Source organism: Leptodactylus fuscus, chromosome 10 (assembly GCF_031893055.1).
Source record: "Leptodactylus fuscus isolate aLepFus1 chromosome 10, aLepFus1.hap2, whole genome shotgun sequence".
In the NCBI taxonomy this organism is placed as follows: Eukaryota; Metazoa; Chordata; class Amphibia; order Anura; family Leptodactylidae; genus Leptodactylus; species Leptodactylus fuscus.
In genome coordinates this window covers 82,466,320-82,538,408 of record NC_134274.1, presented here as the reverse complement: position 1 = coordinate 82,538,408, position 72,089 = coordinate 82,466,320, and positions in this window count along the sequence as shown.

Below are 72,089 nucleotides of genomic sequence, written 5' to 3'. Positions count from 1 at the left end.
AATAATAACCCCAAATGGCTGACATTACTAGGCAGAGTAACCTCATGTACCTGGTGGTTTCTTTCTTACTGTCACTTTGCTGGCGCTCTCCTCGGCTCCTTCTCTTCTGTGCAGGAGGTAATGCAGCAGCTCAGCAGGGTCCATCTTCTGTGTAGGGATAAGCCACACCTCCTGGGCTCTCCTCACCCTCTCATTGGTGGGCAGAGAGCAGCCAGAGAAGGAGAGGGGGAAGGTTCCTGAGCGCTGAATGCAGCGCCCTCTATCACAGCTGCAGCCCTGCGCTGGCTGCTATTAGCCCATGCTGCAAACATATATCACTATGTATCAGAAGGTAGAGGAGCGATGTTCTGCAGAGAGGTTAGGGGTGTAATAGTCTATAGCAGGGGTAGGCAAACTTTTCTGTTCGGCGTGCCGATTTAAATTAAAAAATCAAAGATGAGGTCCTGGGAGTGCCGGGCAATAATTGTAAAGCTGACGACACCTACACTAAAGTCATATAGCACAGACCACAACATAGGGGCGCTGCCATACTGCGCTCCCACCACATGCGCTTACCACTATTTGCCTGGATACACATGTGCTTTTCCTTTAGAAGCAATGTAAGTACATGTGTAACCCACAATTAGTGGTAATGTATGTGACTGGGAGCAGAGGAAGGTCATACCTGTAGGGGGCGACACACAATGTACCTGTATGCTCCATCCAGTCCTCGGCCGTTAGTAACTTCAGTATTCTGTAAGGGAGCGTTCACACTACCACCGGTGTCCGACAGCTAGACATCAAAATCTGCAACAAAAATGCTGCATTTCTGCAACGTGGGGCCTCAGCCTTACCCCTCCTGCATACAAATGGCAGGGATGTGGTCTTCACTGACCTATACATTAAAAATGAATTGACAGGGCTGCAAAAGCAGACAGATATAGGGTATGTATAGGACAGATATAGGGGGTGTATAGGACAGATATAGGGAATGTATAGGACAGATATAGGGGATGTATAGGACAGATATAGGGGATGTATAGGACAGATATAGGGGATGTATAGGACAGATATAGGGGATGTATAGGACAGATATAGGGGATGTATAGGACAGATATAGGGGATGTATAGGACAGATATAGGGAATGTATAAGACACATATAGGGGATGTATAGGACAGATATAAGGGATGTATAGGACAGATATAGGGGATGTATAGGACAGATATAGGGGGTGTATAGGACAGATATAGGGTAGGTATAGGACAGATATAGGGGATGTATAGGACAGATATAGGGTATGTATAGGACAGATATAAGGGATGTATAGGACAGATATAGGGTAGGTATAGGACAGATATAGGGGGTGTATAGGACAGATATAGGGTATGTATAGGACAGATATAGGGGACGTATAGGACAGATATAGGGGACGTATAGGACAGATATAGGGTACGTATAGGACAGATATAGGGGACGTATAGGACAGATATAGGGGATGTATAGGACACATATAGGGGATGTATAGGACACATATAGGGGATGTATAGGACAGCTATAAGGGATGTATAGGACAGATATAGGGGATGTATAGGACAGATATAGGGAATGTATAAGACACATATAGGGGATGTATAGGACAGATATAGGGGGTGTATAGGACAGATATAGGGTAGGTATAGGACAGATATAGGGGATGTATAGGACAGATATAGGGGATGTATAGGACAGATATAGGGTATGTATAGGACAGATATAGGGGATGTATAGGACAGATATAGGGGATGTATAGGACAGATATAGGGGATGTATAGGACACATATAGGGGATGTATAGGACACATATAGGACCTGCTCAATAGTTTTCAGCTCTTCAATTTGGCCCAGATACACAGCCACAAGAAGAATGGCTGTATATATGGGTCAATTGAAATATATAGGTCTGTACTTTATCCGCAGTTATAGATAAAGAGTCTGGTCATGTGCATTGCAGGTTACAACTCAATGTGCCTCATATTAATAGCAGTTACCTCCATCATGTCCCTCACATTAACCCCCTGTGTGCTTTACATAAGGGACACTGATATGTGAGACATATGGAGGTAATAAGTGAATATCTTCATTATATAGGTCCTTTATTAGTACCCCCATATGTCTCACATATCAGTAACCCTTATGTGAGCCACACAGGGGTTAATGTGAGGGACATGATGGGGTAACTGCTATTAATGTGAGGCACATGGAGTTACTAAAACTAAAGTAATAACCCCCAATGCCTGACAGTAATAAGAATAGTCAGTAACACACATGTACCTGGTGTTGTGTTTGCTGTCACTTTGCTCCCCGGTGCTTCCTCTCCTCCTCAGGGCTGCAGACGGCAGGAGCTCCTCCTCACATGTAACAGCAGCTCCAGGGAGCCCTTATCCTGTGTAGTGAGAGGCTCACCTCTGATTGGTGGCAGGGAGAGAAAGGGGCGTGTCCTACACCTCACCTCTAGGGGACGCTCTCTCTCAATTTAGAGTATGAAAGTTGGGGGCCGTGCCAGCAAAATCTGCCTCGCGTGCCAGGGGTTGCCGACCCTTCTATAAGAACACAAAACGTGTCCGTGCCTGCTAATCTTCTTCTAGGTTACAGTATGGGCTCCAATATCCCAGATCAGGGAATTCTATCTCCCTGCATTCTGCAGTTTCTCCACTAGAGACCGCTCTGTTCCTGTATTTGGGCAGAATTTGATTCCGTATTCATTGCACTAAATTTTCATAGACTGAAACCCCCCTATGTCCCGAATCTGCTATAAATGGCTGACAGGTGCAGATCTCACCTCTAGGACCCTCTTCTATTTGGAGAAGGAAATCATTTGCACTGACCACAGTCTCCATACAGTTCAATGGAAATATCCAAAGGAGAGGTCATCAGTATTTGATCAGTGGGTGGTAACCTATCTATCTGCAGGGTTGGGTTTGGTATGTTGGTTTATAGCGACAGACTTCCTTTAACCCTTTTCCGACATTCGCCGTGCTTTAGGCTGTATTCACACTGAGTAACGCCAGGCGTTATTTGTGTGTAATTTGTGTGTCTTTACAGCATTTTTACATAAAAAAACGTTTACATAGAGTTCTATAGGAAAAGACGTCCGTAATTTATAAATATAATATATATATATAAAACATATAAAAGTAGTTAAATACTGTGAAACACATACATGTTAGGTCTCCCCGCATCCGAAATCGCCCGCTCCACAAATCTCTAAAAATATTTTTCCTGTACGGTAAACGCCGTCGTGGGAAAAATAGCCAAAAGTGCCAAACCGCCATTTTTTCACTGTTTTGATTCTGATAAAAATTTGAATATAAATTGACTAAAGCAAAAGCAATTCCCCAAAATGGTAGAACTAAAAAGTACACTCGGCCCCACAAAAAAAAGACGCCCTATGCATCCCCCGTACACGGACGTATAAAAAAGTTACGGCTGTCAGAATATGGCGACTTTTAGAAAAAAAGAAATTTTTATCACAGTTTTGGATTTGTTTTAAGGGGTTAAAATGTAAATAAAACCATATAAATTTGGTATCACCAGAATCGTAACAAAACACAGAATACAGAGCACAGGTCATTTTGGCTGCACAGTGAACGCCATAAAACCGAAGCCCATAAAAAAGTCGCAGAAATGCATTTTTTCTTCAAATCCACCCCATGCTGAATGTTTTTTCCAGCTTCCCAGTATATTATACAGAATAATTAATGGCGGCATCAGGAAGAAAAATTTGTCCTGCAAAGAATAAGACCTCATATGGCGGGAAGGGATTAAAACATTTGTCCCAGACCCCGGTATAATGGACACTGATGACTTACACTCCCCAGGAGACGTCATCACTATCAGATTGCACCAATCTGCAGATTCGGCTCCCAGAAGCCAAAAAACATAAAGTATATACGGCAGGAAGCGGCTCTGTACCTATCCATGTGAATGGGGACAAAGCAGCAGTGGCCCAGTGCCAGCTCTACAGTGTACGTGTCTATACACCGGGCGGGGGAGGGGAGTTATCAGCACTATATACACCCCCGGTATCACCACCGCTCACACCCCGCAGATTTCTTACTGTCAGACTTTGTATCTTTCTGTCTGTATCTGACCCCTACACATTGTACAGCGCTGCGGAATATGTTGGCGCTATAGAAATAACCTGTATTATTATTATTATTATTATTATTATTATTATTATTATTAGGCTATTTCCTATACAAGCTGTGGGGCGGCTCATGCTCGGTGTCATGCTTACTACAGCTCAGGCTGCGGCCTAGTACAGGACAGCAGGGGCTCATCAGAATCTCAGGACTGGTCACATCATGAGATCACAGTGTCACACTTCCATCACTCGGCTTGTCACAGTCATTCCATGGAAACCAGGACCAGTAAGGCGGCCATTTTCAGCCCACAAGATCAAGCAATCGCTCCATCAAGATCTCCAGTACTGAGGTGTCCTGCTTGTGAGGAGGGAGGAGGAGGGAGAAGTCTGTCCAGGAACAGCCGAGCCTTGACCAGAAGGACGTCACAGTTACTGCAGGATTTAGGAGGAGCAGGAAGTCTCCATTTGTGTCTGGAGGATCCATGCAAGACAGGTGAGAGCTGGGGGAGAGGTCACCTGTCCCCTCACTGGGTTACCCAGGGCTCAGTTGAGCGGCCCATGGATTATATTGGGGGCAGTCTAATGACTTCTGCCCCTGTAGCCATGACAGTGGGGTGCGGGCGGGTAATTATTAGGGGGAGCGAGAGAGGCCGTCCTCAGGACCTTAGTGGTCCTCAGAGGGGGAGGATCGGTCAGGGACACTGTCCTGCTTATTGGGCAACAAAGGGGAACAGGAAGGAGGGAATGGGGGCAATTACCAATATGTGAGCCTGGGTCTGTCACTGTATATGGAGGGGGCACATGTATATCACTGTATGGGGTATATGTCTGCCATTATATATATGGGTACATGGGTCTGTCACTGTATATGGAGGGGGCACATGTATATCACTGTATGGGGGTATATGTCTGCCATTATATATATGGGTACATGGGTCTGTCACTGTATATGGAGGGGGCACATGTATATCACTGTATGGCGGTATATGTCTGCCATTATATATATGGGTACATGGGTCTGTCACTGTATATGGAGGGGGCACATGTATATCACTGTATGGCGGTATATGTCTGCCATTATATATATGGGTACATGGGACTGTCACTGTATATGGAGGGGGCACATGTATATCACTGTATGGCGGTATATGTCTGCCATTATATATATGGGTACATGGGTCTGTCACTGTATATGGAGGGGGCACATGTATATCACTGTATGGGGGTATATGTCTGCCATTATATATATATATATGGGTACATGGGTCTGTCACTGTATATGGAGGGGGCACATGTATATCACTGTATGGGGGTATATGTCTGCCATTATATATATGGGTACATGGGTCTGTAACTGTATATGGAGGGGGCACATGTATATCATTGTATGGGGGTATATGTCTGCCATTATATATATATGGGTACATGGGTCTGTCACTGTATATGGAGGGGGACATGTATATCACTGTATGGGGTATATGTCTGCCATTATATATATGGGTACATGGGTCTGTCACTGTATATGGAGGGGGCACATGTATATCACTGTATGGGGGGATATGTCTGCCATTATATATATATGGGTACATGGGTCTGTCACTATATATGGAGGGGGCACATGTATATCACTGTATGGCGGTATATGTCTGCCATTATATATATGGGTACATGGGTCTGTCACTATATATGGAGGGGGCACATGTATATCACTGTATGGCGGTATATGTCTGCCATTATATATATGGGTACATGGGTCTGTCACTGTATATGGAGGGGGCACATGTATATCACTGTATGGGGGTGTATGTCTGCCATTATATATATATGGGTACATGGGTCTGTCACTGTATATGGAGGGGGCACATGTATATCACTGTATGGCGGTATATGTCTGCCACCCTATTAATATTATAAATGTGAAAGTTTGTGAGTTTGGATGTTTGGATGTTTGTTCCTGAATCACGCAAAACCCGATCCACTGATTTGGCTGAAATTTTCCACAAACATAGTTACTACACCCCATTAAACAATAGGCTACTTTTCGTCACAATAGCGCACATACGTTTGTGCCAGGACCCCCACAAAACCCAAACTCACATCACCATCTCTGCAATCTCACACACTTTGGACCATAGCAAGCCACAAAATTCCTATTACCCTCTGCAGCCTCGCCCCTAACCCCACACAATCTCATACACATATACTTTACCACTTTGCCCCTCACCTTAATGATTCTCCAGGAGGCGCTCTTTAACGCTCCGGAGCAGCCATGTTTGCCAATCCCCACCGCTATGACAATCCGCGACACCGCCCACCCATGTCAATACCCCTAGGCGGTCTAATAAATGCAAAAAAAAAGTTAAAAAAAAAAATAAAAAACATATAAAAGCAAATAAAAAGGATTAAAAATTCAAATCACCTCCCTTTCCCTAGAACACATATAAAAGTAGTTAAAAACTGTGAAACACCTACATGTTAGGTCTCCCTGTGTCCGAAATCGCCCGCTCTACAAAGCTATACAAATATTTTTCCTGTTCGGTAAACGCCGTAGCGGGAAAAATGGTCAAAAGTGCCAAACCGCCGTTTTTTCACTCTTTTGATTCTGATAAAAATTTGAATAAAAATTGATCAAAGCAATAACATTTCCACACTTTTTAAAGCACTTTTACAGTTTCACACGTCTGTGTCCGCCCAATACTCAACTCACCGCAGACGAAGTCGCTTGTAAAAGCTAGTTATATATATGGGTACATGGGTCTGTGACTGTATATGGAGGGGGCACATGTATATCACTGTATGGGGCTATATGTCTGCCATTATATATATGGGTACATGGGTCTGTCACTGTATATGGAGGGGGCACATGTATATCACTGTATGGGGGGATATGTCTGCCATTATATATATGGGTACATGGGTCTGTCACTGTATATGGAGGGGGCACATGTATATCACTGTATGGGGGGATATGTCTGCCATTATATATATGGGTACATGGGTCTGTCACTGTATATGGAGGGGGCACATGTATATCACTGTATGGGGGGATATGTCTGCCATTATATATATGGGTATATATGTTTCTCATTGTATATGGTGGTTTGTGGATATCACTATATATGAGCATGGATCTGTCATTGTATATAGGACATATGTATATTACTGTATATTAGGGCATGTGTCATATAGGGTATGTGTTTGTTCTGTACATTAGGGCACTGACACTGTATATGGGGACATATATATATATATATATATATATATATATATATATATATATATATATATATATGAGTATCTGATTCTCACTACATACAAGGACATGTGGATATCACTGTATTTAGTGGCAGGTATCTGTCATTGTATATATGGTGACATGTTCCTGTATACGGGGGATGTGTCTGATATTGTATATGGCTGTTTGTAGGTGAATATTGATGGTATAAATGTAGTAGCTTTAAGCTCCGGGGCCCCAATGTAAAATCTGCAACGGCTCAGTGGTGATCTATATTTACAAGGATTTGTTTCTTAATACAAGACAGAGGCCCCCTGCAGGTTTGGGGGCCTGTATGATGTTACAACCTCTCTACAGATATGCCCCCTGGTGGTCATGTATATGAGGACATGTGACAATAAATCATTTAATATGTGAATTGTTACTCTATAGAAGGAGCTATTATATATCAGTGTATATTAGGGGTGTGGTTGGTGTATTTCGGTATGGTAAGGCCGGCCTCCAGCCAATGTCCCTTTGGTAGCCCTGACATGACATCATGCCCTCTTATGGCCTCCATATAGTATAGTGTCCCCCTTGTAGCCCCCGTAGTATAATGCCCTCCTCATAGTGGCCCCCACAGTTTAATGTTCCCTTCAATGTGCCTCTTAAATTTAAATACACAGACCCGAAAAAGGGAGAAAACAGCACCAAAACAGGACCAAGTATGAATATAGTCCAATACTAATATGTGACATATGATATATGAACCTCTATAGCTGTCCATTGAGCGATCCAAAGGTAATAAAAGGGTAAACAGGAGCACAATGTGAATATGGTCCAATGTGTATATATTATATCCCATCAAGTATTAACCTGGAGAAGCTTCCAAAAATGTTATATGGCACAAGGCTGATCTGGTCTCCATTACAGATACTGCACTGGGGGCAGGAGCCAAAAGCTGCACCTCTGGTTGTCCTCCTACAGGTATGTGACCAACCAAGTGACAAGAGGTAGGTGACTGTTTACTATAACTTTATTGACTACTTTTAACATGAAAACGTAACGTGCCCCCCCAACTGGATTCACCATTATCACGGGTGCTGAGCCCCCCCGCCTATGGACTCATACAATTTTTTTCCACCCCCATAACGCGCACACTAAAACGGATTATTTATTTTGCAATGCACCAGCCCTCCGCTGCTTACTGAGGTAGAGCTCAGTCCCTCGGTCCTATCATGCCCCGGTGACTATATCTCTGCCCCCTGTCCCAGTCCTAACTAGACGCTGCCATTGGCACCTCAATGAGGCTCTACTTACATCACCCACTCCCTAAACTACAGTACGGGTGCCCCTGACTACTTTATGGAGAATGGGGAGTCAGCGGCTTCAGGTGCTGTTCTGTAGGAGGCTTATAGTACAGTCATGCGGGGACACTACATTACATTGTCGCTGCGACTCAGAAAGGAGAGGACAGATAGAGGCCAAGCATTGTTACCCCACAATCAGACCCTTACCTCTCGTCTTGTGACTCGGCCCTCCTTAGCTGTGCCCGCCAGTTAGTGGCAGCTCCAGCAGATTGGAGGGACTTGGCGACCCATACGGCCCAGCGTCTCCTCCACTACACGCCAGCGACATCCTTCTTGTCATCTTCTCTAGTCTGTTGTCTCTCTCTGTCTCTCAATTTATCATTTGTTACTGTAGAAACTTTCACAATGTTGTAATTATTTTGTAACTGTTTATCTCTCCTAATATTAAAACTTTCAGGGTTAGTTCACACGGAGTTCTGCGTTTACATATTCCGTTGCGGCTGCTCCAGATTAGGCCCAAACGAATGGGCCGGAGCCTCGCCAACGACAGCTCGCTTATTTTTCCACTACTAGCTACTCAATAGGAGACATTTTTGGCAGCGGATTTTGAGGCAGATTCCACATCAATTTCCGCTGTTAAAAGACCCCGTGTGAACTAGCCCTTATAAAAGTTATTGTTGAAAAAAAAATTATACCCGAATATGGAGCATAGAAAGGTCAAAAATACATGATGTCCAAAGAGGCCTAAAAAGGATGGTGCCCTAGAGAGGCAAAACACATTGAGACCTTAAAGGGTCAAAAAATTGGAGCCCTAAAAGGGCAAAAAAGAAAAGTCCATAAAAATGGTGCCCAAAAGAGGCCTAAGAAAAGGTGCCCGAGTGAGGACCGAAAACGGTGCCCGAGTGAGGACCAGAGAAATGATGCCTGATTGAGTACCACATAAATGGTGCCCGAGTGAGGACCAAAAAGGTGCCCGAGTGAGGACCAAAGATGGTGCCCAAAAGAGGCCTAATAAAAGGTGCCCGAGTGAGGACCAAAAAGGTGCCTGAGTGAGGACCAACAAAATGATGCCTGATTGAGTACCACATAAATGGTGCCCGAGTGAGGACCAAAAAGGTGCCGGAGTGAGGACCAAAGATAAGGTGCCTGAGTGAGGACCGAAAACGGTGCCCGAGTGAGGACCAGAGAAATGATGCCCGATTGAGTACCACATAAATGGTGCCCGAGTGAGGACCAAAAAGGTGCCCGAGTGAGGACCAAAGATGGTGCTCAAAAGAGGCCTAATAAAAGGTGCCCGAGGGAGGACCGAAAACGGTGTAAGAGTGAGGACCAGAGAAATGATGCCCGATTGAGTATCACATAAATAGTGCCCAAGTGAGGAACAAAAAGGTGCCCGAGTGAGGACCAAAGATGGTGCCCAAAAGAGGCCTAATAAAAGGTGCCTGAGTGAGGACCACATAAATGGTGCCCGAGTGAGGACCAAAAAGGTGCCCGAGTGAGGACCAAAGATAGTGCCCAAAAGAGGCCTAATAAAAGGTGCCCGAGTGAGGATCGAAAACGGTGCCCGAGTGAGGACCAGAGAAATGATGCCCAATTGAGTACCACATAAATGGTGCCCGAGTGAGGACTAAAAAGGTGCCTGAGTGAGGACTAAAGATGGTGCTCAAAAGAGGCCTAATAAAAGGTGCCTGAGTGAGGACCGAGAACGGTGCCCGAGTGAGGACCAGAGAAATGATGCCCGATTGAGTACCACATAAATGGTGCCCGAGTGAGGACCAAAAAGGTGCCCGAGTGAGGACCAAAGATGGTGCTCAAAAGAGGCCTAATAAAAGGTGCCCGAGGGAGGACCGAAAACGGTGCAAGAGTGAGGACCAGAGAAATGATGCCCGATTGAGTATCACATAAATAGTGCCCAAGTGAGGACCAAAAAGGTGCCTGAGTGAGGAACAAAGATGGTGCCCGAAGAGGCCTAATAAAAGGTGCCCAAGTGAGGACCGAAAACGGTGCCCGAACGAGGACCAGAGAAATGATGCCCGATTGAGTACCACATAAATGGTGCCCGAGTGAGGACCAAAAAGGTGCCCGAGTGAGGACCAAAGATGGTGCTCAAAAGAGGCCTAACAAAAGGTGCCCGAGTGAGGACCGAAAACAGTGCAAGAGTGAGGACCAGAGAAATGATGCCCGATTGAGTACCACATAAATGGTGCCCGAGTGAGGACCAAAAAGGTGCCCGAGTGAGGACCAAAGATGGTGCCCAAAAGAGGCCTAATAAAAGGTGCCCGATTGAGGACCAGAGAAATGATGCCCAATTGAGTACCACATAAATGGTGCCCGAGTGAGGACCAAAAAAGTGCCCGAGTGAGGACCAAAGATGGTGCCTAAAAGAGGCCTAATAAAAGGTGCCCGAGTGAGGACCGAAAACGGTGCCCGAGTGAGGACCAGATAAATGATGCCCGATTGAGTACCACATAAATGGTGCCCGAGTGAGGACCGAAAACGGTGCCCGAGTGAGGACCAGAGAAATGATGCCCAATTGAGTACCACATAAATGGTGCCCGAATGAGGACCAAAAAGGTGCCCGAGTGAGGACCAAAGATGGTGCCCAAAAGAGGCCTAATAAAAGGTGCCTGAGTGAGGATCAAAAAGGTGCCTGAGTGAGGACCAACGAAATGATGCCTGATTGAGTACCTCATAAATGGTGCCCGAGTGAGGACCAAAAAGGTGCCCGAGTGAGGACCAAAGATGGTGCCCAAAAGAGGCCTAATAAAAGGTGCCCGAGTGAGGACCGAAAACGGTGCCCGAGTGAGGACCAGATAAAATATGCCTGATTGAGTACCACATAAATGGTGCCCGAGTGAGGACCAAAAAGGTGCCCGAGTGAGGACCAAAGATGGTGCCCAAAAGAGGCCCAATAAAAGGTGCCCGAGTGAGGACCGAAAACGGTGCCTGAGTGAGGACCAAAAAAATGATGCCCGATTGAGTACCACATAAATGGTGCCCGAATGAGGACCAGCGACAGTGCCCAAAAGAGGCCTAATGAAAGGTGCCCGATTGAGGACCAGAGAAATGATGCCCGATTGAGTACCACATAAATGGTGCCTGAGTGAGGACCAAAAAGGTGCCCGAGTGAGGACCAAAGATGGTGCCCAAAAAAGGCCTAATAAAAAATGCCCGAGTGAGGACCGAAAACGGTGCCCGAGTGAGGACCAGAGAAATGATGCCCAATTGAGTACCACATAAATGGTGCCCGAATGAGGACCAAAAAGGTGCTCGAGTGAGGACCAAAGATGGTGCCCAAAAGAGGCCTAATAAAAGGTGCCCGAGTGAGGACCGAAAACGGTGCCCGAGTGAGGACCAGATAAAATATGCCCGATTGAGTACCACATAAATGGTGCCCGAGTGAGGACCAAAAAGGTGCCCGAGTGAGGACCAAAGATGGTGCCCAAAAGAGGCCTAATAAAAGGTGCCCGAGTGAGGACCGAAAACGGTGCCCGAGTGAGGACCAGATAAAATATGCCCGATTGAGTACCACATAAATGGTGCCCGAGTGAGGACCAAAAAGGTGCCCGAGTGAGGACCAAATATGGTACTCAAAAGAGGCCTAATAAAAGGTGCCTGAGTGAGAACCGAAAACGGTGCCCGAGTGAGGACCAGAAAATTGATGCCCGATTGAGTACTACATAAATGGTGCCCGAGTGAGGACCAAAAAGGTGCCCGAGTGAGGACCAAAGATGGTGCCCAAAAGAGGCCTAATAAAAGGTGCCCGAGTGAGGACCGAAAACGGTGCCTGAGTGAGGACCAAAAAAATGATGCCCGATTGAGTACCACATAAATGGTGCCCGACTAAGGACCAGCGATAGTGCCCAAAAGAGGCCTAATAAAAGGTGCCCGATTGAGGACCAGAGAAATGATGCCCGATTGAGTACCATATAAATGGTGCCTGAGTGAGGACCAAAAAGGTGCCCGAGTGAGGACCAAAGATGGTGCCCAAAAGAGGCCTAATAAAAGGTGCCCGAGTGAGGACCGAAAACGGTGCCCGAGTGAGGACCAGAGAAATGATGCCCAATTGAGTACCACATAAATGGTGCCCGAATGAGGACCAAAAAGGTGCCCGAGTGAGGACCAAAGATGGTGCCCAAAAGAGGCCTAATAAAAGGTGCCTGAGTGAGGATCAAAAAGGTGCCTGAGTGAGGACCAACGAAATGATGCCTGATTGAGTACCACATAAATGGTGCCCGAGTGAGGACCAAAAAGGTGCCCGAGTGAGGACCAAAGATGGTGCCCAAAAGAGGCCTAATAAAAGGTGCCCGAGTGAGGACCGAAAACGGTGCCCGAGTGAGGACCAGATAAAATTTGCCCGATTGAGTACCACATAAATGGTGCCCGAGTGAGGACCAAAAAGGTGCCCGAGTGAGGAACAAAGATGGTGCTCAAAAGAGGCCTAATAAAAGGTGCCTGAGTGAGGACCGAAAACGGTGCCCGAGTGAGGACCAGAAAAATGATGCCCGATTGAGTACCACATAAATGGTGCCCGAGTGAGGACCAAAAAGGTGCCCGAGTGAGGACCAAAGATGGTGCCCAAAAGAGGCCTAATAAAAGGTGCCCGAGTGAGGACCGAAAACGGTGCCTGAGTGAGGACCAAAAAAATGATGCCCGATTGAGTACCACATAAATGGTGCCCGAATGAGGACCAAAAAGGTGCCCAAGTGAGGACCAAAGATGGTGCCCAAAAGAGGCCTAATAAAAGGTGCCTGAGTGAGGATCAAAAAGGTGCCTGAGTGAGGACCAACGAAATGATGCCTGATTGAGTACCACATAAATGGTGCCCGAGTGAGGACCAAAAAGGTGCCCGAGTGAGGACCAAAGATGGTGCTCAAAAGAGGCCTAATAAAAGGTGCCTGAGTGAGGACCGAAAACGGTGCCCGAGTGAGGACCAGAAAAATGATGCCCGATTGAGTACCACATAAATGGTGCCCGAGTGAGGACCAAAAAGGTGCCCGAGTGAGGACCAAAGATGGTGCCCAAAAGAGGCCTAATAAAAGGTGCCCGAGTGAGGACCGAAAATGGTGCCTGAGTGAGGACCAAAAAAATGATGCCCGATTGAGTACCACATAAATGGTGCCCGACTGAGGACCAGCGATAGTGCCCAAAAGAGGCCTAATAAAAGGTGCCCGATTGAGGACCAGAGAAATGATGCCCGATTGAGTACCACATAAATGGTGCCTGAGTGAGGACCAAAAAGGTGCCCGAGTGAGGACCAAAGATGGTGCCCAAAAGAGGCCTAATAAAAGGTGCCCGAGTGAGGACCGAAAACGGTGCCCGAGTGAGGACCAGAGAAATGATGCCCAATTGAGTACCACATAAATGGTGCCCGAATGAGGACCAAAAAGGTGCCCGAGTGAGGACCAAAGATGGTGCCCAAAAGAGGCCTAATAAAAGGTGCCTGAGTGAGGATCAAAAAGGTGCCTGAGTGAGGACCAACGAAATGATGCCTGATTGAGTACCACATAAATGGTGCTCGAGTGAGGACCAAAAAGGTGCCCGAGTGAGGACCAAAGATGGTGCCCAAAAGAGGCCTAATAAAAGGTGCCCGAGTGAGGACCGAAAACGGTGCCCGAGTGAGGACCAGATAAAATATGCCCGATTGAGTACCACATAAATAGTGCCCGAGTGAGGACCAAAAAGGTGCCCGAGTGAGGACCAAAGATGGTGCTCAAAAGAGGCCTAATAAAAGGTGCCTGAGTGAGGACCGAAAACGGTGCCCGAGTGAGGACCAGAAAAATGATGCCCGATTGAGTACCACATAAATGGTGCCCGAGTGAGGACCAAAAAGGTGCCCGAGTGAGGACCAAAGATGGTGCCCAAAAGAGGCCTAATAAAAGGTGCCCGAGTGAGGACCGAAAACGGTGCCTGAGTGAGGACCAAAAAAATGATGCCCGATTGAGTACCACATAAATGGTGCCCGAATGAGGACCAAAAAGGTGCCCGAGTGAGGACCAAAGATGGTGCCCAAAAGAGGCCTAATAAAAGGTGCCTGAGTGAGGATCAAAAAGGTGCCTGAGTGAGGACCAACGAAATGATGCCTGATTGAGTACCACATAAATGGTGCCCGAGTGAGGACCAAAAAGGTGCCCGAGTGAGGACCAAAGATGGTGCCCAAAAGAGGCCTAATAAAAGGTGCCCGAGTGAGGACCGAAAACGGTGCCCGAGTGAGGACCAGATAAAATATGCCCGATTGAGTACCACATAAATGGTGCCCGAGTGAGGACCAAAAAGGTGCCCGAGTGAGGACCAAAGATGGTGCTCAAAAGAGGCCTAATAAAAGGTGCCTGAGTGAGGACCGAAAACGGTGCCCGAGTGAGGACCAGAAAAATGATGCCCGATTGAGTACCACATAAATGGTGCCCGAGTGAGGACCAAAAAGGTGCCCGAGTGAGGACCAAAGATGGTGCCCAAAAGAGGCCTAATAAAAGGTGCCCGAGTGAGGACCGAAAACGGTGCCTGAGTGAGGACCAAAAAAATGATGCCCGATTGAGTACCACATAAATGGTGCCCGAATGAGGACCAGCGATAGTGCCCAAAAGAGGCCTAATAAAAGGTGCCCGATTGAGGACCAGAGAAATGATGCCCGATTGAGTACCACATAAATGGTGCCTGAGTGAGGACCAAAAAGGTGCCCGAGTGAGGACCAAAGATGGTGCCCAAAAGAGGCCTAATAAAAAATGCCCGAGTGAGGACCGAAAACGGTGCCCGAGTGAGGACCAGAGAAATGATGCCCAATTGAGTACCACATAAATGGTGCCCGAATGAGAACCAAAAAGGTGCCCGAGTGAGGACCAAAGATGGTGCCCAAAAGAGGCCTAATAAAAGGTGCCCGAGTGAGGACCGAAAACGGTGCCCGAGTGAGGACCAGATAAAATATGCCCGATTGAGTACCACATAAATGGTGCCCGAGTGAGGACCAAAAAGGTGCCCGAGTGAGGACCAAAGATGGTGCCCAAAAGAGGCCTAATAAAAGGTGCCCGAGTGAGGACCGAAAACGGTGCCCGAGTGAGGACCAGATAAAATATGCCCGATTGAGTACCACATAAATGGTGCCCGAGTGAGGACCAAAAAGGTGCCCGAGTGAGGACCAAAGATGGTGCTCAAAAGAGGCCTAATAAAAGGTGCCTGAGTGAGGACCGAAAACGGTGCCCGAGTGAGGACCAGAAAAATGATGCCCGATTGAGTACTACATAAATGGTGCCCGAGTGAGGACCAAAAAGGTGCCCGAGTGAGGACCAAAGATGGTGCCCAAAAGAGGCCTAATAAAAGGTGCCCGAGTGAGGACCGAAAACGGTGACCGAGTGAGGACCAGAGAAATGATGCCCAATTGAGTACCACATAAATGGTGCCCGAATGAGGACCAAAAAGGTGCCCGAGTGAGGACCAAAGATGGTGCCCAAAAGAGGCCTAATAAAAGGTGCCTGAGTGAGGATCAAAAAGGTGCCTGAGTGAGGACCAACGAAATGATGCCTGATTGAGTACCACATAAATGGTGCTCGAATGAGGACCAAAAAGGTGCCCGAGTGAGGACCAGATAAAATATGCCCGATTGAGTACCACATAAATGGTGCCCGAGTGAGGACCAAAAAGGTGCCCGAGTGAGGACCAAAGATGGTGCTCAAAAGAGGCCTAATAAAAGGTGCCTGAGTGAGGACCGAAAACGGTGCCCGAGTGAGGACCAGAAAAATGATGCCCGATTGAGTACCACATAAATGGTGCCCGAGTGAGGACCAAAAAGGTGCCCGAGTGAGGACCAAAGATGGTGCCCAAAAGAGGCCTAATAAAAGGTGCCCGAGTGAGGACCGAAAACGGTGCCTGAGTGAGGACCAAAAAAATGATGCCCGATTGAGTACCACATAAATGGTGCCCGAATGAGGACCAGCGATAGTGCCCAAAAGAGGCCTAATAAAAGGTGCCCGATTGAGGACCAGAGAAATGATGCCCGATTGAGTACCACATAAATGGTGCCTGAGTGAGGACCAAAAAGGTGCCCGAGTGAGGACCAAAGATGGTGCCCAAAAGAGGCCTAATAAAAAATGCCCGAGTGAGGACCGAAAACGGTGCCCGAGTGAGGACCAGAGAAATGATGCCCAATTGAGTACCACATAAATGGTGCCCGAATGAGGACCAAAAAGGTGCCCGAGTGAGGACCAAAGATGGTGCCCAAAAGAGGCCTAATAAAAGGTGCCCGAGTGAGGACCGAAAACGGTGCCCGAGTGAGGACCAGAGAAATGATGCCCGATTGAGTACCACATAAATGGTGCCCGAGTGAGGACCAAAAAGGTGCCCGAGTGAGGACCAAAGATGGTGCTCAAAAGAGGCCTAATAAAAGGTGCCCGAGGGAGGACCGAAAACGGTGTAAGAGTGAGGACCAGAGAAATGATGCCCGATTGAGTATCACATAAATAGTGCCCAAGTGAGGAACAAAAAGGTGCCCGAGTGAGGACCAAAGATGGTGCCCAAAAGAGGCCTAATAAAAGGTGCCTGAGTGAGGACCACATAAATGGTGCCCGAGTGAGGACCAAAAAGGTGCCCGAGTGAGGACCAAAGATAGTGCCCAAAAGAGGCCTAATAAAAGGTGCCCGAGTGAGGATCGAAAACGGTGCCCGAGTGAGGACCAGAGAAATGATGCCCAATTGAGTACCACATAAATGGTGCCCGAGTGAGGACCAAAAAGGTGCCTGAGTGAGGACTAAAGATGGTGCTCAAAAGAGGCCTAATAAAAGGTGCCTGAGTGAGGACCGAGAACGGTGCCCGAGTGAGGACCAGAGAAATGATGCCCGATTGAGTACCACATAAATGGTGCCCGAGTGAGGACCAAAAAGGTGCCCGAGTGAGGACCAAAGATGGTGCTCAAAAGAGGCCTAATAAAAGGTGCCCGAGGGAGGACCGAAAACGGTGCAAGAGTGAGGACCAGAGAAATGATGCCCGATTGAGTATCACATAAATAGTGCCCAAGTGAGGACCAAAAAGGTGCCTGAGTGAGGAACAAAGATGGTGCCCGAAGAGGCCTAATAAAAGGTGCCCAAGTGAGGACCGAAAACGGTGCCTGAGTGAGGACCAGAGAAAATATGCCCGATTGAGTACCACATAAATGGTGCCCGAGTGAGGACCAAAAAGGTGCCCGAGTGAGGACCAAAGATGGTGCTCAAAAGAGGCCTAGTAAAAGGTGCCTGAGTGAGGACCGAAAACGGTGCCCGAACGAGGACCAGAGAAATGATGCCCGATTGAGTACCACATAAATGGTGCCCGAGTGAGGACCAAAAAGGTGCCCGAGTGAGGACAAAAGATGGTGCTCAAAAGAGGCCTAACAAAAGGTGCCCGAGTGAGGACCGAAAACAGTGCAAGAGTGAGGACCAGAGAAATGATGCCCGATTGAGTACCACATAAATGGTGCCCGAGTGAGGACCAAAAAGGTGCCCGAGTGAGGACCAAAGATGGTGCCCAAAAGAGGCCTAATAAAAGGTGCCCGAGTGAGGACCGAAAACGGTGCCCGAGTGAGGACCAGATAAATGATGCCCGATTGAGTACCACATAAATGGTGCCCGAGTGAGGACCGAAAACGGTGCCCGAGTGAGGACCAGAGAAATGATGCCCAATTGAGTACCACATAAATGGTGCCCGAATGAGGACCAAAAAGGTGCCCGAGTGAGGACCAAAGATGGTGCCCAAAAGAGGCCTAATAAAAGGTGCCTGAGTGAGGATCAAAAAGGTGCCTGAGTGAGGACCAACGAAATGATGCCTGATTGAGTACCACATAAATGGTGCCCGAGTGAGGACCAAAAAGGTGCCCGAGTGAGGACCAAAGATGGTGCCCAAAAGAGGCCCAATAAAAGGTGCCCGAGTGAGGACCGAAAACGGTGCCTGAGTGAGGACCAAAAAAATGATGTCCGATTGAGTACCACATAAATGGTGCCCGAATGAGGACCAGCGACAGTGCCCAAAAGAGGCCTAATGAAAGGTGCCCGATTGAGGACCAGAGAAATGATGCCCGATTGAGTACCACATAAATGGTGCCTGAGTGAGGACCAAAAAGGTGCCCGAGTGAGGACCAAAGATGGTGCCCAAAAAAGGCCTAATAAAAAATGCCCGAGTGAGGACCGAAAACGGTGCCCGAGTGAGGACCAGAGAAATGATGCCCAATTGAGTACCACATAAATGGTGCCCGAATGAGGACCAAAAAGGTGCTCGAGTGAGGACCAAAGATGGTGCCCAAAAGAGGCCTAATAAAAGGTGCCCGAGTGAGGACCGAAAACGGTGCCCGAGTGAGGACCAGATAAAATATGCCCGATTGAGTACCACATAAATGGTGCCCGAGTGAGGACCAAAAAGGTGCCCGAGTGAGGACCAAAGATGGTGCCCAAAAGAGGCCTAATAAAAGGTGCCCGAGTGAGGACCGAAAACGGTGCCCGAGTGAGGACCAGATAAAATATGCCCGATTGAGTACCACATAAATGGTGCCCGAGTGAGGACCAAAAAGGTGCCCGAGTGAGGACCAAATATGGTACTCAAAAGAGGCCTAATAAAAGGTGCCTGAGTGAGAACCGAAAACGGTGCCCGAGTGAGGACCAGAAAAATGATGCCCGATTGAGTACTACATAAATGGTGCCCGAGTGAGGACCAAAAAGGTGCCCGAGTGAGGACCAAAGATGGTGCCCAAAAGAGGCCTAATAAAAGGTGCCCGAGTGAGGACCGAAAACGGTGCCTGAGTGAGGACCAAAAAAATGATGCCCGATTGAGTACCACATAAATGGTGCCCGACTAAGGACCAGCGATAGTGCCCAAAAGAGGCCTAATAAAAGGTGCCCGATTGAGGACCAGAGAAATGATGCCCGATTGAGTACCATATAAATGGTGCCTGAGTGAGGACCAAAAAGGTGCCCGAGTGAGGACCAAAGATGGTGCCCAAAAGAGGCCTAATAAAAGGTGCCCGAGTGAGGACCGAAAACGGTGCCCGAGTGAGGACCAGAGAAATGATGCCCAATTGAGTACCACATAAATGGTGCCCGAATGAGGACCAAAAAGGTGCCCGAGTGAGGACCAAAGATGGTGCCCAAAAGAGGCCTAATAAAAGGTGCCTGAGTGAGGATCAAAAAGGTGCCTGAGTGAGGACCAACGAAATGATGCCTGATTGAGTACCACATAAATGGTGCCCGAGTGAGGACCAAAAAGGTGCCCGAGTGAGGACCAAAGATGGTGCCCAAAAGAGGCCTAATAAAAGGTGCCCGAGTGAGGACCGAAAACGGTGCCCGAGTGAGGACCAGATAAAATTTGCCCGATTGAGTACCACATAAATGGTGCCCGAGTGAGGACCAAAAAGGTGCCCGAGTGAGGACCAAAGATGGTGCTCAAAAGAGGCCTAATAAAAGGTGCCTGAGTGAGGACCGAAAACGGTGCCCGAGTGAGGACCAGAAAAATGATGCCCGATTGAGTACCACATAAATGGTGCCCGAGTGAGGACCAAAAAGGTGCCCGAGTGAGGACCAAAGATGGTGCCCAAAAGAGGCCTAATAAAAGGTGCCCGAGTGAGGACCGAAAACGGTGCCTGAGTGAGGACCAAAAAAATGATGCCCGATTGAGTACCACATAAATGGTGCCCGAATGAGGACCAAAAAGGTGCCCAAGTGAGGACCAAAGATGGTGCCCAAAAGAGGCCTAATAAAAGGTGCCTGAGTGAGGATCAAAAAGGTGCCTGAGTGAGGACCAACGAAATGATGCCTGATTGAGTACCACATAAATGGTGCCCGAGTGAGGACCAAAAAGGTGCCCGAGTGAGGACCAAAGATGGTGCTCAAAAGAGGCCTAATAAAAGGTGCCTGAGTGAGGACCGAAAACGGTGCCCGAGTGAGGACCAGAAAAATGATGCCCGATTGAGTACCACATAAATGGTGCCCGAGTGAGGACCAAAAAGGTGCCCGAGTGAGGACCAAAGATGGTGCCCAAAAGAGGCCTAATAAAAGGTGCCCGAGTGAGGACCGAAAATGGTGCCTGAGTGAGGACCAAAAAAATGATGCCCGATTGAGTACCACATAAATGGTGCCCGACTGAGGACCAGCGATAGTGCCCAAAAGAGGCCTAATAAAAGGTGCCCGATTGAGGACCAGAGAAATGATGCCCAATTGAGTACCACATAAATGGTGCCTGAGTGAGGACCAAAAAGGTGCCCGAGTGAGGACCAAAGATGGTGCCCAAAAGAGGCCTAATAAAAGATGCCCGAGTGAGGACCGAAAACGGTGCCCGAGTGAGGACCAGAGAAATGATGCCCAATTGAGTACCACATAAATGGTGCCCGAATGAGGACCAAAAAGGTGCCCGAGTGAGGACCAAAGATGGTGCCCAAAAGAGGCCTAATAAAAGGTGCCTGAGTGAGGATCAAAAAGGTGCCTGAGTGAGGACCAACGAAATGATGCCTGATTGAGTACCACATAAATGGTGCCCGAGTGAGGACCAAAAAGGTGCCCGAGTGAGGACCAAAGATGGTGCCCAAAAGAGGCCTAATAAAAGGTGCCCGAGTGAGGACCGAAAACGGTGCCCGAGTGAGGACCAGATAAAATATGCCCGATTGAGTACCACATAAATAGTGCCCGAGTGAGGACCAAAAAGGTGCCCGAGTGAGGACCAAAGATGGTGCTCAAAAGAGGCCTAATAAAAGGTGCCTGAGTGAGGACCGAAAACGGTGCCCGAGTGAGGACCAGAAAAATGATGCCCGATTGAGTACCACATAAATGGTGCCCGAGTGAGGACCAAAAAGGTGCCCGAGTGAGGACCAAAGATGGTGCCCAAAAGAGGCCTAATAAAAGGTGCCCGAGTGAGGACCGAAAACGGTGCCTGAGTGAGGACCAAAAAAATGATGCCCGATTGAGTACCACATAAATGGTGCCCGAATGAGGACCAAAAAGGTGCCCGAGTGAGGACCAAAGATGGTGCCCAAAAGAGGCCTAATAAAAGGTGCCTGAGTGAAGATCAAAAAGGTGCCTGAGTGAGGACCAACGAAATGATGCCTGATTGAGTACCACATAAATGGTGCCCGAGTGAGGACCAAAAAGGTGCCCGAGTGAGGACCAAAGATGGTGCCCAAAAGAGGCCTAATAAAAGGTGCCCGAGTGAGGACCGAAAACGGTGCCCGAGTGAGGACCAGATAAAATATGCCCGATTGAGTACCACATAAATGGTGCCCGAATGAGGACCAGCGATAGTGCCCAAAAGAGGCCTAATAAAAGGTGCCCGATTGAGGACCAGAGAAATGATGCCCGATTGAGTACCACATAAATGGTGCCTGAGTGAGGACCAAAAAGGTGCCCGAGTGAGGACCAAAGATGGTGCCCAAAAGAGGCCTAATAAAAAATGCCCGAGTGAGGACCGAAAACGGTGCCCGAGTGAGGACCAGAGAAATGATGCCCAATTGAGTACCACATAAATGGTGCCCGAATGAGAACCAAAAAGGTGCCCGAGTGAGGACCAAAGATGGTGCCCAAAAGAGGCCTAATAAAAGGTGCCCGAGTGAGGACCGAAAACGGTGCCCGAGTGAGGACCAGATAAAATATGCCCGATTGAGTACCACATAAATGGTGCCCGAGTGAGGACCAAAAAGGTGCCCGAGTGAGGACCAAAGATGGTGCCCAAAAGAGGCCTAATAAAAGGTGCCCGAGTGAGGACCGAAAACGGTGCCCGAGTGAGGACCAGATAAAATATGCCCGATTGAGTACCACATAAATGGTGCCCGAGTGAGGACCAAAAAGGTGCCCGAGTGAGGACCAAAGATGGTGCTCAAAAGAGGCCTAATAAAAGGTGCCTGAGTGAGGACCGAAAACGGTGCCCGAGTGAGGACCAGAAAAATGATGCCCGATTGAGTACTACATAAATGGTGCCCGAGTGAGGACCAAAAAGGTGCCCGAGTGAGGACCAAAGATGGTGCCCAAAAGAGGCCTAATAAAAGGTGCCCGAGTGAGGACCGAAAACGGTGCCCGAGTGAGGACCAGAGAAATGATGCCCAATTGAGTACCACATAAATGGTGCCCGAATGAGGACCAAAAAGGTGCCCGAGTGAGGACCAAAGATGGTGCCCAAAAGAGGCCTAATAAAAGGTGCCTGAGTGAGGATCAAAAAGGTGCCTGAGTGAGGACCAACGAAATGATGCCTGATTGAGTACCACATAAATGGTGCTCGAATGAGGACCAAAAAGGTGCCCGAGTGAGGACCAAAGATGGTGCCCAAAAGAGGCCTAATAAAAGGTGCCCGAGTGAGGACCGAAAACGGTGCCCGAGTGAGGACCAGATAAAATATGCCCGATTGAGTACCACATAAATGGTGCCCGAGTGAGGACCAAAAAGGTGCCCGAGTGAGGACCAAAGATGGTGCTCAAAAGAGGCCTAATAAAAGGTGCCTGAGTGAGGACCGAAAACGGTGCCCGAGTGAGGACCAGAAAAATGATGCCCGATTGAGTACCACATAAATGGTGCCCGAGTGAGGACCAAAAAGGTGCCCGAGTGAGGACCAAAGATGGTGCCCAAAAGAGGCCTAAAAAAAGGTGCCCGAGTGAGGACCGAAAACGGTGCCTGAGTGAGGACCAAAAAAATGATGCCCGATTGAGTACCACATAAATGGTGCCCGAATGAGGACCAGCGATAGTGCCCAAAAGAGGCCTAATAAAAGGTGCCCGATTGAGGACCAGAGAAATGATGCCCGATTGAGTACCACATAAATGGTGCCTGAGTGAGGACCAAAAAGGTGCCCGAGTGAGGACCAAAGATGGTGCCCAAAAGAGGCCTAATAAAAAATGCCCGAGTGAGGACCGAAAACGGTGCCCGAGTGAGGACCAGAGAAATGATGCCCAATTGAGTACCACATAAATGGTGCCCGAATGAGGACCAAAAAGGTGCCCGAGTGAGGACCAAAGATGGTGCCCAAAAGAGGCCTAATAAAAGGTGCCCGATTGAGGACCAGAGAAATGATGCCCGATTGAGTACCACATAAATGGTGCCTGAGTGAGGACCAAAAAGGTGCCCGAGTGAGGACCAAAGATGGTGCCCAAAAGAGGCCTAATAAAAAATGCCCGAGTGAGGACCGAAAACGGTGCCCGAGTGAGGACCAGAGAAATGATGCCCAATTGAGTACCACATAAATGGTGCCCGAATGAGAACCAAAAAGGTGCCCGAGTGAGGACCAAAGATGGTGCCCAAAAGAGGCCTAATAAAAGGTGCCCGAGTGAGGACCGAAAACGGTGCCCGAGTGAGGACCAGATAAAATATGCCCGATTGAGTACCACATAAATGGTGCCCGAGTGAGGACCAAAAAGGTGCCCGAGTGAGGACCAAAGATGGTGCCCAAAAGAGGCCTAATAAAAGGTGCCCGAGTGAGGACCGAAAACGGTGCCCGAGTGAGGACCAGATAAAATATGCCCGATTGAGTACCACATAAATGGTGCCCGAGTGAGGACCAAAAAGGTGCCCGAGTGAGGACCAAAGATGGTGCTCAAAAGAGGCCTAATAAAAGGTGCCTGAGTGAGGACCGAAAACGGTGCCCGAGTGAGGACCAGAAAAATGATGCCCGATTGAGTACTACATAAATGGTGCCCGAGTGAGGACCAAAAAGGTGCCCGAGTGAGGACCAAAGATGGTGCCCAAAAGAGGCCTAATAAAAGGTGCCCGAGTGAGGACCGAAAACGGTGCCCGAGTGAGGACCAGAGAAATGATGCCCAATTGAGTACCACATAAATGGTGCCCGAATGAGGACCAAAAAGGTGCCCGAGTGAGGACCAAAGATGGTGCCCAAAAGAGGCCTAATAAAAGGTGCCTGAGTGAGGATCAAAAAGGTGCCTGAGTGAGGACCAACGAAATGATGCCTGATTGAGTACCACATAAATGGTGCTCGAATGAGGACCAAAAAGGTGCCCGAGTGAGGACCAAAGATGGTGCCCAAAAGAGGCCTAATAAAAGGTGCCCGAGTGAGGACCGAAAACGGTGCCCGAGTGAGGACCAGATAAAATATGCCCGATTGAGTACCACATAAATGGTGCCCGAGTGAGGACCAAAAAGGTGCCCGAGTGAGGACCAAAGATGGTGCTCAAAAGAGGCCTAATAAAAGGTGCCTGAGTGAGGACCGAAAACGGTGCCCGAGTGAGGACCAGAAAAATGATGCCCGATTGAGTACCACATAAATGGTGCCCGAGTGAGGACCAAAAAGGTGCCCGAGTGAGGACCAAAGATGGTGCCCAAAAGAGGCCTAATAAAAGGTGCCCGAGTGAGGACCGAAAACGGTGCCTGAGTGAGGACCAAAAAAATGATGCCCGATTGAGTACCACATAAATGGTGCCCGAATGAGGACCAGCGATAGTGCCCAAAAGAGGCCTAATAAAAGGTGCCCGATTGAGGACCAGAGAAATGATGCCCGATTGAGTACCACATAAATGGTGCCTGAGTGAGGACCAAAAAGGTGCCCGAGTGAGGACCAAAGATGGTGCCCAAAAGAGGCCTAATAAAAAATGCCCGAGTGAGGACCGAAAACGGTGCCCCAGTGAGGACCAGAGAAATGATGCCCAATTGAGTACCACATAAATGGTGCCCGAATGAGGACCAAAAAGGTGCCCGAGTGAGGACCAAAGATGGTGCCCAAAAGAGGCCTAATAAAAGGTGCCCGAGTGAGGACCGAAAACGGTGCCCGAGTGAGGACCAGATAAAATATGCCCGATTGAGTACCACATAAATGGTGCCCGAGTGAGGAACAAAAAGGTGCCCGAGTGAGGACCAAAGATGGTGCCCAAAAGAGGCCTAATAAAAAATGCCCGAGTGAGGACCGAAAACGGTGCCCGAGTGAGGACCAGAGAAATGATGCCCAATTGAGTACCACATAAATGGTGCCCGAATGAGGACCAAAAAGGTGCCCGAGTGAGGACCAAAGATGGTGCCCAAAAGAGGCCTAATAAAAGGTGCCCGATTGAGGACCAGAGAAATGATGCCCGATTGAGTACCACATAAATGGTGCCTGAGTGAGGACCAAAAAGGTGCCCGAGTGAGGACCAAAGATGGTGCCCAAAAGAGGCCTAATAAAAAATGCCCGAGTGAGGACCGAAAACGGTGCCCGAGTGAGGACCAGAGAAATGATGCCCAATTGAGTACCACATAAATGGTGCCCGAATGAGAACCAAAAAGGTGCCCGAGTGAGGACCAAAGATGGTGCCCAAAAGAGGCCTAATAAAAGGTGCCCGAGTGAGGACCGAAAACGGTGCCCGAGTGAGGACCAGATAAAATATGCCCGATTGAGTACCACATAAATGGTGCCCGAGTGAGGACCAAAAAGGTGCCCGAGTGAGGACCAAAGATGGTGCCCAAAAGAGGCCTAATAAAAGGTGCCCGAGTGAGGACCGAAAACGGTGCCCGAGTGAGGACCAGATAAAATATGCCCGATTGAGTACCACATAAATGGTGCCCGAGTGAGGACCAAAAAGGTGCCCGAGTGAGGACCAAAGATGGTGCTCAAAAGAGGCCTAATAAAAGGTGCCTGAGTGAGGACCGAAAACGGTGCCCGAGTGAGGACCAGAAAAATGATGCCCGATTGAGTACTACATAAATGGTGCCCGAGTGAGGACCAAAAAGGTGCCCGAGTGAGGACCAAAGATGGTGCCCAAAAGAGGCCTAATAAAAGGTGCCCGAGTGAGGACCGAAAACGGTGCCCGAGTGAGGACCAGAGAAATGATGCCCAATTGAGTACCACATAAATGGTGCCCGAATGAGGACCAAAAAGGTGCCCGAGTGAGGACCAAAGATGGTGCCCAAAAGAGGCCTAATAAAAGGTGCCTGAGTGAGGATCAAAAAGGTGCCTGAGTGAGGACCAACGAAATGATGCCTGATTGAGTACCACATAAATGGTGCTCGAATGAGGACCAAAAAGGTGCCCGAGTGAGGACCAAAGATGGTGCCCAAAAGAGGCCTAATAAAAGGTGCCCGAGTGAGGACCGAAAACGGTGCCCGAGTGAGGACCAGATAAAATATGCCCGATTGAGTACCACATAAATGGTGCCCGAGTGAGGACCAAAAAGGTGCCCGAGTGAGGACCAGAAAAATGATGCCCGATTGAGTACCACATAAATGGTGCCCGAGTGAGGACCAAAAAGGTGCCCGAGTGAGGACCAAAGATGGTGCCCAAAAGAGGCCTAATAAAAGGTGCCCGAGTGAGGACCGAAAACGGTGCCTGAGTGAGGACCAAAAAAATGATGCCCGATTGAGTACCACATAAATGGTGCCCGAATGAGGACCAGCGATAGTGCCCAAAAGAGGCCTAATAAAAGGTGCCCGATTGAGGACCAGAGAAATGATGCCCGATTGAGTACCACATAAATGGTGCCTGAGTGAGGACCAAAAAGGTGCCCGAGTGAGGACCAAAGATGGTGCCCAAAAGAGGCCTAATAAAAAATGCCCGAGTGAGGACCGAAAACGGTGCCCCAGTGAGGACCAGAGAAATGATGCCCAATTGAGTACCACATAAATGGTGCCCGAATGAGGACCAAAAAGGTGCCCGAGTGAGGACCAAAGATGGTGCCCAAAAGAGGCCTAATAAAAGGTGCCCGAGTGAGGACCGAAAACGGTGCCCGAGTGAGGACCAGATAAAATATGCCCGATTGAGTACCACATAAATGGTGCCCGAGTGAGGAACAAAAAGGTGCCCGAGTGAGGACCAAAGATGGTGCCCAAAAGAGGCCTAATAAAAGGTGCCCGAGTGAGGACCGAAAACGGTGCCCAAGTGAGGACCAGATAAAATATGCCCGATTGAGTACCACATAAATGGTGCCCGAGTGAGGACCAAAAAGGTGCCCGAGTGAGGACCAAAGATGGTGCTTAAAAGAGGCCTAATAAAAGGTGCCTGAGTGAGGACCGAAAACGGTGCCCGAGTGAGGACCAGAAAAATGATGCCCGATTGAGTACTACATAAATGGTGCCCGAGTGAGGACCAAAAAGGTGCCCGAGTGAGGACCAAAGATGGTGCCCAAAAGAGGCCTAATAAAAGGTGCCCGAGTGAGGACCGAAAACGGTGCCTGAGTGAGGACCAAAAAAATGATGCCCGATTGAGTACCACATAAATGGTGCCCGACTAAGGACCAGCGATAGTGCCCAAAAGAGGCCTAATAAAAGGTGCCCGATTGAGGACCAGAGAAATGATGCCCGATTGAGTACCACATAAATGGTGCCTGAGTGAGGACCAAAAAGGTGCCCGAGTGAGGACCAAAGATGGTGCCCAAAAGAGGCCTAATAAAAGGTGCCCGAGTGAGGACCGAAAACGGTGCCCGAGTGAGGACCAGAGAAATGATGCCCAATTGAGTACCACATAAATGGTGCCCGAATGAGGACCAAAAAGGTGCCCGAGTGAGGACCAAAGATGGTGCCTAAAAGAGGCCTAATAAAAGGTGCCTGAGTGAGGATCAAAAAGGTGCCTGAGTGAGGACCAACGAAATGATGCCTGATTGAGTACCACATAAATGGTGCCCGAGTGAGGACCAAAAAGGTGCCCGAGTGAGGACCAAAGATGGTGCCCAAAAGAGGCCTAATAAAAGGTGCCCGAGTGAGGACCGAAAACGGTGCCCGAGTGAGGACCAGATAAAATATGCCCGATTGAGTACCACATAAATGGTGCCCGAGTGAGGACCAAAAAGGTGCCCGAGTGAGGACCAAAGATGGTGCTCAAAAGAGGCCTAATAAAAGGTGCCTGAGTGAGGACCGAAAACGGTGCCCGAGTGAGGACCAGAAAAATGATGCCCGATTGAGTACCACATAAATGGTGCCCGAGTGAGGACCAAAAAGGTGCCCGAGTGAGGACCAAAGATGGTGCCCAAAAGAGGCCTAATAAAAGGTGCCCGAGTGAGGACCGAAAACGGTGCCTGAGTGAGGACCAAAAAAATGATGCCCGATTGAGTACCACATAAATGGTGCCCGAATGAGGACCAAAAAGGTGCCCAAGTGAGGACCAAAGATGGTGCCCAAAAGAGGCCTAATAAAAGGTGTCTGAGTGAGGATCAAAAAGGTGCCTGAGTGAGGACCAACGAAATGATGCCTGATTGAGTACCACATAAATGGTGCCCGAGTGAGGACCAAAAAGGTGCCCGAGTGAGGACCAAAGATGGTGCTCAAAAGAGGCCTAATAAAAGGTGCCTGAGTGAGGACCGAAAACGGTGCCCGAGTGAGGACCAGAAAAATGATGCCCGATTGAGTACCACATAAATGGTGCCCGAGTGAGGACCAAAAAGGTGCCCGAGTGAGGACCAAAAATGGTGCCCAAAAGAGGCCTAATAAAAGGTGCCCGAGTGAGGACCGAAAACGGTGCCTGAGTGAGGACCAAAAAAATGATGCCCGATTGAGTACCACATAAATGGTGCCCGAATGAGGACCAAAAAGGTGCCCAAGTGAGGACCAAAGATGGTGCCCAAAAGAGGCCTAATAAAAGGTGCCTGAGTGAGGATCAAAAAGGTGCCTGAGTGAGGACCAACGAAATGATGCCTGATTGAGTACCACATAAATGGTGCCCGAGTGAGGACCAAAAAGGTGCCCGAGTGAGGACCAAAGATGGTGCCCAAAAGAGGCCCAATAAAAGGTGCCCGAGTGAGGACCGAAAACGGTGCCCGAGTGAGGACCAGATAAAATATGCCCGATTGAGTACCACATAAATGGTGCCCGAGTGAGGACCAAAAAGGTGCCCGAGTGAGGACCAAAGATGGTGCTCAAAAGAGGCCTAATAAAAGGTGCCTGAGTGAGGACCGAAAACGGTGCCCGAGTGAGGACCAGAGAAATGATGCCCGATTGAGTACCACATAAATGGTGCCCGAGTGAGGACCAAAAAGGTGCCCGAGTGAGGACCAAAGATGGTGCCCAAAAGAGGCCTAATAAAAGGTGCCCGATTCAGGACCAGAGAAATGATGCCCGATTGAGTACCACATAAATGGTGCCTGAGTGAGGACCAAAAAGGTCAACAATATTTTTTTTTTACTTTTGTTTTCTTACCATCCCACTCTGAGACACAGAACTTCTTACTTTTTACATTAACCTCTTGAGGATTCGGCATTTTTCCTTTTTGCCATTTTTGGTTTTTATTCCCGACTTTCCAAAATTTACAGCTTTTTTTACTTTTCCGTTCACAAAGTCAATGGTTACTTATTTGATATGTGAACTACGGCAGTGATTAGAATTTTTATGTTTTTATATATTTTATCAAAAGGGTTTTTTACTCTTTTTGAGCTTTTTCTATCCCTTATCCCCTCCGAGGACTGTAACATGGACTCATTGGATGGCTTATATCACAGACCGCATTCAGTCGCCTCCACAGAGATACAATACGCAGAGCACTACACATGCGCATACGGTATTTCTATTGAGGCCACTGATGGGCACGTCAGGTCACATGACCCATGATAAGCCGCCATGTTTGGACCAGATCTAACAATGGAGGAAGCATAAAAGGTGCAGGCATGGCCACAGAGCTTGGCCCTATAGTATATGGGCAAGTGGTCTTATCTATTTCCAGTATTTGCTATGGCAGTGAGCTCAGCCGGGATTGGGATATGGACAAGGTCAGAGAAGACACCAGATAAGTAACTCTGTATAGCAGAGGTGAGTTTGGCGTTGTCTATGGTTGAGCTGAGTTTGTCTGAGTGTGAAGCAGTGACTGGATGTGATGTACAATATGACGTCACAATACATGTAGCAGAGCTGGATTTGGTCATATAGTAGTGGTAGAGTCAGGCTTGGGAACATGGGAATGGCACTGCTGGATTTGTCAAAATGGAAGTATTAAAGTTGTATTTGACCCAGGAGGAGCAGCCAAAGCAGACCTCAAATGGAAGAAGAAGATCACCAGGAGCAGTGACCAGAAGAGAAGTCCTTGGATGGAACAGGCGACACTTGGAGTTGTGACCAGAGGTAGAAACAGAAGATGCCAACGACAGGGTCCAGGAGTTGGCCGGTGGAGATACCAAAAGACGATGTAGAAGATGAGAAGGATCAGGTCTAGGAGCTTTATTAGTTGGGACAGGACAAGGGACAAGGCAGTTGGGACAATACATGGGGGATACGTTAGTTTGGCCTTTTATAGGTTCCGTCTTATGGCGCTGTCCACGGAGCCACGTAAGCTATCTGGGCACTCACTTTCCTTATGGGGTAGATTAGGTGATGCTACTGTTATATTATTCCATGTGTAACGCTGGGTTTACCTATGGTGGTAGGTCAGCCTTGGGTTGTGTCTACAGATGACAAGAACATGGAACAGCAACATCAGCCATCCAGGCACTACACTTCATGGACTGCAATTCAGCCTGAGGAAGGACTAAAGGACCATTCTCCAGCCCAGAAGGTGGCATCTCTGGTACAGTACTATAGCTAGAATGGAGCCATCTTCTCAGTACTTGTAGTTGTGTAATATCTCCAGTGGATGGCATGTTTGATGACTTGGCATACAGACATAGAATAACAAATCTGCTTTCTTTGGAAAACAGCGCCACCCTTATCCATAGGTTCTCTGTGGTACTGCACTGTAGCTCCACTGAAGTGTATGCAGCCGAGCTGTAATACCACAGAAAACCTGTGGCCATGTGTGATACTGACAAATGTGTAAAGTTTTTGTTATTTCAATATTAAAAACAATTAAAACTGCAAAAATAAATAAATTTGCATAGCTTTTTTATTATTATTTTTCTCGCTATGGAGCGTCATAAGGTTTGAGGGGTTTTTTTGCTGAGCTAATTGTAGTTTTTATTGATACCATTTAGGGAAATGTGAGACGTTTTGATCACTTTTTATTAAAATGTTTGGGAGGCAAAAAATAATATTACACCTGAGGTATGAATGTGTATCAGCGTATGGGATAAATACTGTTCCGTATATTCTAATAGTTGCGGCATTCTCAGATGTAGGGATAGGTCAGCTCGCTGAGTAGCTGCCGTCCATCAAGACTAATGAGATATTTCATCTGTTTTTCAGAATTAGAGCCAATGTAAAGCATCGGCTGGAGGAAGCGTCCCCTGTGGGGAAATGGAAGATCCCAGAGCAAGGATATAAAGCTGGTCCTGGAGAATCTATAGAAGGAGCGTATAAGATCCACCGCCCTCACTGAAGGATGCACCTGTCATCTGTGGCCATCACTTTACATTCCCATGTTCTCCCGAAATCCAGAAGGGTCACCAAGATGCATCTAAGGAATAGACAGCCCTCCAGACGCCTTTGTAAAGAAACTCTTGTCCATTATTTGGAGAGCCATGGTGAAGACTAGTGTGATGGTCATTTACGTCTCTAAAGATGGCTGCCACGATCTAATCTACTGATAATAAAGTGCGGTGATCAATAGAATTTGTGTTTGTTGAAAGGAGCAATTATTATTATATACGAGAACAATCCTATTAATATTATAAAGGTGAAAGTTTGTGAGTTTGGATGTTTGGATGTTTAGATGTTTGTTCCTCAATCACGCAAAACTCGCTCCACCGATTTGGCTGAAATTTTCCACAAACATAGTCACTACACTCGATTGCGCAATAGGCTACTTTTCGTCACAATAGCACACATACGTTTTTCCCAGGACTCCCACAAAACCCAAACTCACATCACTATTTCTGCAATCTCACACACTTTGGACCATAGCAAGCCACAAAATTCATATTACCCTCTACAGCAGAGGTCAGCATGCCAAAAGTGACACCAGCAGCCCAGGACCTGCAAGAGTTAAATGAAGTCTGAGTCTCTTCAGTGGGCTGCTAGAGCTCAAGCATAAGGACACTCCCCTTTGAGAGGGGTGCAGGAAACCCAGGGGGTGGAGCTTAATCGCTCAGGTCTGTGCCTGCTATAGTGGTCTGCATCCTTCAAGGATTCCCCGAGGAGAAGAGGAAGCTGCTAGCAAAGTGAAACTGAAAAACACACAGGTACATAGGATTACTGTTCTCATTAATGTCAGGCATTTGGGGTTATTAGTTTAGTCTTAGTAACTCCATGTGCCTCACATTAATAGGAATAACCCCATCATGTCCCTCATATTAACCCCTGTGTGCCTAACATTAATAGGAATAACCCCATCATGTCCCTCATATTAACCCCTGTGTGCCTCACATTAATAGGAATAAACCCCATCATGTCCCTCATATTAACCCCTGTGTGCCTCACATTATTAGGAATAAACCCCATCATGTCCCTCATATTAACCCCTGTGTGCCTCACATTATTAGGAATAAACCCCATCATGTCCCTCATATTAACCCCTGTGTGCCTCACATTATTAGGAATAAACCCCATCATGTCCCTCATATTAACCCCTGTGTGCCTCACATTAATAGGAATAAACCCCATCATGTCCCTCATATTAACCCCTGTGGGCCCCATATAAGGGTTACTAATAAACCTCAATAATGAAGATACTTAACTATTACCTCCAAGTCTCTCACATATCAGTAACTCTTACACAAGGGTTAATGTAAGGGACATGATGGGTTTAATTGCTATTACTAAGAGGCGCATGGAGTTACTAAACTGTCATGCACAGGGACAGACTTTATGTGGCTGCTCGAGAGTATCCTGTGCCCAAAACTGACATGTACTGGCGGAAAATAACAAATCATACAATGTCGTATATCGAAGTATATTAACCTGAAATACCTCTGTCCCAAAGACACTATGTACAGTTTATACCAACACCGTATAGCAGCTGAAATACAAATTACATTCAGCACAAAAGTCTCATGTGCTCTCAGAATTACAGCAAAAACAAGATACACAGTTACATTTCATATCCCATCCCTTATACACAGTACGAAAAGCTTACCCGCGCCTGTATATACCCACTGCTACAATCACCGCAGACGAAGTCGCGGGTACCAGCTAGTTATTATTATATACGAGAACAATTATTATTATATACGAGAACAATTATTATTATATACGAGAACAATTATTATTATATACCAGCACAATTATTATTATATAGGAGAACAATTATTATTATATACGAGAACAATTATTATTATATACAAGAACAATTATTATTATATAAGAGAACAATTATTATTATATACGAGAACAATTATTATTATATACAAGAACAATTATTATTATTATATAAGAGAACAATTATTATTATATACGGGAACAATTATTATTATATAAGAGAACAATTATTATTATATACGGGAACAATTATTATTATATACCAGAACAATTATTATTATATCCCAGAACAATTATTATTATATATGAGAACAATTATTATTATAGACCAGAACAATTATTATATCCGAGAACAATTATTATTATATATGAGAACAATTATTATTATATACCAGAACAATTATTATTATATACCAGAACAATTATTATTATATATATAAGAACAATTATTATTATATGCAAGAACAATTATTATTATATGCAAGAACAATTATTATTATATGAGAACAATTATTATTATATACAAGAACAATTATTATTATATACCAGAACAATTATTATTATATACCAGAACAATTATTATTATATACCAGAACAATTATTATTATATACCAGAACAATTATTATTATATATAAGAACAATTATTATTATATACCAGAACACTTATTATTATATACCAGAACAATTATTATATCCGAGAACAATTATTATTATATATGAGAACAATTATTATTATATACAAGAACAATTATTATTATATACCAGAACAATTATTATTATATATGAGAACAATTATTATTATATACAAGAACAATTATTATTATATGCAAGAACAATTATTATTATATGAGAACAATTATTATTATATACAAGAACAATTATTATTATATACCAGAACAATTATTATTATATACGAGAACAATTATTATTATATACCAGAACAATTATTATTATATACCAGAACAATTATTATTATATACGAGAACAATTATTATTATATACCAGAACAATTATTATTATATACGAGAACAATTATTATTATATACCAGAACACTTATTATTATATACCAGAACAATTATTATATCCGAGAACAATTATTATTATATATGAGAACAATTATTATTATATACAAGAACAATTATTATTATATACCAGAACAATTATTATTATATATGAGAACAATTATTATTATATACAAGAACAATTATTATTATATACCAGAACAATTATTATTATATATGAGAACAATTATTATTATATACAAGAACAATTATTATTATATACCAGAACATTATTATATATGAGAACAATTATTATTATATACAAGAACAATTATTATTATATACCAGAACAATTATTATTATATACAAGAACAATTATTATTATATACAAGAACAATTATTATTATATACGAGAACAATTATTATTATATACCAGAACAATTATTATTATATACGAGAACAATTATTATTATATACCAGAACAATTATTATTATATACCAGAACAATTATTATTATATATAAGAACAATTATTATTATATACCAGAACACTTATTATTATATACCAGAACAATTATTATATCCGAGAACAATTATTATTATATATGAGAACAATTATTATTATATACAAGAACAATTATTATTATATACCAGAACAATTATTATTATATACCAGAACAATTATTATTATATACAAGAACAATTATTATTATATACCAGAACAATTATTATTATATACCAGAACAATTATTATTATTATATATGTGAACAATTATTATTATATACCAGAACAATTATTATTATATATGTGAACAATTATTATTATATACCAGAACAATTATTATTATATACCAGAACAATTATTATTATATACGAGAACACTTATTATTGTATACAAGAACAATTATTATTATATATGAGAACAATTATTATTATATACGAGAACAATTATTATTATATACATTTTCCACCATTTATTCTGCACTTGTTCTGCCATCTGTAATGGGCTGCGGGCTCAGTCACTGCTTCATTTAAGAATAAAGACAAGTTTCATTTATGGCCATTTCAGGCATTGAAAATCTAAGGGTAACAGTGGAGTTCTTTCTGCAGCACTTAAAGGGTTTTCAGGTTTATCAATTGATAACTTATCCTTAAGATAGGTCATCCATTGAAGATTGTGGGGGTGCGACACCTGGGCCCCCTGACAACCAGTTGTTTTAAAAGATCTGGCCTTCACTGCAGAGAAACCACCAGGTCGCTGCCTCTAGAAGAAGTCTCTATATCTGACATCAAAGGGACAGACAGAGACTTGGTCAAAAAGCAAGGTCAGGACCGGCAGCCTTAGTTTAAAAAAAAAAAATTATGCCGGGGAGATGAAAAAACCATACTTACCTTTCCCCGGTGCTCCATACTTCCTTGTCTGCGGTGCTCCATACTTACCTGTCCCCGGTGTTCCATACTTACCTGTCCCCGGTGCTCCATACTTACCTGTCCCCAATGCTTCATACTTACCTGTCCCCAGTGCTCCATACTTACCTGTCCGCAGTGCTCCATACTTACCTGTCCGCAGTGCTCCATACTTACCTGTCCCCGGTGCTCCATACTTACCTGTCCCCGGTGCTCCATACTTACCTGTCCCCGGTGCTCCATACTTACCTGTCCCCGGTGCTCCATACTTACCTGTCCCCAGTGCTCCATACTTACCTGTCCCCGGTACTCCATACTTACCTGTCCCCGGTGCTCCATAGTTACCTGTCCCCGGTGCTCCATACTTACCTCTCCCCGGTGCTCCATAGTTACCTGTCCCCGGTGCTCCATACTTACCTGTCCCCAGTGCTCCATACTTACCTGTCCCCAGTGCTCCATACTTACCTGTCCCCGGTGCTCCATACTTACCTGTCCCCGGTGCTCCATACTTACCTGTCCCCGGATGCTCCATAATTACCTGTCCCCGGTGTTCCATACTTACCTGTCCCCGGATGCTCCATACTTACCTGTCCCCGGATGCTCCATACTTACCTGTCCCCGGTGCTCCATACTTCCTGTCCCCGGTGCTCCAGTGCCTTCCAGCGCAGTCTCGTCCTGCTGTTCTGATGTTTTCTTGCACTATAAGTTCTCGCTGGCTGTGACGTCCCAGGTCCCTTTCCTTAGGCCGCTGATCAGGCTCACCTCCCCTAATTTAAAACAATATATATATTTTTCACACCCCCTTTAATGGTAAACAGGTCGTAGACCGGGGAAAGCACAAAGGCAAATAACCAAGCCCAGGTAGTCAGGATATACATATAATCCAACATCTTCCCAGGATCTAGTAAGCTAGGAATCTTAGTGCTCACCTACCTTCCATTGGGGCAGAGACTTAATGATAGGCCATGCACAGGATGCCATCAGTATATTCATCAGTCTTGGTCCAAACTCGACTGGGGCCAGGAAATCCCCCCCCCCCCCCCCCCATGGCTAATGCAATGAGAGAATAAATAATGTGTAAATAAACTTAATAATAAACTTAATAAACTTTTCTCACATCCATTAACAACCTGTATAATGAATTTCTAGCATCAATCAAGGGAAGAAAAATGGGGCCCCGTAGCAATATAACAGCCCTGTTACTGGTCCCCACACAGTATAACACCTGTTACAGGCTGCAATACCGTATACGGTCACCATTACAGGCAGGGCCGCCATCAGGAATTTTGGGGCCCCATACAGCCTAAATGTCTGCTCCCCCCCCCCCCCCGCCATTTTAAAACTACTTTATTTAGCGACATACCAATTCTGTATTACATTTCCCTTTATTTAGCAGCTTTACAAGGCTTAATCAGATTCTATTTGCAGGTATAATCTGCTCCGTGTGAGAGCGCCTATAGAGAGCCAACACCATCTATAAGAGCCTCCTAATAAATCCTCAGGGCTTATTCACATTGCGTTTTTGGCTTCCTTTGCCGGGATATGTTGGTAACCAGTCAGAATCAGCTGTCAACTTATCCCTGCACGAAGAACTGGCCATTAAAAAAAAAGGGGGCCTGCAGTTCTCCGTGCAGGGATAAGTGGGGAGCTGATTGTCACTGGTTACCAACGTATCCCGGCAAGGAAGGCCAAAAACGCAATGTGAACACTCCTTTAAAGTGAAAGTCGCACCCCCAAACAGGCTGCTATGCTAGTAACATAGCGGCCTACATCATTATTAATACAAAGCACACATACCTTTGGAGGTATTGTGTGCTTTGTAGTTCTCCAGCTAAAAACTTATATATTATTGCCCCAGACGTTCCGTCTCCGCAGTGCAGCACATCCGATGCCCCAACAATCCCCTCCCCCCAGTCCACCTTCTAACATCTTTCCATTGCCCCCTGTACCCATACCTCCCAACTTTTGAAGAACCGAAAGAGGGACAAAATGTGCGGCTCTCTGCGTGCCGCAGCAAATTTAGCCCCGCCCACTTTTATGTTGACTCCGCCCATTCTCATTAATTTTTCATGTGCCCGCACACAGTATAATCCTCCTACAGTCACCCGTAAATTATATGTCCCCCCCTCTATCTCTCCCCCAGCTTCATATACACCCTTCATCTGCCCCCAGTTTCATGTCCCCCCCATCTCTGCCCCCAGATTCATGTCCTCTCCATCTCTGCCCCCAGTTTCATGTCCCCTCTATCTCTGTCTCCAGATTCATGTCCCCTCCATCTCTGCCCCCAGATTCATGTCCCCTCCATCTCTACCCCCAGATTCATGTCCCTCCATCTCTATCTCCAGATTCATGTCCCCCATCTCTGCCCCCAGTTTCATGTCCCCTCCATCTCTGTCTTCAGATTCATGTCCCCTCCATCTCTGTCCCCAAATTTATGTCCCCCATCTCTACCCCCAGATTCATGTTCCCCATCTCTACCCCCAGATTCATGTCCCTCCATCTCTGCCCCCAGTTTCATGTCCCCTCCATCTCTGTCTCCAGATTCATGTCTCCACATCTCTGCCCCCAGATTCATGTCCCCTCCATCTCTTCCCCCAGATTCATGTCCCCACATCTCTGCCCCCAGTGTCATGCCGTCCTCTCCTTCATCTGCTCCAGTTTCATGTCCCCTCCATCTCTGTCTCCAGATTCATGTCCCCTCCATCTCTGTCCCCAGATTCATGTCCCCCATCTCTACCCCCAGATTCATGTCCCCACATCTCTGCCCCCAGATTCATGTCCCCCATCTCTGCCCCCAGATTCATGTCCCCTCCATCTCTTCCCCCAGATTCATGTCTCCACATCTCTGCCCCCAGTGTCATGCCGTCCTCTCCTTCATCTGCCCCCATTTTCACGTTCCACCTCAGTGTACACATTACACTTACCTTCTCCTAGTTCCCGCGCCGCTCTCTCTGCGCCTCTCTGTCTCACTCGCGCACAGTTGTAGATGCGATGTGACGTCATCACATCGCGTCTACACAGCCGGCGTGCAGAGGCGAAGCAAGGAGCTGAATTGTGTCAGCTCCTTGCTGTAGCCGCGTATGTGTCCAACTCAGATTTGCTTCCTCTGGACGCAGATCTGAGTTGAAATCGGACACACAATGACTGCTGCGGTCGCCAGGGGGCCGGCACACGGTGGCGGGCCAAAACCGGGCCCCCCGCATTTTTCAATTTGGCCGGGCCCCTGACGCCAGTAGCAGTAGTACTGGCCTATCGGCGGCCCTGATTACAGGCAAACATACAGTGTACTGTACAAATGAAGAGAGTGGAGGAGGGGCACACAATCCGGATACAAAAACTGCTTTTATTGAACACGTTGCAGACAGGGATCAGCTGTGGACAGACAGACATCAGCCAGCCATTTCACAGCATTTCTACAGGCTTGACCAGTGTACTGTCCCCGTTACAGGCACCCCCCCCCCACCCCCCGTATACAGTATACTGTCCCCCAGTGTTTAAATCGAGAACAATTATTAGGGGGAACTCTGGAATAAATAACCCCTCATACACACTATTATGCCCCATAGTGGCCCCTGCACACAGCATTATGCCCCATAGTGGCCCCTGCACACAGTATTATGCCCCATAGTGGCCCCTGCACACAGTATTATGCCCCATAGTGGCCACTGCACACACTATTATGCCCCATAGTGGCCCCTGCACACAGTATTATTCCCCATAGTGGCTCCTGCACACAGTATTATGCCCCATAGTGGCCCCTGCACACAGTATTATACCCCATATTGGCCCCTGCACACAGTATTCTGCCCCATAGTGGCCCCTGCACACAGTATTATCCCCCATAGTGGCCCCTGCACACACTATTATGCCCCATAGTGGCCCCTGCACACAGTATTATTCCCCATAGTGGCCCCTGCACACAGTATTATACCCCATATTGGCCCCTGCACACAGTATTCTGCCCCATAGTGGCCCCTGCACACAGTATTATGTCCCATTGAGGACCACCCATGTACAAAGATTATACTCTGGAGTTTTTTCAGACCACAGAGTATAATAATTGGGGACCCAAGGGCGGATACAAACATAAAAAAAACACTGTTACTTACCTCTCCTGGGCTCTGGTGCACTCCTAGCTGATGTCGGCCTTCTTCAATGATGTAAGAAACGTCACGTGAGCTGGGCTTGCGTCGCGATGCACAAGGACACAAGCCTCAGCCCACATGACATCTGGGACGTCACCAAATAGGTCTGAAGTCTTCCAGAGCCAGGAGAGGTAAGTAACAGTGTTTTTTATGTTCCGCATCCCGCTTCAGAAATCAAAGCCTCAATAATTGAAAGTGTGTGAAGCCTGCAGAGACATTTGATTATTGAGGCTTGATTTATTTATAATGGAACGCTGAAAGACAGTTTGTAATTATGTCAGAACTGAGATCCAGCGAGGTCCGGCCCAATTTAAGCACTGCTGTTCTCCATAAAATATACTGTCCCTGTTACTTGATCCCATACAGTATATTGTCTTCGTTACAGGCCCCCATACAATATAATGCTTCCCCCATACAGGTCCCCATACAATATAATGCTTCTCCCATACAGGTCCCCATACAATATAACGCTTCCCCCATACAGGCCTCCATACAATATAATGCTTAATCCATACAGGCCCCCATACAATATAACGCTTCCCCCATACAATATAATGCTTCCCCCATACATGCCTCCACACAATATAACGCTTCCCCTATAAAGGCCCCCATACAATATAACGCTTCCTCCATACAGGTCCCCATACAATATAACGCTTCCCCCATACAGGCTTCCATACAATATAACGCTTCCCCCATACAGGCTTCCATACAATATAATGCTTCCCCCATACAGGCTTCCATACAATATAACGCTTCCCCCATACAGGCATCCATACAATATAACGCTTCTCCCATACAAGCCCCCATACAATATAATACTTCCCCCATACAGCCCTCCATACAATATAACGCTTCCCCCATACAGCCCTCCATACAATATAACGCTTCCCCCATACAGGCCCCCATACAATATAATGCTTCCCCCATACAATATAACGCTTCCCCATACAGGCCTCCATACAATAAAACGCTTCCCCCATACAGGCCCCCATACAATATAATGCTTCCCTTCATACAGGCCCCCATACAATATAACGCTTCCCCCATACAGACCCCCATACAATATAACGCTTCCCCCATACAGGCCTCCATACAATATAACGCTTCCCCATACAGGCCCCCATACAATATAACGCTTCCCCCATACAGGCCCCCATACAATATAACGCTTCCTCCATACAGGCCCCCATACAATATAACGCTTCCTCCATACAGGCCCCCATACAATATAATGCTTCCCCCATACAGGCCTCCATACAATATAATGCTTCCTCCATACAGGCCACCATACAATATAAAGATTCCCCCATACAGGCCCCCATACAATATAACACTTCCCCCATACAGGCCCCCATACAATATAACGCTTCCCCTATACAGGCCCCCATACAATATAACGTTTCCCCCATACAATATAACGCTTCCCCCATACAGGCCTCCATACAATATAATGCTTCCCCTATACAGGCCCCCATACAATATAACGCTTCCCCCATACAGGCCCCCATACAATATAGCGCTTTTCCCATACAGGCCCCGATACAATATAACGCTTCCCCCATACAGGCCTCCATACAATAAAATGCTTCCCCCATACAGTCCCCCATACAATATAACGCTGCCCCCATACAGGCCCCCATACAATATAATGCTTCCTCCATACAATATAACGCTTCCCCCGTACAGGCCCCCATACAATATAACGCTTCTCCCATACAGGCTCCGATACAATATAACGCTTCCCCCATACAGGCCCCCATACAATATAATGCTTCCCCCATACAGGCCCCGATACAATATAACGCTTCCCCCATACAGGCCTCCATACAATATAATGCTTCCCCCATACAGGCCCCCATACAATATAACGCTTCTCCCATACAGGCTCCGATACAATATAATGCTTCCCCCATACAGGCCCCGATACAATATAACGCTTCCCCCATACAGGCCCCCATACAATATAACGCTTCCCCCATACAGGCCCCGATACAATATAACGCTTCCCCCATACAGGCCCCCATACAATATAACGCTTCCCCCATACAGGCCTCCATACAATATAATGCTTCCCCCATACAGGCCCCCATACAATATAACGCTTCCCCCATACAGGCCCCCATACAATATAACGCTTCCCCCATACAGGCCTCCATACAATATAATGCTTCCCCCATACAGGCCCACATACAATATAATGCTTCCCCCATACAGGCCCCCATACAATATAACGCTTCCCCCATACAGGCCTCCATACAATATAATGCTTCCCCCATTCAGGCCTCCATACAATATAATGCTTCCCCCATCCAGGCCCCCATAAAATATAACGCTGCCCCCATACAGGCCTCCATACAATATAACGCTTCAACCATACAGGCCCCCATACAATATAACGCTTCCCCCATACAGGCCTCCATACAATATAATGCTTCCCCTATTCAGGCCTCCATACAATATAATGCTTCCCCCATCCAGGCCCCCATACAATATAATGCTGCCCCCATACAGGCCTCCATACAATATAACGCTTCCTCTATACAGGCCCCCATACAATATAACGCTTCTCCCATACAGGCCCCGATATAATATAACGCTTCCCCCATACACGCCTCCATACAATATAATGCTTCCCCCATACAGGCCCCAATACAACATAACACTTCCCCCATACAGGCCCACATACAATATAACGCTTCCCCCATACAGGCCCCCATACAATATAATGCTTCCCCCATACAGGCCCCAATACAATATAATGCTTCCCCTATACAGGCCCCCATACAATATAACGCTTCCCCCATACAGGCCTCCATACAATATAATGCTTCCCCCATACAGGCCTCCATACAATATAATGCTTCCCCTATACAGGACCCAATACAATATAAAGCTTCCCCCATACAGGCCCCCATACAATATAACGCTTCCCCCATACAGGCCCCCATACAATATAACGCTTCCCCCATACAATATAATGCTTCCCCTATACAGGCCCCCATACAATATAACGCTTCCCCCATACAGGCCTACATACAAAATGCTTCCCCCATACAGGCCTCCATACAATATAATGCTTCCCCCATACAGTCCCCCATACAATATAATGCTGCCCCCATACAGGCCTCCATACAATATAACGCTTCCCCTATACAGGCCCCCATACAATATAACGCTTCCCCCATACAGGCCCCCATACAATATAACGCTTCCCCCATACAGGCCTCCATACAATATAATGCTTCCCCCATACAGGACTCCATACAATATAATGCTTCCCCCATACAGGCCCCCATACAATATAACGCTGCCCCCATACAATATAATGCTTCCCCCATACAGGCCTCCATACAATATAATGCTTCCCCCTTACAGGCCCCAATACAATATAAGGCTTCCCCCATACAATATAACGCTTCCGCCATACAGGCCCCCATACAATATAACCCTTCCCCCATACAGGCCCCCATACAATATAACGCTTCCCCCATACAGGCCCCCATACAATATAACGCTTCCCCTATACAGGCCCCCATACAATATAACGCTTCCCCCATACAGACCTCCATACAATATAATGCTTCCCCCATACAGGCCCCAATACAATATAACGCTTCCCCCATACAGGCCCCCATACAATGTAACGCTTCCCCCATACAGGCCACCATACAATATAACGCTTCCTCCATACAGGCCCTCATACAATATGACGCTTCTCCCATACAGGCCCCCATACAATATAACGCTTCCCCCATACAGGCCCCCCATACAATATAACGCTTCCCCCATACAGGCCTCCATACAATATAACGCTTCCCCCATACAGTCCCCCATACAATATAACGCTGCCCCCATACAGGCCCCCATACAATATAATGCTTCCTCTGCAACACTCAGGAGGGCCAGGGCTGGTATCACGGTAATATATCAGATGTGGCCGGCTTGCAGGGAGTCCCTGGGTCCCGAATGTGCACAAAATTTCCCTTTTTGATGTCCCCGACTACCCTCCCCTGCGTGATATCTGACAATGACAACAGACAACCAGGCTTCGGGGGTAATCGTTGCTTTTCTTTTTACTAGCAGGACAAAGTAATACACATGTACATATGGAAGACTTCTTCACATACAATACAGCGATCTTTGCAGGTAGTGTCCAATTAGCGGAGGATGGGGCAGAATGCTTTGGATAGTGGTTGCTTGGCAGTTAACTTGTATATACTTGTAAAGATGGCCTGTATCCAGGGGGTTAGTCCTCAACAAACTGGGTACACGTATGTAGAAGAACAAATACAATTTTTCTTAGCAGCGGGAGATTCTCAATTTCTGCCAGACTAGCTATGGGCTTCTTTAAATATAGATTTGTCCCAAAGACTTACTTGGATAGAGATATACGTGGGGGGTCCCAGATGTATGGATAACCAGGTCCATCAACTTCAGCACTTGTAAGATTAGAGCTTCAGAGGAAAACGCTCTCTGAGAAGGGCCTTGAAGATAGGGAAGAAGACATCTCTGCTTGTTGCACCCTGATAAGTCGGAAGCCATTATCCATGCTCCATGTGCTCTGTCTCACAGCTGTGTCTACACTTGTAGCCCCACACAAAAGACATCAGCCAAAAACGTCCCCAACCCCCTCTAGAGAGGGTGGTCACTCAACTCTCCCTCCAGGCCAGTCAAGGGAGCCTCATTGGTCCTGGAGGTCAGCTAATCATAATGGACACTCCCTTTACAGTTACAACTCAAATTACAATGGCAAAGTATAGGCAGGTGCAGTTCACAAAAACATCCACAAGATGGCGCATTAATAGACCCCCTGTGTGCTGGCTCTGGAAGAATAGAAATATATAGAAGGAATGAAGGGGGAGGAAAATATTTACCTTATATGAAAATGTCCATGCTATCTCGGTCTGCATTAGAGGGAATTGGACTAGCAGTACCGGGACATTACATACACCCCCACTAAGAAAAGAGCCGTCCTCGGCGACTAACTAGCGCGGAGGAACCTAGAGAGATGGGATGCGCACAGGTAGTAGGGCTGGATACCTGAGAAACAATAAACAGAATAATGGCAAACAACAATGTGACATGACTTATGTACAAGAACGATACTCCGTGATTATATGCAAAACCAAAACATAATAAACAGTAGAAACATAATGCCAATAGGTGGGTAGAGTCTCTTTCAGCAATAGGGCATTGTCCATGGAAAGGCTCAGGGTAGGCACTATGTGGCACAAATACAGTCCTCAGTAGTCCATAGGCTGTAGAGAAATATGTAATGCAAAACAAGAACATAACAAAATGCTTGGGATTACCCAGGTATGGAGGCTTAAACGGTTGCTAACTAACTAATTAATAAGAACATAGGTATATGAAAGAGGCAAAGTATATATATATATATATATATGAAAGGATATGGTTGCTCAGTCTCTATAGCGAGCTGGGGGAGTTCCCTTGGTACTTCGCTCTGATCGCCTCAGCACTTGGTCTTCTACTTGCGTAGGAACACTGGAAACTGGAACTCCATCTTGTGCTGGTTCAGGAGCAGCAATTGGAGCAGCAACACTGGAGTCCGGAATTTCATCTTGTGTTGATTCAGGAGCAGCAACACTGGAGTCCGGAATTCCATCTTGTGTTGGTTCAGGAGCAGCAACACTGGAGTCCGGAATTTCATCTTGTGTTGGTTCCGGGGCAACAATTGGAACCGGAACATGAGTCGGGATAGGAACTGGAACAGGAACAAACTGGTAACAGCTGGGGATAAGAAATTGAGATCTAAAGATCGATTCATCTACAGAAGGCTGTCTTGGAGGAGTTGCCATCACAGGAACTGGTTGGTAGACAGTTGTAGCTTGTGGTGGTGCTGACATCCTCAGTGAGTCCTCTCTGGTGCACAATTTGATGCGGTTCCGATGCACTGTTTGTGGAGCCATGCCTGGTTTCTTTACTTCATAAACATCGGACTCTGGATAGGGAATGGCTGTAATGGTGTAGGGCTCCGCTTCCCAAAGAGAATCAAGTTTTCCAGTTCTGTGGTACTTCTTTAACCATACTTTGTCACCAATGTGTAAAGGTGTAGCATTAGCTCTTTGGTTGTAGTTCTCTTCTTGTCGTCTGTGAGCTTCCTTCATGCGACAGTCGACTATCTCTTGCGCTTCTTGCATTCGGCGCTGATGTTCTAGAACCCAATCAGTCTTTGGCAGAGGGTTGATCACATCTGGTATCTGAATTCCTAAAGCACGGTCTTTTGGAAGTTGACCTTGTCTTCCAAACATTAAGAAGTATGGTGAATAGCCTGTAGAACAGTGGGTAGTGTTATTGTAGATCTCCACTAATTCATCAAGTAGTTGAGGCCATTCTGCTTGTTTGGTGAAAGATGCTGTTCTCAGCATGTTGATGAAGATCTGGTTAACCTTCTCACAAAGTCCATTCCCTTGGGGATGGTAGGCAGTTGTTCTCAGCTTTTTGCATTCATGGAACTGGCATAGTTCTTGGAAAAGCTGTGACTCGAATGCAGGTCCTCTGTCAGTTAGGACTGCTTCAGGACACCCGTAGTGTCTCACATATTCGCGGTAGAATGTGATGGCTGTGGTACGTGCGGTGAGGTCTTTAACTGGCACAACGACAACCCACTTGGAGTAGTGGTCCACCATGGTAAGGGCATATGAGTAGCCTGAACGAGTCGGGGCTAACTTCACATGGTCAAGAGCAACTAGTTCGTTTGGTCTCTGAGTATGGATGGGATGTAGTGGTGCTCTAGCATCCTTCTTACCAGTCTTTGTAAGGTTGCAGGCTGGACATTCACTACACCAACTCTCAATGTCAGCACGCATTCCAATCCAATAGAAGCGTTGGCGTATGGTGGCTTCAGTTTTCTGCACTCCAAAGTGTCCAGATTGATCGTGGTAGGCATCAAGAATGATCTTGGCATCCCGCCTAGGAATGAGAATTTGGTGCAACCTCTCACCGGAAACAGGATCTAAGGTGTTGCGCAGAATCAAGCCTTTCTGGATGAAAAGTCTTTTGCGCTGCCTCCATAGGCGTTTGAGCTCAGTATCCGTATACCGTCTTCTGAGTCTGACAGGTATTCTTCCAGTGATTAGGTAATCATAGATTTCACCTATGACACGAGATTCTTTCTGGAGGGTTTGCCATCTAGATAGTTCTTGAAGTGGGTCAGATTTCTCTTGAGGACCTTCTTCAGGCTGTGTAGCAGCAATGACGTTCTGCGTAGCAAACTTCTGATAGAAGGGAGGCATCTCAACATCTTCCCACATGTCTTCTTCAGGAGGTTCTTCTCCTATAGGCAAACGGGATAAAGCATCAGCGTTTACGTTGGTCTTACCACTGCGGTATTTGAGGTCGAAACAATAGTTCGCCAATCTGGAAGCCCATCTCTGTTCGAGAGCACCTAGCCGTGCTGTGTTTAGGTGAGCTAGAGGATTGTTGTCTGTGTAAACGGTAAATGGTGTAGCCGCAAGGTAGTCTTTGAATTTCTCTGTGACGGCCCACACAACAGCAAGCAGCTCTAACTTGAACGAACTGTAATTGTGATCGTTCTTCTCAGCACCTCTCAAGCTTCGGCTGGCATAAGCGATGACTCTCTCTTTGTTGTCCTGGACTTGTGACAGTACAGCTCCTAGGCCTTGATAGCTGGCATCTGTATAGAGACGGAAAGGATGGCTGTAGTCAGGATAAGCCAGAATTGGAGGAGAAGTCAATAAGGCTTTCAAAGTCTGGAATGCAGTTTCTTGTCTTTCAGACCAATCAATTAGGAGTCTTCTGTTTGAGTTTTCTTTAGGACAACCACGTAGCAATTCTGTCAGTGGTTCCGCTACCTGTGCAAAGTGAGGTATAAAGCGGCGGTAGTAGCCCGCGAATCCTAGAAAACTTCTGACTTCCTTTACTGTCTTTGGAGTTTCCCAGTCTTTGACAGCAGAGATCTTGTCAGGATCAGGCTGGATACCTTCAGCACTGACTACATGACCTAAGTAATTGACCTTTGGTTTTAGCAGGTGGCATTTTGAAGGTTTTATCTTCAGGCCGTGTTCAATAAGAACCTGGAACACTTCTGCTAGGTTGTTCAGATGGTCTTCATAAGTGCGAGAATACACAACAACATCATCGAGATACAGCAAAACACTCTGGAAGTTGAGGTGGCCAAGACATCTCTCCATGAGTCGCTGGAATGTTGCTGGGGCATTGCACAACCCAAAAGGCATGCTATTAAACTCATAAAGTCCCATCGGGGTGGTAAAAGCTGTCTTTTCTCTATCCTCAGGAGCCATGGGGACCTGCCAGTAGCCACTGGTTAGGTCGAGAGTTGAGAAGTATGCAGCTGAACCAAGAGCAGTGAGGGATTCTTCAATCCGTGGAAGAGGATAGGCATCTTTATGTGTGATGTCGTTCAGTCTTCTGTAGTCAACACAGAATCTGATGTTACCATCCTTCTTTCTTACCAAAACGATAGGTGCTGCCCAAGGACTTTGACTTTCTTGGATGACTTTGGTGTCTTTCATCTCCTTTATCAGCTTCTTTACTTGCTGGTAGTTAGCAGGAGGGATTGGACGGTATCTTTCCTTGAAAGGAGGATGATCACCTGTGTTGATTTTATGCTGGATCAAAGAGGTTTTCCCAAAATCAAGTGGATGCTTGCTGAAAGCTTGGCTGTGCCGTTTCGCAACTTTGATGACACCATTGATGTGTTCCCTAGGGGTATTCGCATCCCCAATGTTGAGTTCATTCCACCAGAAGGTAGTAGGTTTGTGAGTACCTCCGGCAGGGACATGAATTGACTTTTGATAAGCAAGTGCTTCATCATCTAAGATGTCTTCTGAATTGAGCTGATACAGTTGAGCAACTGACTTAAACTTGTGCAATTCAATAGGTGCATCACTTAGGTTGACTAGCCGTACTGGTACTTTACCGTTGGAGACGGTGACGATGCTTCTGGCGGCTTTCACCAGCGGCTGTCCTTCAATCTGAATAGGATCAAGAAGAGCTTCGTAATCTTCGTTGTTAATGCCTGGACGGACTCGGCACCAGATGAGAGTCTCACTGTTAGGAGTCAGAGTGACGGGTCTGGCATCCTGGATACGGACACGACAGATTTCACCATTACGGTTAGCAAACTTCTGCTGGGCACAGAGCACTTTGATGGTACGTTGTACAGCTTGCCTGTAAGAAAGAGTAGCAGTAGGGAGAGAAGCATGCAAAGCATCTAGCAATTCAGTGAATACATGACGCATAACATTCATGCCTAATACCACTGGTGTAGCCATTCCCTGAGACTCTGTAACAATTACACCTTGTCGTGGTAATTCACGATCACCAATACGAATGGTAGGTTCCCAGTAACCTAGTTGGGATATAGGCTGACCATTACTTGCAATCAAACGTAACTTCGCTTTGCCCACAGAATTTAGTATGTCAGAGTCCCAATATTTCTCAAAGGCTTGTTGCCCAATAGTTGTTACTTGTGACCCAGTGTCCACTAAAGCTTCTAATGGTACACCCTCAATCCAAATAGTTATGTACGGGCACTTGGAGACGAATCTGGATGTCCATGGCGATTGTCCCCCTGGGCCTTTGGATTCACCTCCCGAGGGGCGGCCCTTGGCCTCGGTGGTGTCCCGTTTAACTTAAAGCACTGGTATTTGTAATGCCCAACACGCTCACAGTAAGTACAATAAGGACATTCACGTGGTGAAGACCGGTCAGGAGGAAGCCTATCAGGACTTGGGCGGCTAGAGTGAGGCTCTGCAGGCAATGTTCTAGATAAAGAGGGCTCACATGATGCAGACTGGCCTTTTAATTCCTTTAGGGCTTGGCAAAGAGATTCCACTACCTGAGCAAGAACATCGGTGGTAGAGGGCATAGTGGCAGGAGTAGGAGCCTGTACAGTCTGAGTGGCCTGCATGGGCACAATAGGAGGTAATGGAGATGCAGCGGAGATTCCACCAGCCAGGTCTGGGGAATATGTGGCAGAGTAATAATTAGCACAAGGTGAATCAGTTCCCACTATTCGTAGGGCCAAAGTCTTAAAATCTAGAAAAGACATGTCTGGATTTTGGGCTGATAGCATGCGGAGTTGACTCTGTATTAGTCGTGAGTCCACACCTTCTATGAACCTGTCTGTAATAATGCTTTCTGCAGCAGTAGGATCAATGTTGTCAACTTGGCGCAGAGCCCTATATGCTGACTGGAGGGCAAGTGCATAGTCTCTGAGGGTCTCACCTGGTCTCTGACGTCTGTCATAGAATTTAAGACGAACCTCAGTTGGTGATTGGACTTCGAATTCTTTTCTCAGACGCGTGAGGACCTGGTCAACGGTGGTCTTTTCTGTCGGTGGCCAGGAACGAACTTCCTCAGCAGCTGGACCTTCAAGTTGTCCTAAGAGAAGCTGTACCTGTTGCTTGGGAGAAAGTGATACAAGTTCAAGAGTACGCAATATCTTTTCCTGAAACTGAGCAAGGGTATGAGGATCCCCTCTGTAACTTGGAAGACTGGAGGGTCCTATAAAGAAAGGCAAGCCTGTCGCTATAACAGGAGTTGAAGCAGAGATGGTAGCTGTCTCCTGAGGTGCAGGAGAACTGGAGGATGAGGTTGTAGTGTTATCTGCGCCAGACAGGGCATCTCGAGGCGATGTAGACATTTTTGCAAAAATTAGGATACTGTCTCTTTAAGTAAAATAATAAGGCTTCTGTCTCTTTTATGAAATGCAAATCTCAGCAAATACAAAGTCACTTTATAAAATGCACTTATCTGTATCCCAGGAATGGCAGGTAACAGCAGACAATGGCAGTGGAGGTTCTGGCAGAAGTGATGAGCAGGAGCTGCAGGCAGGATGATCACTTTGATCCTTGAAGAGATAAGGAGTCTTTGCAAAAAGAATTGGGAGCAGGGAAGTTGGAGTCTTGTTACAGCTGGGATGGATTTGGATTCAGTGTTGGATAGAGATGGCGACACCCAGTTTTGGCACCTGGGGGAAGTTTGGTGGGGGGAGTTTACTCCTGCTGAATTGCTCAAGAAGCTAGTCAATCCAAAATGGTGGAATATGCAGTCACACAGCATGGCATACAACAACACAGTCTTTAGGCAGGCACAGAGGCAGAATGCTTTCACCCCCACTTTGTAGAGAGTATCGGTTAGTCTTGGAGCAGTAGTTCTCCAGAAGCAACATACAGTCTTTAGGCAGGCACAGAGGCACAATCCTGTTCGTGACGCCACAAAAAGGGGTTTGCAACACTCAGGAGGGCCAGGGCTGGTATCACGGTAATATATCAGATGTGGCCGGCTTGCAGGGAGTCCCTGGGTCCCGAATGTGCACAAAATTTCCCTTTTTGATGTCCCCGACTACCCTCCCCTGCGTGATATCTGACAATGACAACAGACAACCAGGCTTCGGGGGTAATCGTTGCTTTTCTTTTTACTAGCAGGACAAAGTAATACACATGTACATATGGAGGACTTCTTCACATACAATACAGCGATCTTTGCAGGTAGTGTCCAATTAGCAGAGGATGGGGCAGAATGCTTTGGATAGTGGTTGCTTGGCAGTTAACTTGTATATACTTGTAAAGATGGCCTGTATCCAGGGGGTTAGTCCTCAACAAACTGGGTACACGTATGTAGAAGAACAAATACAATTTTTCTTAGCAGCGGGAGATTCTCAATTTCTGCCAGACTAGCTATGGGCTTCTTTAAATATAGATTTGTCCCAAAGACTTACTTGGATAGAGATATACGTGGGGGGTCCCAGATGTATGGATAACCAGGTCCATCAACTTCAGCACTTGTAAGATTAGAGCTTCAGAGGAAAACGCTCTCTGAGAAGGGCCTTGAAGATAGGGAAGAAGACATCTCTGCTTGTTGCACCCTGATAAGTCGGAAGCCATTATCCATGCTCCATGTGCTCTGTCTCACAGCTGTGTCTACACTTGTAGCCCCACACAAAAGACATCAGCCAAAAACGTCCCCAACCCCCTCTAGAGAGGGTGGTCACTCAACTCTCCCTCCAGGCCAGTCAAGGGAGCCTCATTGGTCCTGGAGGTCAGCTAATCATAATGGACACTCCCTTTACAGTTACAACTCAAATTACAATGGCAAAGTATAGGCAGGTGCAGTTCACAAAAACATCCACAAGATGGCGCATTAATAGACCCCCTGTGTGCTGGCTCTGGAAGAATAGAAATATATAGAAGGAATGAAGGGGGAGGAAAATATTTACCTTATATGAAAATGTCCATGCTATCTCGGTCTGCATTAGAGGGAATTGGACTAGCAGTACCGGGACATTACACCTCCATACAATATAACGCTTCCCCCATACAGGCCCCCATACAATATAACGCTTCCCCTATAAAGGCCCCCATACAATATAACGCTTCCCCCATACAATATAACGCTTCCCCCATACAGGCCCCCATACAATATAACGCTTCTCCCATACAGGCTCTGATACAATATAATGCTTCCCCCATACAATATAATGCTTCCCCCATACAGGCCCCGATACAATATAACGCTTCCCCCATACAGGCCTCCATACAATATAATGCTTCCCCCATACAGGCCCCCATACAATATAATGCTTCCCCCATACAGGCCCCCATACAATATAACGCTTCCCCCATACAGGCCCCCATACAATATAACGCTTCCCCCATACAGGCCCCCATACAATGTAATGCTTCCCCCATACAGGCCTCCATGCAATATAACTCTTCCCCCATACAGGCCCCCATACAATATAACGCTTCTCCCATACAGGCCCCCATACAATATAACGCTTCCCCCATACAGGCCTCCATACAATATAATGCTTCCCCCATATGGGCCCCATACAATATAACGCTTCCCCCATACAGGCCTCCATACAAAATTCTTCCCCCATACAGGCCTCCATACAATATAATGCTTCCCCCATACAGGCCCCCATACAATATAACGCTTCTCCCATACAGGCCCCCATACAAAATAACGCTTCCCCCATACAGGCCTCCATACAATATAATGCTTCCCCCATACAGGCCTCCATACAATATAACGCTTCCCCCATACAGGCCTCCATACAAAATGCTTCCCCCATACAGGCCTCCATACAATATAACGCTTCCCCCATACAGGCCTCCATAAAAAATGCTTCCCCCATACAGGCCTCCATACAATATAACGCTTCCCCCATACAGGCCTCCATACAAAATGCTTCCCCTATACAGGCCCCCATACAATATAACGCTTCCCCCATACAATATAACGCTTCCCCCATACAGGCCCCCATACAATATAACGCTTCCCCCATACAGGCCCCGATACAATATAACGCTTCTCCCATACAGGCCCCGATACAATATAACTCTTCCCCCATACAGGCCCCAATACAATATAACGCTTCCCACATACAGGCCCCCATACAATATAACGCTTCCCCCATACAGGCCCCCATACAATATAAACGCTTCCCCCATACAAGCCCCCATACAATATAACGCTTCCCCCATACAGGCCTCCATACAATATAACGCTTCCCCCATACAATATAACACTTCCCCCATACAGGCCTCCATACAATATAACGCTTCCCCCATACAGGCCCCCATACAATATAATGCTTCCCCCATACAGGCCCCCATACAATATAACGCTTCCCCCATACAGGCCCTCATACAATATAACGCTTCCCCCATACAGGCCTCCATACAATATAATGCTTCCCCCATACAGGCCTCCATACAATATAACTTGTTCCCCATATAGGCCTCCATACAATATAACGCTTCCCCTATACAGGCCCCCATACAATATAACGCTTCCCCCATACAATATAACGCTTCCCCCATACAATATAACACTTCTCCCATACAGGCCCCGATACAATATAACGCTTCCCCCATACAGGCCCCAATACAATATAACGCTTCCCCCATACAGGCCCCCATACAATATAACGCTTCCCCCATACAGGCCCCCATACAATATAACGCTTCCCCCATACAGGCCCCCATACAATATAACGCTTCCCCCATACAGGCCTCCGTACAATATAACGCTTCCCCCATACAGGCCCCCATTCAATATAACGCTTCCCCCATACAGGCCTCCATACAATACAACGCTTCCCCCATACAGGCCTCCATACAATATAACGCTTCCCCCATACAGGCCTCCATACAACATAACGCTTCCCCCATACAGGCCCCCATACAATATAACCCTTCCCCCATACAGACCCCCATACAATATAACGCTTCCCCCATACAGGCCCCCATGCAATATAACGCTTCCCCCATACAGGCCTCCGTACAATATAACGCTTCCCCCATACAGGCCCCCATTCAATATAACGCTTCCCCCATACTGGCCCCCATACAATATAACGCTTCCCCCATACAGGCCCCCATACAATATAACGCTTCCCCCATACAGGCCTCCATACAATACAACGCTTCCCCCATACAGGCCTCCATACAATATAACGCTTCCCCCATACAGGCCTCCATACAACATAACGCTTCCCCCATACAGGCCCCCATACAATATAACCCTTCCCCCATACAGACCCCCATACAATATAACGCTTCCCCCATACAGGCCTCCATACAATATAACGCTTCCCCCATACAGGCCCCCATGCAATATAACGCTTCCCCCATACAGGCCCCCATGCAATATAACGCTTCCCCCATACAGGCCCCCATACAATATAACGCTTCCCCCATACAGGCCCCCATACAATATAACGCTTCCTCCATACAGGCCCCCATACAATATAACGCTTCCCCCATACAGGCCTCCATACAATATGCTTCCCCCATACAGGCCCCCATACAATATAACACTTCCCCCATAGAGGCCTCCATACAATATAATACTTCCCCCATACAATATTACGCTTCCCCCATACAGGCCCCCATACAATATAACGCTGCCCCCATACAATATAACGCTTCCCCCATACAGGCCCCCATACAATATAACGCTTCCGCCATACAGGCCCCCATACAATATAACGCTTCCCCCATACAGACCTCCATACAATATAACGCTTCTGCCATACAGGCCCCCATACAATATAATGCTTCCCCCATACAATATAACGCTTCCCCCATACAGGCCCCCATACAGTATAACGCTTCCGCCATACAGGCCCCCATACAATATAACGCTTCCCCCATACAGGCCCCCCATACAATATAACGCTTCCCCCATACAGGCCCCCATACAATATAACGCTTCCCCCATACAATATAACGCTTCCCCCATACAGGCCCCCATACAATATAACGCTTCCCCCATACAGGCCCCCATACAATATAACGCTTCCCCCATACAGGCCTCCATACAATATAACGCTTCCCCCTTACAATATAACCCTTCCCCCATACAGACCCCCATACAATATAACCCTTCCCCCAACTCCCCAGGTAAGAAAAACAGAAAGTAAAGAACCTAAATACTCCTAACAGGATCCTCCCCTCAAGGAGAAGACTCCGGATTCTCTAGGAGCATCCTTCTTCGGGAACTCCTTGTGGAATTTCTCCACAAGTCTGGGAGCTGACACATCCGACTCCAGGACCCAAGAATTATCCTCAGGACCGTATCCCTTCCATGCCACCAGATACCATAGCTTCCCCCGAACATATTTGCTATCCAGAACTCGGGATATCTCATACTCCCCGGACTCAGAAACTGGTGGAACCTTAACTGGAGATGTTCCCTTCTTGGCCTTCTTTAACAAGGAGACATGGAACACCCGGTTTATCTTCCACCTTTTAGGTAGTTGCAGCTGCGCCGCCACTTCATTTACCATCTTGATGATCTTAAAAGGACCCACAAACCTGGGACCCAGCTTCTTGATAGGAACCTTCAACCTGATATTCTTGGTGGACAACCAAACCATCTCACCAGGGAAGAACTGCAACTCTCCTCTCTTCCTATCCGCCTGGACCTTAGCCTGGTGCGACGCCCGCACCAGTTTCTCTCGGATACGGGACCATACCCCTTGCAGCTTTTTAGAAAATAGCTCCTCCTCCGGAACTGGGGAAGAAATGGAAGAAAATACTCCGAAAACAGGATGTCTACCACCGGAGCAAAAAAAAGGTGTGGTACCTGTGGCGTTGGAATCATGGTTGTTTAGGGAAAATTCTGCCAGGGGAAGAAAGTCAGCCCAATTATTCTGATTCTCTCGAACAAAACACCTCAAAAACTGTTCCACATCCTGATTCTTCCTCTCTGTTTGCCCGTTAGACTCCGGGTGAAACCCGGAGGAAAACAACAGTGTAACTCCCAACCTGCTGCAAAAAGCCCGCCAGAATTTAGCCACAAATTGCGGACCCCTGTCCGAAACGATCTCCTCAGGAAGACCATGCAACCTTACAATTTCTTTAATAAATGCCTCTGATAGTGTCTTGGCACATGGCAGCCTGGAAAACGGGATCAAATGGCACATTTTCGTGAAGCGGTCAACGACTACCCAAATGACCGTGAAACCCTTAGACACCGGAAGGCCCGTGATGAAATCCATAGACAGATGAGTCCAAGGTGCCTTAGGAGGTTCCAATGGATGTAGAAGACCGTGGGGACGGGTATGCGACGCCTTGGCTCTTGCACAGACCGAACAATTTTGAACAAACTGCAAGACATCCCTACTCCACCCTGGCCACCAAAAATTCCTAGACACCAATCTCATGGTCTCTGAAACCCCCGGGTGACCAGCAAGAACCGACTCGTGACACTCCCACAGGAGACTTTGTCGGAGAGTAGTTGGGACAAACAGCTTGTTTCTAGGTATCTTGGAAGGTGCAGCGTGTTGCGCTTCGATCAAGGCCTTCTCCAATTTCGCGCCCAATACTGCTACCACCACTCCATCCCCAAGAATAGTGGCAGGCGCCTCTCGTTCCTCCTCAGTCGACATATACCGGGATAAAGCATCAGCCTTAACATTCTTCGAACCCGGCACATAAATCACGGTAAAGTGGAACCGCGCAAAAAATAGAGCCCATCTGGCCTGCTGTGCATTTAATCTCTTCGCCGACCCAAGATAAACCAAATTCTTGTGGTCAGTTAATACCTGGACTGGCCTTCTGGCCCCCTCCAGGAAATGACGCCAATGTTTGAACGCTAGTTTTATTGCCAGTAGTTCCCTATCTCCGATGTCATAATTACGTTCAGAGGCAGAGAATTTCTTAGAAAAGAAGGCACAGGGATGCGTACCCTCCTCGAACTCCTGAGAAAGTACTGCTCCCACCCCCACCGAGGAGGCATCCACCTCCACTCGGAAGGCCAACCTCTCATCCGGCTGTCTCAAAATGGGAGCGGACGAGAATCGCTTCTTCAGTTCTTCAAACGCAGCTAGCGCCTCTGGCGACCACTTAGCACAGTCAGCCCCCTTCTTAGTCAAGTCCGAGATGGGTTTCACAACCTCAGAAAATCCCTTAATAAACTGGCGATAATAGTTGGAGAATCCCAAGAACCGTTGGACCGCCTTTAGGTTCTCGGGTCGAGGCCACTCCAAGACTGCCCTGACCTTCTCAGGGTCCATCTCGAACCCCTTGTCCGATAGGATATAGCCAAGGAAACATAATTTATTGACCGCGAACACACATTTCTCCAGCTTAGCACTTAATTGGTTAACCCTCAGGAGATCTAAAACCTCTCTCACTCTCTCCCAATGAGTCTCCAAATCCGGGGTGTAAATGAGTATATCGTCCAGATAGACCACAACCCCCCTCCCTATGACGGCACTTAGTACATCATTAATAAAATTCTGAAAAAACGCAGGCGCATTGGTTAGACCGAAAGGCATCACAAGATTCTCAAAGTGTCCTAGGGGTGTGTTAAACGCTGTTTTCCACTCATCCCCCTTCTTGATTCTCAGCAAGTTATACGCCCCACGTAAATCTATTTTACTAAACCAGCGAGCTCCCGTAATCTGGCTGAATAGATCCGAGATCAACAGAATGGGATAGGGGTTCCGCACCGTGATTTTGTTAATCTCCCTAAAATCCAAACAAGGGCGCAACCCTCCATCTTTCTTCTTTACAAAGAAAAACCCCACTGCTACTGGGGACTTAGATGGGCGAATATGCCCCACCTCTACACTCCCCTCAATATACTCTTTGAGCGCCTCCCTCTCCGGAATAGTGAGATTGTACAACCTTGTCTTGGGTAGCACTGCATTTGGTATAAATTTAATTGAGCAATCATAGGTGCGATGTGGTGGTAATGTCTTGGCTGCCCTTTCCTCAAAGACCTCCCTGAACTCACATATTTCTTGAGGCAAATTGTCTATAGACAAAGACATAACTGATATGGGCAGACATCGACCATTACACCCCTGCCCCCAAGAAACTACTGACTCGGTCTCCCAGTTGATAATAGGGTTATGCTGCTTCAGCCAGGGCCACCCCAACACTACTTGTGCTGGTAACTTAGACAACAAGAACAAGTCAATCTCTTCCCTGTGGCCACCCACAATAAACTCCAGACCCTCCACCTGTTTGGAGATGACAGCTTGCTGTAGAGGGGTCTTATCAATAGCCCACACCGGTATCTGAGACTCCAAGACCAAAGGACTCACCCTTAATTGCTCACAAAACTCTGAGTCAATAAGGTTGACTGCCGAACCACAATCAACCAAAATCCGGCACTTCTGCCCATTTACCCATCCTTCAAGGGTCAACCCGGCAGTCTGAGTACAGGAAATATGCACACCTCCCTCCTTAGTAGGTTTTCTCCCTTTACCCTCAATAGACCTGGGGTTATTACTCTCCTTGGCGAACCATTCTCTGGAGGGGCATACCCTTGCTACATGTCCCATCCCTCCACACACAAAACAGCATACTGTGCGGGACCCTTCACTCTTGGGTCTAGCACTTCGCACAGTGGCCCCAATCTGCATGGGTTGGTCCCCCGGGTCCTCTCTAAAAACAGAGAATTGAGGAGGGCTAAGCCCCCCAGGACTCTTGTCTCCACGCTCCCGGAGGCGCCGTCCAACTCTAATTGCCAGCTGCATGGCCTCATCTAGATCTCCCGGAACAGGGTGAGAAACTAGATGGTCTTTAACCTGGTCCGAGAGCCCTGTCTCAAACTGACTAAGTAGAGCGGGGTCATTCCAGTGTACTTCTGCTGCCCACCTACGAAACTCTGTGCAATATTTCTCTATAGCGTGATCCCCTTGCACCACACGTCGTAGGTTATACTCAGCCGTGCGTACCCTGTCTGGGTCGTCATACAGTAACCCCATTGTGGAGAAAAACGCCTCTACAGTTAGTAAGCAAGCTGAGTCGGCTGGTAACGAATGTGCCCAGATGAGGGGATCATCTCTCAATAAAGTAATAATAATCCCAACTCTCTGTACCTCAGAACCGGAGGAAAACGGCCGTAGCCGGAAATACAAAAGACAGTCCTTTTGAAATCAGAAAAAATCTGACCTCTTACCTCGGAAGGGTTCAGGTAAGCTGACTTTTGGCTCCAGAGGCCGACCCACAGGGGCGCTACTCACCTGCCTCTGTATGCCCTCCACCTGAGAGGCTGTGTGTTGAGCCAACTGCTGTACTTGAGATACGCCAGAAGCTTGGATGGCATCCATTCGTAGCTTGATCCCCTCCATCTCAGTGGAAATCTGCTGCACCGCCTGGTACAACTGTTTCAGGTCCGTCATAATGCAAACGAACCTTTTTTTTTTTTTTTTTTTACCGGCTGAGTGTACTGTTATGTCAGTCCAGGTAGCTGCAACGGGGCTAAGGGATAGCAGTAGGGAATCTCGCCCTGCACTACTCCCACTAGCTATCCCGGTCCCTGCCTCACGGGTGTGGGTCGGCTGTACTCAGGCTAAGCCTGACCCCGACAGCTCCTCTCTCACTGATACCGTAGGCCTAGAGGGAAGTGGGAGAAGGAATGCCCTATAAGATCTCTAGGGACTGGAGACTAAAGGGGGTCACCCCTAACAAACAAGTGAAGCTGCTACTGACAGGCACTGACAAGGGTGTGCGCTGACTAACAACACAAGCAGCACACAGGAAACATGTGGGAAAGGATTCCCCCAAACCAATATGGGAAGGAACCTTACACTAGGAAACAAACACAGGGAAACTGAGTAGAAATCAAAGGATAAGGCAATTCACTCACACAGTCAATTATACACAGAGGGAGGATTGGTGAACACAGAAGGGAAAACACACAAACCAACTCGTTCACCCAAACCTCCCAAAAACCAACCACGGAACTTCCTCTATCCAAGATAACCACCTACTCCTCCTGCTAAGGCCTAGCTCTGTAAAAGCGACACTCAGCACAGAACCATGGGAGGCATGGGTTTAAATACAGAGTAGAGACCACTCCTCTCCCAGGTGCAAATGGGAGGACAGACTAATCAACCAGGAGATAAAGCTGCCTACCATCAGTGCGCGCGTGCAAGTCAGAAGGTGTGCACCAATACTCACGACAGGACAACCCCGCAGCGCCAGGATGCCACCCCAGACACTGCGCAGCCAAAAACTCCCCAGGTAAGAAAAATAGAAAGTAATGAACCTAAATACTCCTAACAACCTGCATCAGACGAGCTGAAGGAAACCTTGCGCGGAGTGTTGCTGCGTGAATACATGTTTTTATTTTTAAGGATGGATTTAGGTGTTGAGCTTTGATGTTTGAGAGGATAAACATAGCCTGTGGTATAATCCTCAGTATCTCTGGCAAATTTTTTCTTTTTTACTGTCATCATTTGTTTTTCCATACTATCCAATTTCTGTTGAATATTATCACGCATGTTGGCAAAATTCACATCCTTTTCAAAGGCTTTCAATTGAAGATCAAGGTTGGATAGATCCGTCTTGATTTCATCAAGTTTGGTTTTCTCGTGCTCGATGATTAAATTCATAAGTGAAAAAGAGCATTCGGACAATATATTATTCCACTTGATCATGAATTGCTCATTATAAATCACCGTAGGTAATTTTTTGAGGCGCAAACCCCTTGGTACCATTTGAAATTGAAGATATTTTTCCAAGGTTATACAGTCCCAAGATACACGTAACTCTTGACTATTAAGACGTTCCCATTTGTGCATCATGTTTTTGAAATCTGTATTAATTTCGCCCATAGGTATAAAGTTAGTATCAAAAACTGAAGCTATTTTAGAGGCTCGATCAATAGAAGGTAGACTGGAAGAAGATTGTTGTACTGTAGTATCCATAGTGGTGGGAGCACCAAACTGGTTCAACACCAAAGTCTATATACAAGAAAAGTGTTTCAGCTCACCCTGTGATGGTTGTATCAGCGTCTCCCGGAGAAGCGCGGCTTGCAGGTGAACTCACGCCTGCTGGAAATGGTAGTGGACGATAGGTAAAACACGCCAGCTGTAGCCAGGAGATGGATGAAAGACCGCGGTGCTGGTGTTATAAAGGCCATTCTACTCCGACCTTCCATTCTTTTCTTCTCTCCATTCTTTCTGATAAAATCTGTTTCTTCTGTTATGCTAATTCTGATCACAGAGCAGCGGGGGCGCTCTCCCTGTGCTCTAAGCACCCCTACATTATAATCTTCCACCGCCCCTTAGCTCATCGTCTTCACTCCCCTCTTCCTCTTCTCCGTCTCTTCTGCCTTTCGCAGATATCGAAGGCAGCGCTGTAACAGACCACCATAAAATGGAGAAGAAAAGAATGGAAGGTCGGAGTAGAATGGTCCTTGTACAAGGTATTCCTACATGCCATTGATTAAAAAGGTGTTTTTCTAATGATAAATCACATCTAGAGGATCATCCAAATGATAGAACGCTCCAAATAAAGAATGCAGACAACATAAAATGGTATAGTCCTTTCCAGAGTATATAAAGGGAGTCTATCATTGCTATGTTACATCTGTAAATAAGCCCGTCATTATAGAAAAGTATCTGTAGCTCACCATACAAATGATCTTCTAAGCAGCATGAACCTCAGGACAGGGGTGAACCTACCCCTTTCGCCGCCCGAGGCGAATGACAGAAAGCCGTCCTCCCCCTGGAGGAGGGGGTGAAGCAAAGGGGGCGGGGCTTAGCGGCGTTCGCAGGCAGAGAGCAGGCACGGAGAGCACCTGCTCTCTGTCTGAGCGTGAGGGGAGGCTGCTGGAGCAGCGCTGCTTCAGCGGCCTCCCCAATCCACCGCTCGGTGCTAAGCCAATCCAGGACAGCAAAAATGCTGCGCTCCCTGGGGCCCTGACATAGCGCCGCCTGAAGCGGTCGCTTCAGGTCGCCTCATGGGTGGTGCAGCGCGACTGGCCTATACGTAGCAGAGGAAAGCGAGTGACCTATATGTGGCAGAGGAGAGCGAGTGACCTATATGTAGCAGAGGAGAGCGAGTGACCTATATGTAGCAGAGGAGAGCGAGTGACCTATATGTAGCAGAGGAGAGCGAGTGACCTATATGTAGCAGTGGAGAGCGAGTGACCTATATGTAGCAGAGGAGAGCGAGTGACCTATATGTAGCAGAGGAGAGCGAGTGACCTATATGTAGCAGAGGAGAGCGAGTGACCTATATGTAGCAGAGGAGAGCGAGTGACCTATATGTAGCAGAGGAGAGCGAGTGACCTATATGTAGCAGAGGAGAGCGAGTGACCTATATGTAGCAGAGGAGAGCGAGTGACCTATATGTAGCTGAGGAGAGCGAGTGACCTATATGTAGCAGAGGAGAGCAAGAGACCTCTATGTAGCAGAGGAGAGCCAGAGACCTATATGTAGCAGAGGAGAGCGAGTGACCTATATGTAGCAGAGGAGAGCGAGTGACCTATATGTAGCAGAGGAGAGCGAGTGACCTATATGTAGCAGAGGAGAGCCAGAGACCTATATGTAGCAGAGGAGAGCGAGTGACCTATATGTAGCAGAGGAGAGCGAGTGACCTATATGTAGCAGAGGAGAGCGAGAGACCTATATGTAGCAGAGGAGAGCGAGTGACCTATATGTAGCAGAGGAGAGGGAGAGACCTATATGTAGCAGAAGAGAGCGAGTGACCTATATGTAGCAGAGGAGAGGGAGAGACCTATATGTAGCAGAGGAGAGCGAGTGACCTATATGTAGCAGAGGAGAGCGAGTGACCTATATGTAGCAGAGGAGAGCGAGTGACCTATATGTAGCAGAGGAGAGCGAGTGACCTATATGTAGCAGAGGAGAGCGAATGACCTATATGTAGCAGAGGAGAGCGAGTGACCTATATGTAGCAGAGGAGAGCGAGTGACCTATATGTAGCAGAGGAGAGCGCGTGACCTATATGTAGCAGAGGAGAGCGAATGACCTATATGTAGCAGAGGAGAGCGAGTGACCTATATGTAGCAGAGGAGAGCGAGTGACCTATATGTAGCAGAGGAGAGCGAGTGACCTATATGTAGCAGAGGAGAGCGAGTGACCTATATGTAGCAGAGGAGAGCGAGTGACCTATATGTAGCAGAGGAGAGCGAGTGACCTATATGTAGCAGAGGAGAGCGAGTGACCTATATGTAGCAGAGGAGAGCGAGTGACCTATATGTAGCAGAGGAGAGCGAGTGACCTATATGTAGCAGAGGAGAGCGAGTGACCTATATGTAGCAGAGGAGAGCGAGTGACCTATATGTAGCAGAGGAGAGCGAGTGACCTATATGTAGCAGAGGAGAGCCAGAGACCTATATGTAGCAGAGGAGAGCGAGTGACCTATATGTAGCAGAGGAGAGGGAGAGACCTATATGTAGCAGAGGAGAGCCAGAGACCTATATGTAGCAGAGGAGAGCCAGAGACCTATATGTAGCAGAGGAGAGCGAGTGACCTATATGTAGCAGAGGAGAGCGAGTGACCTATATGTAGCAGAGGAGAGCGAGTGACCTATATGTAGCAGAGGAGAGTGAGTGACCTATATGTAGCAGAGGAGAGCGAGTGACCTATATGTAGCAGAGGAGAGCGAGTGACCTATATGTAGCTGAGGAGAGCGAGTGACCTATATGTAGCAGAGGAGAGCGAGAGACCTCTATGTAGCAGAGGAGAGCCAGAGACCTATATGTAGCAGAGGAGAGCGAGTGACCTATATGTAGCAGAGGAGAGCGAGTGACCTATATGTAGCAGAGGAGAGCGAGTGACCTATATGTAGCAGAGGAGAGTGAGTGACCTATATGTAGCAGAGGAGAGCGAGTGACCTATATGTAGCAGAGGAGAGCGAGTGACCTATATGTAGCAGAGGAGAGCGAGAGACCTATATATAGCAGAGGAGAGCGAGTGACCTATATGTAGCAGAGGAGAGGGAGAGATCTATATGTAGCAGAAGAGAGCGAGTGACCTATATGTAGCAGAGGAGAGGGAGAGACCTATATGTAGCAGAGGAGAGCGAGTGACCTATATGTAGCAGAGGAGAGCGAGTGACCTATATGTAGCAGAGGAGAGCGAGTGACCTATATGTAGCAGAGGAGAGCGAGTGACCTATATGTAGCAGAGGAGAGCCAGAGACCTATATGTAGCAGAGGAGAGCGAGTGACCTATATGTAGCAGAGGAGAGCGAGTGACCTATATGTAGCAGAGGAGAGCGAGAGACCTATATGTAGCAGAGGAGAGCGAGTGACCTATATGTAGCAGAGGAGAGCGAGTGACCTATATGTAGCAGAGGAGAGGGAGAGACCTATATGTAGCAGAGGAGAGCGAGTGACCTATATGTAGCAGAGGAGAGCGAGAGACCTATATGTAGCAGAGGAGAGCGAGTGACCTATATGTAGCAGAGGAGAGGGAGAGACCTATATGTAGCAGAAGAGAGCGAGTGACCTATATGTAGCAGAGGAGAGGGAGAGACCTATATGTAGCAGAGGAGAGCGAGTGACCTATATGTAGCAGAGGAGAGCGAGTGACCTATATGTAGCAGAGGAGAGCGAGTGACCTATATGTAGCAGAGGAGAGCGAGTGACCTATATGTAGCAGAGGAGAGCCAGAGACCTATATGTAGCAGAGGAGAGCGAGTGACCTATATGTAGCAGAGGAGAGCGAGTGACCTATATGTAGCAGAGGAGAGCGAGAGACCTATATGTAGCAGAGGAGAGCGAGTGACCTATATGTAGCAGAGGAGAGCGAGTGACCTATATGTAGCAGAGGAGAGGGAGAGACCTATATGTAGCAGAGGAGAGCGAGTGACCTATATGTAGCAGAGGAGAGCGAGTGACCTATATGTAGCAGAGGAGAGCGAGTGACCTATATGTAGCAGAGGAGAGCGAGTGACCTATATGTAACAGAGGAGAGCGAGTGACCTATATGTAGCAGAGGAGAGCGAGTGACCTATATGTAGCAGAGGAGAGCGAGTGACCTATATGTAGCAGAGGAGAGCGAGTGACCTATATGTAGCAGAGGAGAGGGAGAGACCTATATGTAGCAGAGGAGAGCGAGTGACCTATATGTAGCAGAGGAGAGCGAGTGACCTATATGTAGCAGAGGAGAGCGAGTGACCTATATGTAGCAGAGGAGAGCGCGTGACCTATATGTAGCAGAGGAGAGCGAATGACCTATATGTAGCAGAGGAGAGCGAGTGACCTATATGTAGCAGAGGAGAGCGAGTGACCTATATGTAGCAGAGGAGAGCGAGTGACCTATATGTAGCAGAGGAGAGCGAGTGACCTATATGTAGCAGAGGAGAGCGAGTGACCTATATGTAGCAGAGGAGAGCGAGTGACCTATATGTAGCAGAGGAGAGCGAGTGACCTATATGTAGCAGAGGAGAGCGAGTGACCTATATGTAGCAGAGGAGAGCGAGTGACCTATATGTAGCAGAGGAGAGCGAGTGACCTATATGTAGCAGAGGAGAGCGAGTGACCTATATGTAGCAGAGGAGAGCGAGTGACCTATATGTAGCAGAGGAGAGCCAGAGACCTATATGTAGCAGAGGAGAGCGAGTGACCTATATGTAGCAGAGGAGAGGGAGAGACCTATATGTAGCAGAGGAGAGCCAGAGACCTATATGTAGCAGAGGAGAGCCAGAGACCTATATGTAGCAGAGGAGAGCGAGTGACCTATATGTAGCAGAGGAGAGCGAGTGACCTATATGTAGCAGAGGAGAGCGAGTGACCTATATGTAGCAGAGGAGAGGGAGTGACCTATATGTAGCAGAGGAGAGCGAGTGACCTATATGTAGCAGAGGAGAGCGAGTGACCTATATGTAGCTGAGGAGAGCGAGTGACCTATATGTAGCAGAGGAGAGCGAGAGACCTCTATGTAGCAGAGGAGAGCCAGAGACCTATATGTAGCAGAGGAGAGCGAGTGACCTATATGTAGCAGAGGAGAGCGAGTGACCTATATGTAGCAGAGGAGAGCGAGTGACCTATATGTAGCAGAGGAGAGTGAGTGACCTATATGTAGCAGAGGAGAGCGAGTGACCTATATGTAGCAGAGGAGAGCGAGTGACCTATATGTAGCAGAGGAGAGCGAGAGACCTATATGTAGCAGAGGAGAGCGAGTGACCTATATGTAGCAGAGGAGAGGGAGAGACCTATATGTAGCAGAAGAGAGCGAGTGACCTATATGTAGCAGAGGAGAGGGAGAGACCTATATGTAGCAGAGGAGAGCGAGTGACCTATACGTAGCAGAGGAGAGCGAGTGACCTATATGTAGCAGAGGAGAGCGAGTGACCTATATGTAGCAGAGGAGAGCGAGTGACCTATATGTAGCAGAGGAGAGCCAGAGACCTATATGTAGCAGAGGAGAGCGAGTGACCTATATGTAGCAGAGGAGAGCGAGTGACCTATATGTAGCAGAGGAGAGCGAGAGACCTATATGTAGCAGAGGAGAGCGAGTGACCTATATGTAGCAGAGGAGAGCGAGTGACCTATATGTAGCAGAGGAGAGGGAGAGACCTATATGTAGCAGAGGAGAGCGAGTGACCTATATGTAGCAGAGGAGAGCGAGAGACCTATATGTAGCAGAGGAGAGCGAGTGACCTATATGTAGCAGAGGAGAGGGAGAGACCTATATGTAGCAGAAGAGAGCGAGTGACCTATATGTAGCAGAGGAGAGGGAGAGACCTATATGTAGCAGAGGAGAGCGAGTGACCTATATGTAGCAGAGGAGAGCGAGTGACCTATATGTAGCAGAGGAGAGCGAGTGACCTATATGTAGCAGAGGAGAGCGAGTGACCTATATGTAGCAGAGGAGAGCCAGAGACCTATATGTAGCAGAGGAGAGCGAGTGACCTATATGTAGCAGAGGAGAGCGAGTGACCTATATGTAGCAGAGGAGAGCGAGAGACCTATATGTAGCAGAGGAGAGCGAGTGACCTATATGTAGCAGAGGAGAGCGAGTGACCTATATGTAGCAGAGGAGAGGGAGAGACCTATATGTAGCAGAGGAGAGCGAGTGACCTATATGTAGCAGAGGAGAGCGAGTGACCTATATGTAGCAGAGGAGAGCGAGTGACCTATATGTAGCAGAGGAGAGCGAGTGACCTATATGTAACAGAGGAGAGCGAGTGACCTATATGTAGCAGAGGAGAGCGAGTGACCTATATGTAGCAGAGGAGAGCGAGTGACCTATATGTAGCAGAGGAGAGCGAGTGACCTATATGTAGCAGAGGAGAGGGAGAGACCTATATGTAGCAGAGGAGAGCGAGTGACCTATATGTAGCAGAGGAGAGCGAGTGACCTATATGTAGCAGAGGAGAGCGAGTGACCTATATGTAGCAGAGGAGAGCGAGTGACCTATATGTAGCAGAGGAGAGCGAATGACCTATATGTAGCAGAGGAGAGCGAGTGACCTATATGTAGCAGAGGAGAGCGAGTGACCTATATGTAGCAGAGGAGAGCGAGTGACCTATATGTAGCAGAGGAGAGCGAGTGACCTATATGTAGCAGAGGAGAGCGAGTGACCTATATGTAGCAGAGGAGAGCGAGTGACCTATATGTAGCAGAGGAGAGGGAGAGACCTATATGTATCAGAGGAGAGCGAGTGACCTATATGTAGCAGAGGAGAGCGAGTGACCTATATGTAGCAGAGGAGAGCGAGTGACCTATATGTAGCAGAGGAGAGCGAGTGACCTATATGTAGCAGAGGAGAGCGAGTGACCAGAGATAACTCTCAGCCTGTGCTGTGAACAAACAGACACCGGGGATCCCTGGGCAGCCACAGAACGCCGCTGTTTCCTGCTCTCACGAACCCACCCACAGACACGCCCGCCCCACTGGCGGCCTCCCCAATCCACCGCTCGGTGCTAAGCCAGTCCAGGACAGCTTGTCCTGCACTGGCTTAGGTAAGGAAAAATGCCGCCCTCCCTGGGGCCCTGACATAGCGCTACCTGAAGCGGTCGCTTCAGGTCGCCTCATGGGAGGTGCGGCGCTGCCTCAGGGCGCACAAAGCTTCTGCGGACTTGGAGTAATATAGCAATCCTTCAATTTAGAATAAAAATCGCCATCTCTCTGAAGTTAGCAGAAAATGTAACTTTTAATCCATAAGAATAAAAATATACAAACAAGAGAAGAAAAAAAGGAAAATATAAAAAAAGGTTTTTTTTCCGCTTCCCATTGATTTCAATGGGTTTTTCAAGGCAAAATCTGCATGAAGATTGCTCAGGTCACTTTTTTTTCCCTCTAGCTGAAAAAAATCAGATAGAGGAAAAAACTGCTACTGACTACCATGGAAATGAATGGGAGATCGTTTTCGTGGTGGATACCGCCTCAAAATCAACCTGCAAAACCCCATGTGAACCCTTTCCAGGCTCATGTTTTTCTGTATAATATATGTAATAATCCTATTAATATTATAAATGTGAAAGTTTGTGAGTTTGGATGTTTGTGGGTTTGCATGTTCGGATGTTTGTTAGTCAATCACGCAAAACCCGCTTGACCGATTTGGCTGAAATTTTCTACAAACATAGTTACTACACCCCATTAAACAATAGGCTACTTTTCGTCACAATAGCGCACATACGTTTGTGCCAGGACCCCCACAAAACCCAAACTCACATCACCATCTCTGCAATCTCACACACTTTGGACCATAGAAAGCCACAAAATTCCTATTGCCCTCTGCAGCCTCGCCCCTAACCCCACACAATCACATATACATATACTTTACCACTTTGCCCCTCCCCTTAACGATACTCCAGGAGGCGCTCTTTAACGCTCCGGAGCAGCCATGTTTGCCGACCCCCACCGCTCTGACAATCCGCGACACCGCCCACCCATGTCAATACCCCTAGGAAGTCTAATAAATGCAAAAAAAAAAGTTTAAAAAAAGTAAAAAAAATTGTAAAAACAAAAAAAAAAGGATTAAAAATTCAAATCACCCCCCCCCCTTTCCCTAGAACACATATAAAAGAAGTTAAAAACTGTGAAACACATACATGTTAGGTATCCCCGCGTCCAAAATCGCCCGCTCTACAAAGCTTTACAAATATTTTTCCTGTTCGGTAAACGCCGTAGCGGGAAAAATGGTCAAAAGTGCCAAACCACCGTTTTTTCACTGTTTTGATTCTGATAAAAATTTGAATAAAAAGTGATTGATAGTGAGTGAAAAAGTGAACATTTCCTGAAGATGGTAGAACTAAAAAGTACACCCGGCCCCGCAAAAAAAGACGCCCTATACATCCCCGTACACGGACGTATAAAAAAGTTATGGCTGTCGGAATATGCCGACTTTTCAAAGAAATTTTTTTTAACAGTTTTGGATTTGTTTTTAAGGGGTCAAAATGTAAATAAAACCATATAAATTTGGTATCCCCGGAATCGTAACAAAACACAGAATACAGGGGACATGTCATTTTGGTTGCACAGTGAACGCTGTAAAACCAAAGCCCATAAGAAAGTCGCAGAAATGTATTTTTTCTTCGAATCCACCCCATTCTGAATTTTTTCCCTGCTTCCCAGTACATTATATAGAATAAATAATGGTGGCATCATGAAGAAAAATTTGTCCCGCAAAAAGTAAGACCTCATATGACTCTGGGAGCGGAGAAATAAAAAAGTTATGGGGTTTAGAAGGAGGGGAGTCAAAAATGAAAATCAAAAAATGCCATCGGCTGGAAAGGGTTAACTTCAAATACTTCTGTCCCAAAGTCACTATGTAAAGTTTCTCACAACACCGTATATATAGCAGCTCAAATACAAAGTAACTTCAACACAAAAGTCTCATGTATTCTCTGAATTACAGCAAAAACAAGATACAAAGTTACATTTCATATCCCATACCTTATACACAGTACGGAAACCTTACCCACCCCTGTATATACCCACTGCCACAATCACCGCAGACCAAGTCGCGGGTACCAGCTAGTAAGAACATAAAAGAAAGAAGAACTTTATGAAACAATGGCTCAGTAAAGTGGTGGTGACATTACCGCCGCTGTCCACTGTTTCCATCGTAAACCCTGGGGACACTGGACAGGGGACGGCTTGCCGGTGGTCAGCTTTATAACCCCTTCATTTGTACGTGCAGGACTTTCTGTCTGTGCAACAAAAAAAAACCTTTCCAGGCGGAGAGGCCGCATATGGACACCGGTGGTCACCTTTACAAATCCATTCAAAACAGTGGGTTTTAAAGCTGACCCCCGGCAAGCCGTCCCCTGTCCAGTGTCCCCGGGGTTTACTATGGAAACCCTGGTGCAGACTGCGGCCGTAGTGTGAATCCAGCCTAAGATAATATATCTGCCCATGTTATGTAATGGTACATAGATGCCGATCTGTATTCTAAGTACTGCTTATACATCATCTTGTAAGCAGATCTGAGTCTACTTGTACTGATATTATATACTGATAATATCCTATGCATATATCTGGCCGTCCATAATAAGAAATGTCTAGAATCTGCATATACTTTATACTGAGTACCAGGGCGTAACTACCGTGGTAGCAGCTGCCACAGGGCCCGGGCCATTAGGGGGCCCGGTGACAGCCGCTACCGCTGCGGGTTTTTTTTTTTTTATAGGCCGATTAATAGGCCGTTACGGGCATATTTACTTGCCGATCCTGGCTGGGCCGGGATCGGTAAGTGACACCGCGGGCCCTACAAATACTATCATTATACTCGGGGGTCTTTGCAGGCCTCCTTCCTAGTTGTCTGACGTCTCTGACGTCACATGAACACGGCCTGCTTCCCGGGTCATGTGACATCCGACGTCATAGAAGAAGGACGGCAGCGGAGAACACAGTGTAGGAGCTGGGAACAGGTAAGAAACAGTGGTTTTTTAATGTTTTTATTCCCCTGGGTCTCCGATTATTATACTCTGGGGTCTGAAAAGACACCAGAGTATAATAATTGTTTATGAGTGTTCACAGTGGGGCATTATACTGTGTACTGGGGCCACTAAGGGACATAATACTGTGTGCAGGGGCCACTACGGGACATAATACTGTGTGCAGGGGCCACTAAGGGACATAATACTGTGTGCAGGGGCCACTATGGGGGATAATACTGTGTGCAGGGGACACTATGGGGGATAATACTGTGTGCAGGGGCCACTATGGGGACATAATACTGTGTGCAGGGGCCACTATGGGGACATAATACTGTGTGCAGGGGCCACTATGGGGGATAATACTGTGTGCAGGGGCCACTATGGGGGATAATACTGTGTGCAGGGGCCACTATGGGACATAATACTGTGTGCAGGGGCCACTAAGGGACATAATACTGTGTGCAGGGGCCACTATGGGGGATAATACTGTGTGCAGGGGACACTATGGGGGATAATACTGTGTGCAGGGGCCACTATGGGGACATAATACTGTGTGCAGGGGCCACTATGGGGACATAATACTGTGTGCAGGGGCCACTATGGGGGATAATACTGTGTGCAGGGGTCACTAAGGGACATAATACTGTGTGCAGGGGCCACTATGGGGGATAATACTGTGTGCAGGGGCCACTATGGGGACATAATACTGTGTGCAGGGGCCACTATGGGACATATTACTGTGTGCAGGGGCCACTATGGGGGATAATACTGTGTGCAGGGGCCACTATGGGGGATAATACTGTGTGCAGGGGCCACTATGGGGGATAATAT